At 44.9% G+C, this 72,089-nt stretch overlaps 3 protein-coding genes across 3 annotated transcripts; all 3 read right to left on the bottom strand.

Moving 5' to 3' along the window:
- Positions 1–17,384: 17,384 nt before the first annotated feature.
- Positions 17,385–18,616, bottom strand: ACTL9 (actin like 9; the record flags this gene model as incomplete). Its single annotated transcript, XM_084883261.1, has 1 exon — positions 17,385–18,616. Exon 1 carries the CDS (start codon positions 18,522–18,524, stop codon positions 17,385–17,387), a length of 1,140 nt encoding a protein of 379 aa, XP_084739387.1. The 5' UTR covers positions 18,525–18,616.
- A 20,700-nt stretch (positions 18,617–39,316) lies between these two features.
- On the bottom strand, positions 39,317–40,198 carry NFILZ (NFIL3 like basic leucine zipper; the record flags this gene model as incomplete). Its single annotated transcript, XM_084885393.1, has 1 exon — positions 39,317–40,198. One exon carries the CDS (start codon positions 40,196–40,198, stop codon positions 39,317–39,319), a length of 882 nt encoding a protein of 293 aa, XP_084741519.1.
- Positions 40,199–65,362: 25,164 nt separating this feature from the next.
- OR1M1 (olfactory receptor family 1 subfamily M member 1) lies at positions 65,363–66,301 on the bottom strand (the record flags this gene model as incomplete). Its single annotated transcript, XM_084885734.1, has 1 exon — positions 65,363–66,301. One exon carries the CDS (start codon positions 66,299–66,301, stop codon positions 65,363–65,365), a length of 939 nt encoding a protein of 312 aa, XP_084741860.1.
- Positions 66,302–72,089: the final 5,788 nt, after the last annotated feature.

Raw genomic sequence — 72,089 nt, forward strand, 5'->3', positions numbered from 1 at the left:
AGCCCTGTGCCCACCCCAGCCTCGCAGTCCACAGTTCCTTTCAAGGTGCATGAATTCGTGCACTGGGCCCCTAGTATTGTAATAACTATATGTGGTGTCAGATGGGAACTAGATTTATCATGGTGAGCATTCATAAGTTATATAGTATAATTGTCTGGCTACTATGCTTTAAACATGAGACTAATATTAATGTTGAATGTGAACTGTAATTGAGAAATCAAAAAGATATTTTGCCCTCTTAAAAACAGTAAAGTAGTGCAAACTATGAGATACAATTGTTTTCACTGGCAAATGAAAACATTAGTTCACACCTGAATGTGAATATCTTTAAATTAAAACATTTTCTTATTTATTTTTCAGCTTTACTAAACTATAATTGAGAAATGAAATTGTAAGACAAAGTGTGAAAAATTTATTCTTTATAAAATGTTCCTTGTTTTAACATTAAAGAACGAATCAACAAATTAAGATGTTCCATCAATGATAGGACATAGAAGGTAAATAGAAGTAAATAGTTCCCCAAATTGTACTGTTTGTAGATAGCATTTCAGTTTTATTAAAATTCACATAGCTACTGAACAATTATTTACATAAAATATTATTATATCAGACATTAATAAAAATTTCACTATCTTTCACGATTATTCCTAAAGGAGAATATAGAATTTTAAAAATAAGCACTGTTTTTCGTAACCGATTTGGCTCAGTGGATAGAGCGTTGGCTTGACGACTGAAAGGTCCCAGGTTCGATTCTGGTCAAGGGCATGTACATTGGTTGGGGGCACTTCCCCGGTAGGGAGTATGCAAGAGGCAGCTGATCAATGATTCTCTCTCATCGTTGTTTCTATCACTCTCTCTTCCTCTCTGTAAAAAATCAATAGAGAGAGAGAGAGAGAGAGAACAGATTGATGTGTGTGTGTGTGTGTGTGTGTGTGTGTGTGTGTGTGTGTGTATATATATATATATATATATATATATATATATATATATATATATATATATATATATATACATACACTGTGTTAAATAAAACCATAAAGGAGGGAGCAGTTTCACAGAGAGACCACCAGGTGCCGCTGTTCCCAAGCCACATTTTTACCCTTTCAACCTTGCCATAAGGTCAATCTTCCTCAAAGGGCCAGATGTGTGCAGCAGGCTCTTCTCCATTTCCTAACCCTACAGTCTATTCACCTGGTACCTCGTGCAGAAACCTTCCTACAAGCTCTGAACAGTCACTACCTCTTCCAGGGCTCCCCCAAGATATCCACGGATCCTTACCTCAGGACCTTTCTCCGAATGGAATGCCTTTCCGTTTACTGATGACCGCGGAGAAAACTCATCCTGGGGCCACGCTACTTAATTCCTCTGAGCCCCAGATTCCTCTGATGGGCAGGCTGGACAGAGGGGGTGAACCAGGGCAAGTCCCAAGAAAACCGGAGAGCAGTGTTGAGCCACAGAGGGTTTGAAGCAGGACAGTGTCCTCCTGTGAATGGAGAGAAAGCGCCTCCTTCCTTCCCCTCCCACCCCTGATCTTTCTAGAGGGGTTTTAGGGGGGTTGAATGAGAACCCTCTTTGGGCTCCTAGTGGCTAGACCAGCCACCAATGTGTCCTCCTGGTGGGGCTGTTTGCTCTCTGTTGACGCCCCTGAGACTGGACCAACACACAGCACCTGCTCCCTGGGCAGACATCATCCAGGGGACAGCCCTGTAGGAAAAGCCTGAGCAATGGGCTAGGGGCTGAGAGTCACCTTTATAAAAGCGCGGTAAGTCCCTCTGCCACAGAGAAGTCGGAGGACAGACCAGGAGGACGATCAGTGGCTCCCACTGAACTTGCTGGGGAAACAGCTCTGGGAGGTGAGCTCCTCATGCAGGTAGAGCCCAGCTGAGCTGGCCAAGGTTCAGGGGACTGGAGGACCTTCGCAAACCGTGCAGCAGACCGCCTCCCCTGCCCATCACCGCCCCTCTCTCTGCTTCTCCGGACAATGTACCTTTCCTCTCCCATGCTGTCTCTGAGTCTTTTCTGTTCTGGCAGCTCTCCTCTCTCTCTCTCTCTCTCTCTCTCTCTCTCTCTCTCTCTCTCTCTCTCTCTCTCTGTCTCTCTCTCTCTCTCTCTCTCTCTCTCTCTCTCTCTCTCTCTCTCCTCTCTCTCTCTCTCTCGTCTTTGCTCTCTCCCTCTCTGAATCTCTTGCTCTGAAGGTCTCTGGCTCTTTTTGGATTTCTATGTGTCTTCTGTTCTATGTGTCTCTCTGTCTCTGCCAACCTCCCTGGGCAGACACTGGACCACTCTGAGTCTCTGTGGCAGAAAAGGGGAGCATCTGCCTCTCAGGGAAGATGTGAGAATTAAACAACATCCTTCACATTCATTCATTCACTCCACAAATAGGTAGCGAGTACCTACCGTGTGGCAGGTGCTGTTCTAGGAACTAGGGACACAGATGGGCACCATCACCTTCCCCGGGGGCTGGTGTTCTTGTGGCAGAGACAGACCCTAAGCTACTCAGTCAGACAGTAACTAAAAGTGAGGGGGTGATGAGTGCCCCAAATAAACACCAAGCGGGAAGAGAGGGACAGAAAATGAATGGGGCTGTAGGTGTGGGTGGTGACTTAGCCTAGGGGTCAGTGCAGGCCTTGCTGAGGAGGTGAGGCCTGAAGGAGGTGAGGACAGGGCCACATCTGGGGACTATCTGGAGGAACAACATTCTGGCCAAGGAAGTAGTCCATGAAAAGGTCTGAGGTAGCACAGTGCCTGGTGTGTTGGGGAGCAGCGAGGAGGCCCTTGTGGCTGGAACAGAGTGAGTGAGAGGAGGCACAGCCATGAGGCTGTGTGGAATCTCATGATGTGGTCTAGCCACCAGCAGGGGTGTTTGGAGACTCCGGTGCTTGGAAGAGAGACCCTTCTACCCCCAATCAGGGCCCAAGATGGAGCAGGGGCTGGAGGGGTCCTGGCCTTGTCTGGACACGGGGCACCTCTGAGCTTCCTTTTCTAAGTCTGTGACGTGACTGAGGGCAGGTATCCAAACCTCTTCCTGTGACACCATCTCTGGGCTGGGTCAGGGGCCTGGAGCTTCTGCCAGGCAGCTGGACCCCAACCTGCCTGACCACCGAGATCTCTGAGACTCCTCTTATTTGGAGGATGGTTCTTGTGTGGGCTAGAGGGAGGGGGGAGAGGTAGGACAGTAGGAACATGTCTGGCCAGGGGCTGAGGACTTAAGTTCCCCAAGATGAATGTCATTCACTGTGAGTTTCAAGAGGTGAATTTCCATCAAGCTGACACTCTCTTATGACCTCATGCTGCCATCAGATAAGACCCTATGAACGCTGTGACCTCCCTGAAGCTCATGGAAATCCAGAATGAAACACCTAGTACATGTTGGGGCTAAGCATGTACCTGGGTTGTTTACCAACAGGAACCAACCTTGTACCCACTTGACAGTTGTAAAGACTGAGGCTCACAAAACAATGTCACTCAGAGTGTGACATTGAGACACCCTGTTCCCAGGCCCCAACCCCCATCCCCATTATCAGCCTGTCCCTGGCTCTGGGGACTCCGGCTGGTCTTGTGTTCTGAGCTCAGAGTCACCAGTGGCTTCTGGCCTCTCCTTCTGCCCCAGGAGCAAGCCAGGAGGGAAAGGGCCACCAAATCCCAGGGGCCTTCCATTTTCCCCTTGAAATCTGAGTCCTCTCAGAGGGCTCTCAGTTTCAGAGATTGGTTTCACTGGGGCTTCTAGGAAGCAGGGGTTCACTCAGAGTGAGAGTGCAGGGCCCCAAGGCTCCATGGGGTTCCCTGAACCCCGTGAGAGTGTAGCCTCTTAAGATTGCTGGGCGATTCCAAGGAAAGGCTACCTAGGGCCCTGGGAACGGACCCTGCAGGTCCCTGTCCTCACTAGGAACTTTCTTAGAGGAGAGGGGCTTGTAGCAGCTTGGGGAGAAGGGCACCTTCTTTTTTTTAATTTTTTAAAAATATATTTTATTGATTTTTTACAGAGAGGAAGAGAGAGGGATAGAGAGTTAGAAAAATCAATGAGAGAGAACCGTTGATCAGCTGCCTCTTGCACACCTCCTACTGGGGATGTGCCCACCACCAAGGTACATGACCTTTACCGGAAATCGAACCCGGGACCTTTCAGTCCACAGGTCGACGCTCTATCTACTGAGCCAAATCGGTTTCGGCGAAGGGCACCTTCATTATCCTGGGGCCCCAGAGTCTGGGCATGGGGGGCGGGGAAGTCAGAGAGGAATTTAGGGAAGCAGTTTTTCACACGTGCGTGCACACACGTGCACACTCACACACACACCGTTGCACAACTCCTGTGATGGACACCTCATTACCTCTCAGAGCTGCTTTGCTTGGTTAGTAAGCTGAAATTCTTAGAAAATTCTTTCAGATGCCTCCCTAAACTGAGTTTTCTGTGGTCCTCGCTCAGCCTTCTGGGATAACACAGAGCACACCCATTTCTCCAAATTATTTATTCCTGCTGAATTTATCAAGTGCTTATCCTGGAAAGTGTGGGCATAGAGGACACGGACCTAGAGTGATCCCTGCAGTGAAAACACAGAGTGCTGGGGACCCAGAAGAGGCTCCTGGCCTAGCTGACAGGGGTCAATCTGGTGAGCTTCCTGTAGGAGGTAACATCTATGCTAAGTCCTGAAGGATAGGTAAGATTCAGCCCGGAAAGACATGAGGAAAGAGAAGGATGTTTCAGGCAGAAGAAACAGCATGTGGAGGTGAGAAAACATCTTTTGTGGAAACGAAAGAGGTTCTAAGTGTCTAGAAGGGTGTGATTGAGGAGGGATATTGGTGGTGCTGAGGCCAGAATAGAGAGGTGCCAGGAGCAGTGATTTGGGTGGGAGGGAAGTGACACTTTCATTTCTCAGAGGTTATGAATCCACCTTTGTTTTCCAGGAAGCAATTTACACCTCCACCTTCTAGGTAGGAACCCAAGTGCCCATCTCACCACATTCTCGTCAGCATTGGGTTTTATCATTTTTTAAATCTTGGCCAATTTCAGTTGAAAAAAACAACAACAGCTAATTGTGAAAATAAAAACAAATGAGTGTTTCTCTAGTAAGTGATGGGGTGAACAATTTTTTCAGGTATGCATTGGCCACACAAATGCCACCTCCTCCTGCCCGCGAATGTTAGCAGGTCTTACACCCGATAGAGAGATTGTGGTCATTTCTAGTTCCTCTCTTGGCATGAAACAACTGGAAACTTGTAGGCTGCCCTCTCACCACATTGAAGGGGAACTTGTAAGGTACCATACCCACTGTCTCTCTCTCTCTATGTATTTATTTATCTTTTATTAATCCTCACCTGAGGATATATATATATTTTTCATTTTCTGCAAGGTGGAAGGGAGGGAGAGAGAGAAAGAGAGAACAACGTTGATGTGAGAGAGACATATGGAGTGGTTGCCTCTAACAGAAGCCCCAACTGGAGGTGGAGGGAGGCAGTGAACTCAGGTATGTGACTTTGACCAGAATTCAAACCCATGTCCCTTCATGTGTGGGCTGACCACTGGGCAACACTGGCTAGAGCTCTCTCTCTCTCTCTCTCTCTCTCTCTCTCTCTCTCTCTTTCTCTTTTTAATTTAAATTTTATTCAATTACAGTTGATATGTAATATCATATTAGTTTCAGATATATAGCATAGTGATTAGAAATTTAACTTACAAAGTGATTCCCTCAATAAGTTTAGTCCTCAACTTTAGTACTCAACTAATTACATAGTTACTACAACATTACTGACTATAGTAATGTACTTTATTATAGTGCTGTACTTTATATACCGGTGACTATTTTGTAACTGTCAATATGTACTTTTTAATCCTTTCACCTTTTCACCCAGCCTTTCAACCACCTCCCATCTAGCAACCATCCATTTGTTCTCTGTATCTATGAGTCGGCTTCTGTTTTGTTTATGTATTTTGTTTTTAAATTCCATAAAATCACATGGTATTTATCTTTCTTTGTATGACCTATTTACCTTAGCATAATACCCAGGTCCATCTGTGTTATGGCAAACTATAATACTTCATTCTTTTTTATGGCCAAGTAATATTCCATTGTATATATCTGCCACATCTTCTTTAGCCAGTCACCTGTCAATGGATGTTTAGGTTGCTTCCATATATTGGCTATTGTAAATAATGCTGCAGTGAACATAGGAATACATATTCCTTTTCAAATTAGTATTTTTAATTTCTTCAGATAAATATACAGAATGGAATTGCTGGGTCATAAGGTTATTCTATTTTTAAGTTTTTGAGGAATTTCCATAGTGTTTTCCATAGTGGTTGTACCACTGTGTTATACCACAAACAGTGCATGAATTCAGCAATACATTAGCAAACCAAATTCAGCAATACATTAAAAAGATTATACACCATGATCAAGTGGGATGCAAGTTTAGGTCAATACCCATAAATCACTAAGATGATACCACATAGATAAAATATAAAATAAAAAATCATATGATTATACCAATAGATGCAGAAAAAACATTTAACAAAATCCAGTATCTATTTATGATAAAAACAAAACAAATTGATAGCAACATGAGACTAGAGGGAACATACCTCAACATAATCAAGGCCATATATGACAAACACAGCTAACATATTCAACGTGGAAAAACTAAAAGCATTTTTTCTTAAATCAAGAACTACATAAGGATGTCTACTTTCACCACTTTTATTAAGCATAGTATTGGGAGTCCTAACCCCAGCAATCAGAAAAGAAAAGGAAATAAAAACCATCCAAATTGTAAAGGAAGAAATAAAAACTGTCATTATTTGCAGATTACATGATACTATATGTAGAGAGCTGTAATGATTCCACACACACACACAAAAAAAAAATCAGAAGTGAAAAAGAAATTCCATACATTAATAGGATATAAAATTAATATTTATAAATCAATTAAATTTTTATACACCAATAACAAACTATCAGAAAGAGAAATTAAGAAAATAATCCCATTTACAATTGCATAAAAAATACCTAGGAATAAATTTAAAAGAGGAGAAGACATGTGTTCAGAAAATTATAAGACATTGAAAAAAAAAAATAGAAGGCTGAAAACGGTTTGGCTCAGTGCACAGAGCGTAAGATTGTGGACTGAAAGGTCCCGGATTTGATTCCAGTTAAAGGCATGTACCTTGCTTGCGGGCACATCCCCAGTAGGGGTTGTGCAGGAGGCAGCTAATCGATGTTTCTCTCTTATTGATGTTTCTAACTCTATCTCTCTCTCCCTCTCTGTAAAAAAATCAATTATATATATATATATATATATATATATATATATATATATATATATATATATATATGTATATTTTTTAAAAAAGAAAAAAGAAAAAAAATGGAAGAACTTGAAAATAGCTCTAGCCAGAGCATCGGCCTGTGGACTGAAGGGTCTTGGGTTAAATTCCAGTCAATGGCACATGCCCGGGTTGCAGTCTCGATTCCCAATAGGGGTTATGCAGAAGGCAGCCAATCCAAGACCCTTCTCTTTCATTATTGATGTTTCTATCTCTCTCTCCCTCTCCCTTCCTCTCTGAAATTAATAAAAATATTTAAAAATAAGTTTAGAAAATAAATGGAAGTCTATACTGTGCTCATGGACAGGAAAAATTAACATTGTTAAAATGTCCTTATTACCCAAAGCAATCTATAGAATCAATATAATCCTTATCATAATAACAATGGCATTTTTCAAAGAACAAGAAAAAATAATTCGCCGAAGCCGGTTTGGCTCAGTGGTAGAGCGTCAGTCTGCGGACTGAAAGGTCCCAGGTTCGATTCTGGTCAAGGGCATGTACCTTGGTTGCGGGCACATCCCCGGTAGGGCGTGTGCAAGAGGCAGCTGGTCGATGTTTCTCTCTCATCGATGTTTCTAGCTCTCTATCTCTCTCCATTTCTCTCTGTTAAAAATCAATAAAATATATGTAAAAAAAAAAAAAAGAAAGAAAGAAAGAAAAAAGAAAAAATAATTCTAAAATGTATACAGACCCACAAAAAACCTTGAATAGCCACAGAAATCTTGATGAAGAACAAAAAAGTGGAAGGTATCATGCTACCTGATATCAAGCTATACTACAAGGCTATAGTAATCAAAACAGCATGATACTGGCATAAAAACAGACACATATATCAGAAGAACCCAGAATGCCCAGAAATAAACCCATGCCTAGTGTGGTAAATTAATCTATGACAAAGAGGCAAGAATATCCAGTAGAATCAGATTCTTCGATGAATGACATGGGAAAACTGGACAGATACATGCCAAAAAATAATGAAACTAGACCATGTTCTTACATCATATATAAGAATAAACTCCAAAGTGAATTAAATAGTTAAACCTAATACCTGAACCCATAAAATTCCTAGAAGAAAACATAGGCAGTAAAATCTTTGATATTGCTCCTAGTAATATAACTTTTGAATATATCTCTGCAGGCAAGGGAAACAAAAGAAACAAAATATACAAGTGGGACTACATCAAACTAAAAGAGTTTTTTCACTGCAAAGGAAACCTTTAACAAAATGAAAAAGTCTACTGAATGGAAGAAGATATTTGCCAATAAAATATCAAATAAAGGTTAATATCCAAAATATATAAGAAACTCATACAATTTAACAACAACAAAACAACAAACAATCCAATTTTAAAATGGGTAGGGGACATGAATAGACATTTCTCCAAATAGAACATACAGATGGCCAATAGACGTATGAAAAAAATGCTCAAGGTCACTAATTATCAGAGAAATGCAAATTAAAGCCACAATGAGATATCACCACACACCAATCAGAATGGCTGTCATCAAGAAATCAACAGCCCTTGCTGGTGTGGCTCAGTTGATTGCGCGCCATCTCATGCACCAAAAGGCCGCAGATTCCATTCCAGTCATGGCACATGACCAGGCTGTGGGCTCAGCCCCCAGTAGGGGGTGTGCAGGAGGCAACCATTGATATTTTTCTCTCTCTCCCTCTCCCTTCCTCTCTCTAACAATCAATAAAAACATATTTTAAGTAAAGAAATCAACAAACAACAAGTGTTGGCAAGGATGTGAAGAAAACGGAACTCCTTTGCACTCTTGGTAGCATTGCAAATTGGTGCAGCCACTATGGAAATCACTATAGAATTTCCTCAGAAAATTAAAAACAGACCCAGCAAATCCACTTTTGGGTATATAACTGAAGAAATAAATCCAATATACTAATTTAAAAGTCATGTCATGACAACATTATTTATAATAGCCTAGATATGGAAGCAACCCAAGTGTTCATCAAAAGACCATTAGATAAATAAGATGCAGTACCTGTATATACAATGGAATATTACTCAGCCATACAAAAGAATGAAATTTCCCTCAGTGGTTTGGCTCAGTGGAGAGAACGCCGGCCCTCAGACTGAAGGCCGTGTTTGATTTCAGTCAAGGACACATACCTCATTGCAGGCTCAATCTCAGGCCTTGGTCAGGATGAGTGTGGGAGACAACCAATCAGTGTGTCTCTCTCACATTGATGTTAAAAAAAAAAAAAAAAAGGAATGAAATCTAATCATTTTCAACTACTTGAATGGAGCTAGAAGGTATAAGTTAGACAAAGAAAGACAAATACCATATGATTTCACTTTTGTAGAATCTACAAAACAAAATCAATGAACAAACAAAACAGAAACAGACTCATAGATACAGAGAACAAACTGATGGTTGCTAGATGGGAGGAGGGGTTTTCGGGGGGAGGTGAAAAAGGTGAAAGGATTAAGAAGTACAAATTGCTAGTTACAAAATAGTCAGGAGATATAAAGTACAGCCTAGAGAATGTAATCAATAATTTTATCTTAACTATGTATCATGCCAAGGAAGTACTAGACTTATCAAAGGGGATCACTTCATAAATTCTATAAATGTCTAACCACCATGCTATATACCTAAAATTAATATAATATTGATTGTCAACTATAATTGAATAAACATTGTTTAAATGTACTTAAAAAATAAAAATGTTGGCCCTCACCAGCTGGCTCAGTTGGTTGGGCATCATGTCATTCACTGAAAGGTTGCTGGTTCCATTCCGGTCAGGGCACATGCCCAGGTTACGGGCTTGGTTCCCAGTTGAGGGCATGCAGGAGGCAGCAGATCAATGTTTTACATGAATGTTTCTGTCTTTCTCTAAAAATCAATAAAAAAAAAAAAAAAAAAACCAAACTCTGTAAAGAAGCAAGGGCAATCTGCTTTACTCAGCCCATGGTTTAAATGTTCATTTCATCCATAAATACCCTCACAGACACATCCAGAATAATGTCTGATCAAGTATCTGGGCACCTTGTGGCCAGTCAAGTTGACACATCAAATACACCGTCAAGTGGAAATCTGTAAGTCTCATCTAAGTCACATAGGTGGGTGGTTCCTTGCAGTAAGAAGAAGTTTCCCATAACATAAAGGGTTGGGGGAAATTCTTAACCTTCACTGTTTTCTAAGACCACACGGCTGGGTACAGTTTAATATTGTCACGTCCCACACGGCCCTGCTCTCACCTCCTCCCTCTCCCCCTCACTCGCTCCACTGTGTTCCTTCAACATGCCAACCTGGTCCTGCCTCCAGCCCTTTACCCTTGCAGTTCCTCTGCCAGGAATGCTTCTCCTCATTTCTTAGGTCCTCTCTGATCACCTGTCTCATCACCCAGTTTAATTTTCCTCAGGGAACTTTTTACCACCTGAAATTCTTTTCTTTTCGTGATTACTGTCCGTTTCTTTCACTGGGTGGCAAGCTTTGAAATCAGTAAGTAAAAGTGCTGACTGAGGACTAGAACATGCCAGTTCCTGGATATGGTGCTGGATATCTCCTGGAACTCACACTTGGCTTGGGGAGGCCAACATGGGTTGGGTTGTACATGCAGATATACTTTCCGATCCCGATAAATGTTAGGTTAGACGGAAGTCTGGTGCCCAATAGGCCTGACCACCTGGGCAGTAATACAGATGACCAGAGGTTTGAAGTGGGGCTAGCATTGCTGGGGAAAGATAGAAGGAAAGAACGTGTTCCAGGTAAAGGGAACAGTTTGTGCAAAGGCCCTGAGGTGAGAGGGGAAGTGCTGACCTCCAGGGACAGAAAGAGGCGTGTGGGAATGGTTTGCAGACTAAAATGGGAACCATGGAGTGAGCAGGCTTTGGACCAGTGGTAAATGGGGTTATGGGAAAATCGTTTAGCTCCAGGCGTGGGGAGCCATCAAAGGATATTGAGCAGGAGAGGGGGGTGGTCAGGTTTGCCTTTTGCAGGAGAGAGTCATGGGGTTCCCAGGTTAGGGGAAGACTAGAGAGAAGAGAGGGAAACACCAGATCCAGCCCATGGAAGCGTGGGGGTTGAAACCTGGACTTGGGGGAGGCATGTGGCTGGGGAAAAGGAGATGGAAGAGCTGAGACCCAGGAGGTAAGATGACCCAACTGTGGATAACTGCCAGCCAGGTGGGCTGGGCCCAGGTCTTGCACTCACTGCCCAGGAGCTTGGTCAGCCATCAGTGGGATTCTGGGAAAATCAATTAGCCCCCATTCTTAAAACAGGCCCAGCCTCCCTTTCCTTTCCTTTCCTTTCCTTTCCCACATCTGGCAGCCACATCTGTCCCTACAGTGTCAGGAGGCCCAGGTGACAGCTGGGATAAGGAGATAGGTGGTATGTGTGTGGCTGTAAAAGATTCTGCTCAAACCAGAATTCCCTGCCTGTCAGAATTACACTTGTCCTCCCTTGGGTTGTTGAATCTGCTGTGCTGGGGTGGGATGTTGGCCAGGTGCCCCACCCCAGTTGGGGGCAGTGGTGTCAGTGATTTCCTGGTTTCCGTGGAGAGCAGGTCCTGTGGCTTCCCCTCTTGAGTCTCCCCCTCCCCCCCTCCCACCAGCCTCCTGCATACAGGCTCAGCTCCTCCAGCCTCCAGGTGTCTGTGCCCCTGAAGCTGGGATTAGGGTCGGGAAAGTAAGACAGTCCCCTGAGCAAAATGTAAGGGGGTTCCCCAATTCCAGTAATAAAAGTAAGTAACATTCTCTTTTCTTCCTTTTTTAATTGAAATATATTTTATCTACAATCATGTTTAAATTTAAGGTGTACCACATGTAATTTGACACATTTATATGTTGTCATGTGTTTGTCATAGTAGGGATAATTAGAACCTCTACCACAATCCATCATTATCTTTTCTTTTTAACGACTGGATTAAGCTCTAGTCTCTTAGCAATCCCGATGACTACAATGCAATACTGTTGTTTTTATTCACCATATTGTGCATTGGGTCTCCAGGCTTATAAGGTAAATAATATTTCTTTGCCATGATTTGGATCGAGATAGACTCCATACCATTCCATTCCCCCTGGAAAGTGTAGGATTCGGTGACCAGTTAGGACATTTTCACCTCCATCCCCTCTAATTGCAGAAGAGCTTCAGCACTCCAGAAAGAAAGCCCATTCCCACTGGCTGTCTCTCCCCATTCACCCCTCCCCGAGCCCCTTGCATCCATGCAATATTTTAAAAAGCCAAATTAATGCAAAGAATTTCATGCTGATTAAGCTATCAAGTTTTAAAATGAAGACATGGTCTCACACTGCACTCTTTGACCCCATATCCCTCAGCAAACCCTAATCCCCACCCAGTCTGTGATTTGCCTGGTGGAATGATCGGCCTATTCCAAATATTTCCTCTCCTGGTTCGTCCAAAGAGCAGGAGATCAGGGGTGAGGTCTGGGTGGTGATTTAGGGGGTCCTCTCTTTGCTCAAACCCTTGGGAGAGAGGGTCTCTGTGGCCAGTGGTTGGCTGGCTGACGTGAGGCCCCTCTTTGGCACACTCTAGTTGAAACAGCAACCTTATCACCACTTGTTTGGTACTTACTGTGTACTGAGCACGTTAAGTCCATTTTATACATGTACTCAGAATGGTTTTAGAAAATTACTTCTATGGAGGCACTCAGATTGGGAAACATTCAAACAATACATTACTGTACAGAGTAAATATGAAACCCTTCCTTCCTCCCACGACAGTTTCAAAGAAAACCGCAGTTTGAGATGTGTCCTCCATACTGCCCAGAGTTCCTGTGTGAACCTATGTAATCCTTCCAATGGCCCCATCATTGTGTAAGTGGCTCATAGAGGTCAGGTTGTGCATCCAAGGTCACACAGCATGTGACAGGTCATGACTCTAATCCAGTCTTATCTTGTTCCAATGTCAGGAGGAAGAGAGGGAGAGGGGTTCCTACATGAGAGGATTCCTCTCAGCTCAGTCAATGTTGTGGCTCATTCATTCAGTCACTCAGCAAACATTTATTGGGCGTGACTGTGTGCCAGGTGAATGATACACACGGACCCCCTGCTCTCCCCAAACTCATGGTGGAGACAGGTGACACCAGCCACTGACAAGGAATCCAACAGAAGTCAGATGAGCACAGCTAGGGAAGAGGGAAGAAAACAGCTGCCTGGATGGATGCCAAGAACTTAAAAGAAACATCTTTATTTTTAAAAATACATTCACACGATTCAAAATTCTAATAGTTCAAAGGTCAGGCATCAAGAAATGTCCTTCTTGATACCCTGACCCCTGGTGACCCTCAAGAGCATCAGTCCTTACTGGAAGTGATTATCACAGCAAAGGGGTGAAAATTGGATCTGAGGTGTGGGCAAAAAAGTCTGTTTTTATGTATAAAATACAGATATAGTAGATATTGCAACTTGTCCTGCATGGGATTTGTACCAATTTATTTTTTTGCCATCAAGCTAAGAGAGTGCCACAATTTCACCAGTGTGGTATTATCAAACCTTTCAATTATGTTTGCCTTATGAGACAGAGAATCTTCTGTGTGTTTGTGATCTGGAGATCTCGGCCTAACTGTGGGGCCCTCCCTCCAGCTGACCACCACCTACTCTCCAGGAATGGGGCTGGACACAGTGGGACAGGATGTGTGTGTGGGGGGGGATAGGGATAGCTAGAGCCCTCACCCTCACCTATTGTCCCATAGTATATGTGGGAGATGGGTGGGGTGGACTCCATGCTCCACAAATAAATGAGTTTCCACTATGGAAAATTCCTGCTTATGAACAATCCTGGCAGGTGAGTCAAGACGCACAGAAAGACCCAGCGTGAAATAGTGAGAGAGAGCCTGTGAGAAAGGCTCCATAATAGTTGATAGGTTGAATGAATGAATGAATGAAGCCTTGGACTGGGGAAGAGAGGACCCACTGCAAACATAGATAAGCTCTGGCAGCTTGTGCTTCTTTTTTGATACACCGAGAAGGTGTGTCCAGGCTGCAGGATGAGGTTCTGGTTTTTGTTGTGCTGGAAGGCCTGAACGCAGAGGGTCCTGCCTTCGTCAGGACTCCAGGCTGGCTGAGGATGCGGGCAGAGGGAGGACAGAGACCCATGGGGAGAGACCTCGCTGGCATCCTCAGGCCGGTTCCAAAGAAAGCCCCTAGGAGTGAATCTCAGGAATAAGAAAAGGGTCTCAAGGTCTTTGCATTTCTTATAAAGGCTAGTCTTACCAATTGCTGTTCTTGCTAAATGTTAAAACATAACAGTATCTTGCAGACCTAGAAGTAACCTTATGAACCTGACAGAACCCAGGTAAGATGTTTAACTAATTGCAAACAAACCAACATGTAATTAACAAAATTTGGATGAGTTTAGCCAACTGCCAAGAGAAATCAACTTGTCATTAACAAAATAGTGTATATAATCGATGACTAAGTGTCTTTTCTAAGAGGCAGATGTGAATCCCGGTGTCCTTTACTTGCTGCAGGTAAATAGTAAAAGTGTAACAGGGTTGTAAGAAGCTAGCAAAATTCCTCAGTAAGTAGAGTAGGGAAACAAACAAGAAATTAAACAAGATTAAACAGTTTGGGCAACTCCCAGCAGGTTAAAACCTTATGGTGAGAACAAATGGCTAATCCTCTCCTCACTAATTGAAGAATGCAGGAAGGTGTGTGTGGGGGGGTGAGGGTGGGGGAGGGTAATGACTCTACTTCCTAACCAAAGAATACACAATGTAAGTTGCCTTGGAACTGCTAAGGCAGGACTGGAAAGGGGGAAGGAGGAGAGAAGAGGGACTTTTCATCTCACCGTCTACACAGAGAAGCCAGCAGTCTCAGGGCCTGTTAAAGATCAAGTCATCAGATGCTTCTCATCACTTCTGGGAAAGCTATACTGAAGTAAAAGGGAGACCTTGAGAGTTACTTTGTACCAAGATAGCTGGCACAGGGCTTTTAAATCCTAGAGACAGAAGGGTAGGAAAATACTAACCCCTATCAGACTCCCTCCTCACATTAACCATAAAGCATATCTGTGCCTCATAAGCTGGATGCATTTGATAGATTTGCTTACCTTGCTTTTTTGGATAAATTTACTTGGTTTATTTCTTTAATAAGTTTGTTTACTACAAGAGAATGACAAGAACAGGGGAGGGGACAGCTTTCTCTCCCTCCGACTCAGGGGGCTGTCCGATGACATCTTTCTTGGCACCTATAACAAAACTACCGAAGGACAACCACGTCTCATTCCTGAATGGGGCTGGAGGTGAGGTCCTTTCCTGGCCCAGAGAGCCCCCGGGGCCTTGGTACTTAAACATTAGGGGCTGATAGGTTTCAGAGGGCCTAGCATCATAACACCATTGATCAGGCAATCAGATCAACCTCACGAGTTCAAATTAATCCAGTGTTATCTGTTCCCTGCTTGATCACTAATTCAGTAGTGGTGCCCTGAATAGAACACCCAAAGCTGTGAACCCCTTGAGGTTTGGTGACAGGAACAGTCTGAGCAAGGTCTGGGGAGATGGAGTGAACTTGGAATGAACTACCAAGGGAGGGATATGGGGACAGACAGTAGGCCACTGGGGACCTGTGTGGAGGTGGAGGGAAGAGCCAGTGTCCAGGTGGTGACCCCAATGGGGTATTTGCCCCACGTCATGGTGGGCTGGGCAGCCCTCAGAACAACACTGCCTATCGTTGTCTCAACTAATGGGATGGGGTCCAAGGACTGGTTCTGGGGTTGGGTTCTGGGGAGTCTGAAACTCCAGGGTGAGGTATCCTGGATGTCCATCTTGGGGCAAGCCTGGAGGAGGGTCTTTGGGGGGTCAGAACACAGGGGATGGGCTAGGGCAGTGGTTGGCAAACTCATTAGTCAACAGAGCCAAATATCAACAGTACAATGACTGAAATTTCTTTTGAGAGCCAAATGTTTTAAACGTAAACTATATAGGTAGGTACATTGTTCTTAACTAAATTGGGGTACTCCTAAGCTGGCCTTTGCTAAAAACTCAAGGGGCCAAAGAGCTGCATGTGGCTCGAGAGCTGCAGTTTGCTGACCATTGGCCTAGGGCATTAGTGGGATCACAACCAGATGATTCTGGAGGCCAGAGCCTTCAGAGGGGGGAGGGGAGAAGGGGGACTGAGAAATTGCATTAGGAGGTTCGTTGTGAGGATGGGCCATTTGAGTGTATTTCTGGGGCAGACTTAGTGCAAGGGGTTGAGCTGAGAGCAGTGGGGGCCAGATTGGGGCATTGGGGTCTCAGAACATGATGTTCTTGAAGATACAGATAGGGAATGGGCTCTGGATGGAAGGAAGAATTCTGGGGGAACAAATCATGCTGGGGATAGTTTTGAGAGAAGGTGAAACTTGGGGAATGGGCTCTGGACACTGGAGGTCCCTTAGGGAGCCATTATAAGGGAGACCCTTGAGCATAACATGAACCTTTGTGGTGTTTATGCGAGTTTGGCACTTGTGAGGAGGACTTAGGGGGCACTCAGAACATTAGGGTGTTGGATAACGTTGGGTAAGAAAAAAGGGGAAACCAACCAGGAGATGGGTTTGGGGTGCTCAGAACCAGGGATGTCTTGGCAAGTGGATTCTGGAGGGGGTATGTTTGCAGGCATTAGAAATAGCGGCAGGTTATAAGGGTGCACCCAGGGGTTGGAGCACTCATGGAAAAATTCTGGGAGGGGGGTTTGAGCATTCTGGTGCAAGGTCCTTGGAGAGGAACAAGTTATGGAAGTGAGTTTGAGGATCTTTGATGAACTTATCAATGGTGTGAATTGGGGGATGGGGGAGGAGCTTAAAGCCTAAGGGAATCATGGGGATTATATAAAAACAAACAAACAAACAAACAAAAATAGCAGTTCCTGGGGGTGAGAGATTAAGATATCCAAATCTGAAACTAGGGATTACACTTGGGTGGGGGTCCTAAACCGAGAGTGCCTTGGGGTGCACTAATCATGGGAAACGGGTTTGACTGGGTTGGTGGGTCACGCTGGGGTGGGGCCAGGAGTGGACCAGACTGACCCCGGGGGAAAGGCAGGGCAGAGCTGGCTGGGTAACAAAGCTTTACTGCCCCATCCCTTCCAAGCCCCTGCCACACTCAGTAGCACTTGTGGTACACGATGTGGGGCCCCTGCTCCTCGTATTGCTCCCTGAGGACCCAGGAGGACTGGAAGGCCCGCAGCGAGGCCAGGATGGAGCCCCCGATCCACACGGAGAAGTTCCTGGAGGGCTGGGCAGCCACCGCAACGATGCGCACATCCTCAGGGCGCAGGCTGCACTGCAGCTCCTGTAGGAAGCGACCCTCGAGTCCCTTGAGGAGCGAGGAGCCCCCGCACAGCAGCACGTTCTGGGCCAGGTGTGCCCGCACCTCCAGGGGCACCTTGTTCAGGCTCCGTGTGGCCATGGCGGGAACGCCCACGGGTGACAGGCCGGGCATCTCCGGGGGCCTGAACAGCAGCTCGGGGCACTGGAACAGCTCCTTGCCCAGTGTGACCGCGCGGCCGTCGGGCAGCTGCAGGCTCAGCTGGCACTCGTGCTCGGGCCGGGCCTGCGCCTTCTGGAAGTCAGGCACCACGTAGCAACAGCAGTGCTTGATCCTCTCCACCACGTCCAGGTCCTGCTGCCCCAGGGGCAAGCCGGCGCCCAGCAGCATCTCGGCCAGGAAGGCGGTCAGGTGCGCGCCCGCCAGGTCCAGGCGCTCCGTGGCATGGGGCAGATGGTAGCCCTGGAAGACGGGCGTCGTGGTGGTGACCCCGTGGCCCACGTCCACCACCAGCCCGCTGACCCGCCCATGGGCGTAGACCGACAGTACCGGCTGGGAGGCCACGTACATGGCCGGGGAGCACAGGGACTCAAAGGCCACCTCCACCAGCTTCTCGCGGTTGGTCAGGGGGCTGAAGGGCTGGTCGGAGAACAGCAGCGGGTGGTCCTGGGTGGCGATGCCCAAGTCGTGCTCCAGCAGGTGGCGCCAGATGAACTCCGCCGCCAGCCAGTCCACCAGGATGCCATTCCGGATGGGCTTCACCAGCGTCAGCTCCGGGCGCGCCAGGGCGGCCTCGCCAATGAAAGTCTCCAGCACCGTCTGCCCCGTGGTGGCCGGCCTCTTGGGCTGGCAGCCCACGATGGTGGCCACGGTGTAGGAGGGCCGGGCCTGCCCCGCGAGGCCCACCTTACAGGTGCCTGTGCCCATGTCGATGACCACAGCGCTAGTGTTTGGGGGCAACCTGTTGCCCAACATAATGGGGTGTCCTGCGGTAGGGTCTTGTTCGCGGGGATGGAGGTGGGGGTCACCCCGGGGTCTGGGGTCCTCTGCGGCTCAGAGAGGTTGGGGTGATTTGTATCAGGTGGGTGGGCAGTTAGGCAAGGCTGACTTCTCTCCTCTGGGGAGAAAGGTTGAGGTTGGGGCAGGCACAGGCAGAGACACAGAGAGGGGCTGGTCTATGACATCAGCCAGCCTGCTGTCCCCTTCAGAAGACTTCACAATGCAGGGCTAAGGGGTGGGGTCTTTTCCTGCCCCAGAAAGCTCTCGTAGCCTTGGTACTTGAACAGTAGGGGGCTGATAGGTTTCAGAGGTCCTAGCATAATAGAATCAATAAGATGGATGGTCAGGCAATCAGATCAGCCCTAATGAGTTCAAGTTAATCCAGTGTTATCTGTTGCTGGCCTGATTCACCAATTCAGTAGTGGTTTAATAATAATGATATTCATGTTCTATCATCTTTTCATTTATTGGCTATATTCTTTTATATATATATATATATATATATATATATATATATATATATATATATCTCACATTGGACAGTGCTATTCATCAGGCATGGTGTCAGATTCCTCGCATCACCTTTCAACATCTCATGGAATCAATGGCAAGAATTGCCACAGTATTGAAGGCAAAAGGTGGCCCAATAATCTGGCCACTCAGTGTGTGTGTGTGTGTGTGTGTGTGTGTGTGTGTGTGTGTAAGGGAAAGGAAGAGAGATAGAAACATCAATGATGAGACAGAATCATTGATTGGCTTCCTCCAACCCACACTGTGGACTGAGACCGCAACCCAGACATGTGCCCTGACTGGGAATCCAACCATGACCTCCTGGTTCATAGATAGATGCTCAACCACTGAGCCACGCTGGCCAGGCTTGAGTAATTATTCTTTATACAGCTTGTGTATCCTTACACAGTAAAGAAAAAGTGACTTTCAACACAACCTTCCCTGGAAGTTTCCCTAACATATTGAAATAACAAGATGACATCAATGGGAAATTCATCAAAAAACCTTGACCTTTAGTTTTTGATTTTGGATCTAATTTGTAAATTATCTTTTTTTTAAAAAGATTTTTTTTTTTTTTTTTTTTTTAGAGAGAGAGAGAGAGACAGGAAGGGAGAGGGAAATAAATATTATCAAATATCATCTGCACACCCCCTACCCCGGTTAGGGGGCTCAGCCTCCAACCCAGGAATGTGTCCTGACCAGGAATCCAACCTGGAGCACGGGAGAACATCCAGCCAACTGAACTGCACTGGTCAGGGCACTAAATTATCTTGACTTCTGACTTCTCTTTTGAGATTAGTCCATTTGGGATTATGTAGGTGTACAATCTCACAGCATTTGAAAAACACTGATGGGACTCTTCGACAATGTTTGTTTCATTCTGCACCCGAGAGTGTGTGTGTGTGTGTGTGTGTGTGTGTGTGTGTGTGTGTATGAGAGTGTTTATCGCATTTTGAGGTAGGGGTTTCAGGGTAGGACCCTTAGGTTGGGAAAATTTTTTCCTGACCACTTTCCGTGGGTTTTATTTTCATTCATGTCTTGACCAGAATGTCAAGAGTAGCATTAAACAGTTCATTTTATAGAATTTAAAAAAAGTAATACTCAGATATAGTAAAAACAAAGAAAGATACCATAAAACTATGAGCTGGCCCTGGCCAGTATGGCTCAGTTTATTGGAGTGTTGTCCCATACACCAAAAGGTTGTGGATTCAATTCCTGGTCAGGGCACCTACCTAGGTATTGGGTTCAGTCCTCAGTTGGGAAAACTACAAGAGGCATTTTTCTCTCTCACATTGATGTTTCTCTCACTCTCTCTATCCCTTTCCCTTCCTCTCTCTAAAATCAATGAACATGTCCTCAGGTGAAGATTGAAAAAAGAAAAAAAAAAAAAAAAAAAAAAAGCTGATTCCTCAACTTTGCAGGCCAGAAGGTATTGTCATAAAATATTCAAAGTGAAGAAAAGCAAAGACCTATGTCTAAGATTACTCTACACAAGAAGGCTATTATTTAGAATCAAAGGAGAGGGGGGTCTTATAAGATGAAGAAGAAATTATCTGGAGTAGATTCTGACTTTAACCTTGAGCTCTCTGCTCTGGATTTAAATAGCCTTTTATTTGTTCGTTTGTTTGTTTGTTTATTTTTTATTCTCACCTGGGGATATTTTTGATTGATTTCTTCGAGAGAGTGGAAGAGTGAAATATCAATGTGAGAAAAATACATCGATCTGTGGGTTGCCCTGACTAGGGCCTGAGTTGGGGAGGATTCTGCAACTGAGGTATGTGCCCTTGACCGGAATTGAACCTGGGATCCTTCAGTCCACCACCGATACTGTATCCACTGAGCCAAACCAGCTAGGACAAATCTTCTTGATGATATCCCAGGACAAGGTCACATCTATCCCCAGAGGAAGGGAGGAAAGGTGGAAGTACAAAAGATCAAAGATAATTATCTAACAATGGAAGGCTTTATTTATTATCGGGTTAAATTCCATGTTTATTTCTACAGTGTAAGAGGAAAATAAGTATAATGATCAAAACTTCACAGAGAATAAATTGTGATTATAGAAAGCAATCTCAACCAGAGCCTGGTTTAAGCATTCCATACTTTGCCCCCTGTTTCCAATGCCCCCAAAAGATAGCCACAAAATCCATTTGCCAAGACATCCCTGGGTCTGAGCAAAAATCCACCTCCTTGTTGGTTTCCCCAACTGATTATCTAATGTTCTCTGACACTCTGATGTTCTTGAGCCCACCCTGAATTCCCAACAAGTGATGAAGCCCGGTATCCACCACAAAGACTCATGTTCTGCTCGAGTCTCCCCCACAATAACCCTCTGAAGAACCCCTTCAGCGTCCAGTCCATCCCCCAAGTTCTATCCTCCCCCAAAATTCTGCCCTCCTGTTTCCCCAGAGTTTCTCCTTCCAGGTCTCCCAGAACCCATATCCCATATCTACCCCCAAAGGATACCATATTCTGAGACCCCAAACCCTCAGGGTGGTCCCCATTGTTTTCAGCCCCCAAAATACTTCTACATGAACTTTCTCACAGTGCACCTTCTGAATCTGTTCCTCAGCCTTTCAAATCCTCCCCCAGGACCATCCCAGGATGACCCCACTAATGCCCTCGGCCATCTCCTGTGTTCTGATCCTCAAAGACTCTCCCAGGGTTACCCATGATGAACATCCAGAACACCCCACCCTGGAGTTTTAGATTTCCCAGAACCCATGTCCCAGGCCCTAACCCTAACCCTAATCCCGAGTCCTATCCCTTTAGTAAGACACTTTTAACAGTAATGTTCTGGAGGACTTCTCAGCCCATTGTGGCCTGAGGCAGATACCCCAGATGGGGTCTCCACCTGAACAGTGGCTCTCTCCCCCAACCCTCATTAGGTTTCCAGGGGCCAACTGCTCTATCTCCCTATCTCACCCTATTCCATTAGTTCATTCTAAGTCCACTCCATCTCTCCAGACCTCATTAAACCTGCTCCTGCAACACCAAAGTCCCTGCCTTAAGGACGCCCTTCAAGACCTCTCCTCCATACTGTCCCTACAAGGGCCTAGAGTGGGAGTCCAGCCTCTCAGGATGGGGAAGTTTGGCATTCTCCCCACAGGATGCCCTGGTCCCTGCTCCTTCCTGCACCCTTGTTCTCAGCCACACTGGGCCCCTGCCCGAGGCAGGACTCTCTGCCATTACATTATCCAGCTCATCTAAATCTCAGGATTCCCCACCCAGCACCCTGGACATATCCTCCCAGTTGATCAACAAAATAAGAAGGAACTGCCAGAGCTTATTTATGTTCATATTTGGTATCCTCTTCCCCCAGTCTAAAGAATCATTCATTCTTTCATTCATTTAATCAGTCAATATTTAGTGAGCATCTCTCACAAGCTCTCTGTTTTTTCTGTTTCTCTCTCACACTCATCTTCCAGCACTTGCTTTTCCAGGGTGAAAACTCATTTATTTGTGGAGCATCCCCTCATCCCCCACATCTACCATCAGAAAAATGGGTGTGACGGCCCTAGTTATTCCCATGTGCCATGTCCCACTGTGGCCTGACGACTGGACAGGGCTCTAAGAGAGGGTAGTCCTCAGCTGAGGGGAGAACCCCACAGTCAGGCCCAAATCTGCAGATGGCAAATATGCAGGGTTCGACCCCCTGCCTCTCCTCTCCACCAGGCCAGCAGCTTCAATCTGCAGAATCAGCAGCAAACCCACAGGAGGTTACAAGGTAGCGAAGGGAAACATCTCCTTCCTTCCACAAGGGGGCATCATCTCCAAGCTCAAGACAAATAAGGCATGGCATTTAGAACCACAAAGATGGCAGCAAACCACACATGCCAGACTTCAAGTGAGACCCACTCCACACACACACACACACACACACACACACACACACTCACAGAAGGGATGTGGGACAGGCTGTCTCAAATGCTACAGGAAGTTAGGAGGATGCAGAAACCCCCACAACCCGTAGGCTGCTGGGTGGACTGTCATTTAGAACAGACTAAGGTTCCCCGGACTCCAAACCTTATCGGGGGTAGAAATTTCCTCTACAATCCTCAGGTCTTGTGCCATCGTATCTGCATATTCCCAGGGATGGGGAACTCATTACCTCAAGTATGCTGTTAGAAATCACACCTCCTCTACACCCTCTGCCCGTCAGACCCCCACCCTGACACTGAGAGCACTGAAGACCCCGGTCTTCCTCCCTCATGCCCACACACATCCCTCGAGCCTGATCTCTTTGTGTGGATTATGGGACCTTCTTGGCCTTGCTGTGTGCCTTTCTGTCCTGCTGGGTCATGAAGCAATGGCAAAAGCGTGGGCCCCACATTTTGTACCACAAAAGTATGATTTAAGGGGATGTGTGTATGCCAAGGTGATAAGAAGTGGACTTGTGATGGTTAATTTTATGTGTCTACTTGGCTATGCCAGGTGCCCAAACTGTCTGATAAAAGGCCAGTCTAGGTGTTGCTGTGAAGGTATATATTTTTTTAGATGAATTAACATTTAAATCAGTAGACTTAGAGTAAAACAAATTATCCTCTACAATGTGGGAGGGCCTCATCTGGTCAGTTGAAGGCCCTAATGAAACAAAAACTCGCCTTGCCCAAGGAAGGAGGCCTTCTGGCAGCAGACTGCCTTTGGATTCCAACTGCAGTTCCTCCTGGGTCTCAAGCCTGCCAGTCTATCCTGCAGATTGGACCTGTCAGCTCCTACAATTTATCTCTTTCTCTCTGCATCTTATTGTTTCTGCTTCTCTGGAGGTCCCTAACTAATGGATATGCCAAGCCCCTGCCTACCTCAGGACCTTGACCCCTCCTATTTCCTCTACTCAGAATGTTTCTTCTCGTGTCTTATCTTATCCAAGGTAACCACGTTCTCAGAATGATACAAACCTCTGATTCTATAAAAAGATGATTAAAACAACTGACTTCATGTAAACATCCAGAAAAATCTGTAAGGTAAATATCACCCTAAACAAAGTCAAGCCAAAGGACAAATTAAAAATAAATTCAATAAATCATTTTTTAAAAAATCAAATGACAGAGTATACTATAAATAATACAAGGAGCCTTTGGAAAACAATAAGAAAAATACTACAACAGTCATGAAAGTTATCAAAGGATACAAATCTTTAGTTCACAAAGAAAGAACAACAAATGGTTCTTAGTCACAGGAGAAGATTCTCAACCTCATAATGAAAATGAACATTAAAACTATACTGTGATACCATTTTTAACCCATCAGATTGGCAAAGATCAAAAGGTTTGATGACCAAGTCATGTAGGTGAGGCGGTGGGAAAATTGGCAGCATCTTACCGTGATGATGAAAAAGGAAATTGGTACAAATCCTATGCAGGACAAGTTGCAATATCTACTTAAATGACAAATTCACACACCTTCTGACACAGCTATCACACCTCCAGGAATTTCTCCTTCAGAAACAATCACTCTTATGTTAAATTACTCAAGTGCAGCTATCCAGTGAACACTGAAGCACACACAACAATGTCATGTGTTTTCATGAGAAAGGGTTAGATAAGTTTCATTAAGACATAGAAAAGGCTACACATCTGTGAAAAAGAAACCAGAAAGCTGTGTTCACTGACATGGAGTGATAGCCAAGATATATTTTAAGTAAAAAGAAGAATGAGGAGGGGGAGGAGAAAGAGGAGAAAAAGAAGACTTGGAATGACCTGTTATTATTTATGTAAAAACAGGAACAAATGAATGTGTAGATATTTTTTGAAAAGGCCTAGACTATTTCTGGAAGATCTCACAGCGGCTGCTTCTGTAATAGTTTCTAAGATTTATTTCATTATTACACACAAAGGAGCAGTCATTTTCAGGCATTTCCTCTAATTGCCTCCCATGAATATTTTTAAAAATATTTTTATTGAATTTTTTACAGAGAGGAAGGGAGAGGGACAGAGAGCTAGAAATGTCTATGAGAGAGATTCATTGACCAGCTGCCTCCCGCACACCCCCCACCGGAGATGTGCCCGCAACCAATGTACATGCCCTTGACCGGAATCAAACCTGGGACCTTTCAGTCCGCAGGCCGACGCTCTATCCACTGAGCCAAATAGGTTTCAGTGCCTCCCATGAACATTTAATACTGCAGATCTATTGTATATCTTTTTATATATTCTATGTATATCTGCACTTTATACATAAAAATGGGCTTGTATTTTTGCCCACTATCAGACCCATCTCTTGGGGGTGAACACCCCCATTGAGAACTGGGGGTCACCGGGGGCCTGGGCATGGAGGTAGGCAGGAGATTCTCACTGCTTGCTCTTTTGAATTATTAAAATTTTGAATCGTGTAAATGTATTTTTTAAAACATGGATGTTTACTTAAGTTTTTCTGGCATCACTATGGCAGCTCTGTTTCCCTCCCTCTCCCTAGTTGTGCCCATCTGACTTCTGTTTGATTCCTTGTTAATGGATGGTGTCTCCTGTCTCAGCTATGAGTTTTGGGAGAGCAGGGACCCCGTGTGTATCATTTACTTGGCACACAGCCATGCCCAATTAAGGTTTGTTGAGCGACTGAATGAATGAGCCACAACATTGACTGAGCTGAGAGGAATCTTCCCAAGTAGGGAGCCCTCTCCCTCTTTTCCTCCTGGCATTGAGTCAGAGAAGACTGGATTTGAGTCATACCCTGTCACATGCTGTGTGACCTTGGACAAGTGACCTAACCTCTCTGAGCTTCAGTCAACACATAAAATGAGGGCAATATCAGTGCTCACTTCAGGGGGGCTTTATGAAGATTAAGCAAGATCACACAGGCCTTTTGGAAGTATGGAAGGACACATCTCACACTGCGGTTGTATTGGGGGCCTGTGACTGGAAGGAGGGGTGTGGTTCACATTTACCCTGAATATTTATGCATTGTTTGAAAGTTTCACAGTGCACATGACTACAAGGAAATAGATTTTTAAAAACTATTTTGAGTGATGAGCAAAATGGACTTGCTCAGTAGACAGTAACTGCCAAATAGATGGGGGTGAGACTGCTATTTTGACTAGAGAGTGCCAAATAGTATCCCAAGTCCGCTAGTCAACCACTGCCACTAAGACCCTCCCCCAGGGGTTTAAGCAGAGAGAGGACCCATTAAGTCACCTCCCAGACCTCGGCCAAAATCCAGATCTCCTGTTCTTTGGAGGGCCCAAGAGAGGAACTATTTGGGACAGGCAGGTCATTCCACCAGGCACATCCCAGACTGGGTAGAGATTAAGGTCTGCTGAGTGATACGGGGCCCAAAAGTGCAGTGTCAAAGCTTGTCTTCATTTTAATATTTGACAGCTTATTTGTCATGAAATTTTTATGATTATTTTGGCTTTTTATTTATTTTTATTTTTTTAAATATATTTTATTGATTTTTTTACAGAGAGGAAGAGAGACGGATAGAGAGTTAGAAACATCGATGAGAGAGAAACATCCATCAGCTGCCTCGTGCACACCTCCCACTGGGGATGTGCACGCAACCAAGGTACATACCCTTGACCGGAATCAAACCTGGGACCTTTCAATCCGCAGGCCGATGCTCTATCCACTGAGCCAAACCATCCAGGGCTAATTTGGCTTTTTAAAGTATTGCCTTGATGCCAGGGACTGGGAGGAGGGACCGTCATGGAATCCTACACTTCCAAAGGGGGAATTGAATGGTATGGTGACAATCTCAATTCAAGTCATCGCACAGAAATACTATTTAATTTATAAGCCTGGAGATCAAGAGCACAGCATGGTGAACAAAGACAACAGTATTGTACTGTGGCCATCAAGCTATATGAGACTAGAGCTAAGTTACTAAAAAGAAAAGATAATTATGGAATGTGGTAGAGGTGCTAATTATCCCTAAAATGACAATCATCTGACAACATATAAATGTGTCAAATTACATGTGGTACCCCTTAAATTTAAACATGGTCATAGATCAAATATATTTCAACTGAAAAAGGAAAGAAACAAATATTCCCCTTACATTTTGCTCAGGGGAATGCCTTGCTTGCTGGCCCTAATCCAGCCCATGGACACAGACGAATGGAGGCTGGAGGAGCTGAGCCAGTTTGCAGGAGGTGGGCCCAGCGGGGGAGAGACCTGAAGATCAGGCTCCTGGAGACTATGGTCCAGGGCTCCTCAAGAGGGGAAGCCACAGGGCGTGGTCTCCATGGAACCCAGGAAATCACTGACACCACTGCCCCCAACTGGGGTGGGGCACCTGCAGCTGCTGGGCCCACTAACCCAGGGCTCTGCCCCAGGAGCAAGAGGCACCAGGCCAACATCTCACCTCAGCACAAAGGATTCAACTCAGCCCAGGGGAGGGCATGTTTCATTCTGAGAATGAATGCTGGTCTGAGCAGGATCTTATACATGTACATATATACCACCTACCCCCTCACCCTCAGCTGTCACCTGGGCCTCCTGAAACTTTGTGGGACACATGTGGCTAGCAGATATGGAAAAGTAAAGGGAGGGGAGGCTGGGCCTGGTGACAGAGTTCAAGATCGGGGGCTAATTGATTTGCCCAGAGCCCCACTGATGACCCAGCCACTGGGCAGTGAGTGAAAAAGCTGAGCCAGCTCACCTGGCTGGCAGTTATCCTCAGGTGGGTCATCTTACCTCCTGGGCCTCGATTCTTCCATCCCCTCCCCCCAGCCCATGCCTCCCCCAGTCCAAGTTGTGACCCCCACCCCTCCATGGGCACCTAGTATTTCCCCCTCCCCTTTCTTGTCTGTCCCACATTTGGGAACCCTGTGAATCTCTTCTGCAAAAAGAGAATCTGACCACACTCCTGCCCTATTCAATATCTTTCGATGGCTCCCCATGCCTGGTTCTAAACAGTTTCCCCCAAACCCCACTGACCACTGACCCAAAGCCTGCTCACTCCATGGCTCCCTTGGGAGTCTGCAAACCATTCCCACACGCCTCTTTCTGTCCCTGGAAGTCAGCACTTTCCCTCTCACCTCAGGGCCTTTGCATGAGCTATTCCTTCCACCTGAATCTAATGCCCCACTCAGGCAGCAGGGAGAGAAACCTGTTTATGGCACTTGTTGAATAGAAGTAAACATATTATAAGTCAAGTATTCAGGGACTCCCCTTGTTCTTAAAGGAAGTAGGTTTCTCCTTGTGGAAGTAACAGAAGCTGATGGGCTGTTTTCAGTCTCCCAGCTTCCAGTTCACCCTCATGGGACTCATACCCATTTATAGTGCCCTCCTCGGAGCTCCTAGGCCAGGTCAGGTTCCCCCATCTCACAACTTGGTGACCCAGTTTCATCAGCAACTCTCATTTATGGATCTTCCAAATCTCTCTCTCTCTCTCTTTCTCTCTCTCTCTCTCTCTCTCTCTCTCTCTCTCTCTCTCTGTCTCTCTCTCTCTCTCTCTCTCTCTCAGTGCCCATTCTGGCTGCTTCATACACAAATAAATAAATAGATATAGATAGATATAGATATAAATATGTAATATATAACATATTATAGATATACAATATATAGATATAATTATATATCTCTAAATCTATAGATTAATATAAATATTGTTAAAGATAAATATTATTGGATATATGTAAATCTATAGAGAGAGCCGTCTATATACCCTTTTATATCTACACTAGAGGCCCAGTGCACAAAATTTGTGTACTCACGGGGGGGGGGGGGGTTCCCCTCAGCCTGGCCTGTGTCCTCTCAAAGTCTGGGAACCGTCGGGAGATGTCCAACTGATGGCTTAGGCCCAACTGATAGGGAGCAAGCCTAAGCCGTCAATTGGACATCCTTAGCACTGCTGTGGAAGTGGGAGAGGCTCCCACCACTGCGGCTGCACTCACCAGCCGTGGGCCTGGCTTCTGTCTGAGCTGCGATCCCCCTGTGGGAGCGCACTGACCACCAGGGAGCAGCTCCTGCATTGAGTGTCAGCACCTTGGTGGTCAGTGCACATCATAACGACCAGTTGTTCTGCTGTTTGGTAGATTTACATATTAGTCTTTTATTATATAGGATATAGATGTAGAGTGAGATAGAGAGATAGAACTATAAATTTATAATTGTTGGTCCTGGCTTATTTGGCTAAGGCAGTAGTCGGCAAACTGCGGCTCGCAAGCCACATGCGTCTCTTTGGCCCTTTGAGTGTGGCTCTTCCACAACATAATACAAGTGGCAACGCACATCGTGGCCTATGCGAAGAAGTCGGTTTTTGGCTCTCAAAACAAATTTCAATCCTTATACTGTTGATATTTGGCTTTGTTGACTAATGAGCTTGCTGACCACTGGGCTAAGTGAATAGAACATGTGCCTGCAGACAGAAGTGTCCCAAGTTCAATTCTGGTCAAGGGCACATGCCCAGGTTGTGGGCTCGCCCCAGTGTGGGGCATGCAGGAGGCAGCTGATCAATATTCTCAACATGGGTCTCTCTCTCTCTCTTTTCCTCTCTGAAATCAATAAAATATATATATATATTTTAAAAATTATAATTGATAAATAGGTAGATGACTGATAGGTAATAGAGTGATATAGAGGTAAATTAGATAGATAGATAGATAGATAGATAGATAGATAGATAGATAGATAGATAGCAGGATAGTTAAATAGTTAGATTCATTCATCCATGGTTTACCTGTGACAAGGCCAGCTCAAAATACCCATTCTTTGCCTCATAACTGATTAGCTGAACTGCTGATCCCCACTGACCAGTCAGAACAAAATGCTTGCTAACTGAGCTTTGGTTAAGCTCCTCTCCTCCATCCAGACTTCTGAACTTAGCACCCTCACCCCGCACCCCAGCCAGCAGACAGCCCCTCCTGAGGACAGGCAGTGCAGGGGTAAACATCCTCCGATGGCTGTCCCGTTCCCATCCCCCATCCCCATTCTTCCATCTCACCTTCCACACCTGGTTCTTTCCAGCCTTGTCCTCTCTGCTCTATTAAAATGAATAAATAAAAAAGGCTTTTGCCCTAACTCTGGAGAGGCCTGCAGGCTCCTGTCAGAGCTCTCGCTGTGGCACAGCCCTCTCCTCTGCCCTGGCAGAAACCCTCTGAACGAGGCTCTCCTGACTAAGGCCACTGGTACTTTATTCACAGCCGCAGGGAGTATTTTGGACTTTTTCAAGAAGCAAGAGGGAGCCATGGGAGGGCTGAGAGCAGGGAAGGGGCCTGGTGAGGGCAACCCAGTGGACTGGAGGGTTAGGGGGCGCTGAGAAGGGAGCTGGCAGCCCAGGTGGGAAGTGGGTGGATTCGAGCTGCATTTTGTAGGGCAGGGGGCAGAAGCATGAGAGTTATTGGTGGGTCTCTGGAGGTCCCCTAACCTTGGGCACAATCAATTCCAAGAATTTTGTAGTTTGTGGCAAGAACAGCCAAGGAAAAAGGCTCAGATGAGGAGGGGAGAGTAAGATTGGGGCATGGTATGTGTGGTGAGGACCCCAGGATACTCATCCATCAGGGAGGCTTAGAACTATAGAACATCAGAGCCTGATTGGGGAAACTGAGGCACAGAGCCTCTCAGTGCCCTGTCTGAGGCTGTCCAGTGTGTCCGGGCCAGAGCTGGAATTCAAACCCAGGTTCCCTGCCTCTCACACCAGCTGGTCCCACTGCTCTCTCCTGCTTCCTGAGGAAATGGGATTTGAGTGACTCCTGGGTTTGACAGGGGACAGGAGTGAGGGCATTCTGGGTGGAGGCACAGCAAGAGTAAAAGTGTGGAGGCTGGGGCAAGGGAAAGCAAGAGGCAGGAAGTGGGTAAAAATAGCAGCAGCATGAATCAGGGCCTCCTACCTGCCGGAGGCTACGCTAAGTGCCTGGCAGGAACTATTATCTTTATTCTGTAGAGGGAAACTGAGGCGCAGAGAAGTGACACAAAGGCCTCAGAAGCAGTGCAGAGCCCTCTCCCCTGTGTCTGGGCTTGGAGGGGGGCAGGTGTATCCTTCGTCCCTTTTGCACCTCCCACCCAGGCCCCAAGACAGGAAGACAGTCAGTGGCCAGGACAGCCCAGCCAGAGAGTGGAGGAGGGGCCAGGCCAAACCACAGGTGGGATTTCTCAGAATTTACAGTATGATGGGGGAGGGGAGGCTGGGGCTGCCCCTGGCACATGCACAGCAGCAGGGAGAGAGCGGGCAATGGGGGACTCCGGCTCTGAGCTTGGACTCCACACCTGTAGGCTTATGAGAGGGGGCTCCTCTCTTTCCCATTTGCCAACTCCCTTGAGTCAACAGCCCCCAGGACAGGGCATTGGGGGCCCCAAATGGGGAGATATGAAGGGGCCCCTTGCACACCCAGTCTCTATCATATGTGTGCATATGTGTGTTTCATGCTTCCACTCGGGCCCCAAGCACACATGTGTACATGCATGTGTCATTTCGCACATACACAGGTGGGAGAGTGTGTGTGTGTGTGTGTGTGTGTGTGTGTGTGTGATCCCCACCCTGCCAGGCCCAGGCCCATCACCTCCAACCACCCCCATTCCCTTAAGGTCCTGTGTCCACTCTGGGACAGACAGGGGCCATCTCCTTCCACCTCTCTTCTGCACCCTGCACCTAGTTCCCTCATCTCTGTCTCAGATGGCCATCTGTCCTCTGTGCATGGCAGACTTATTTTTAAAAAATATATTTTATTGATTTTTTTTACAGAGAGGAAGAGAGAGGGATAGAGAGTCAGAAACATCGATGAGAGAGAAACATCGATCAGCTGCCTCTTGCACATCCCCCACTGGGGATGTGTCCACAACCAAGGTACATGCCCTTGACCAGAATTGAACCTGGGACCCTTCAATGCTCTATCCACTGAGGCCGATGCTCTATCCACTGAGCCAAACCGGCCAGGGCAGAAGACTCATTTTTTAACATTTAAATCATATATCAAAGTTTGCATTTTAAAGTGCACAATTCAGTGACATTTCGTGCATTCACAAGGTTGTTCAACCACCACCTATATCTAGCTCCAAAACCTCTTACCCCAAAAGGAAACTCAGGACTGATTTAGCAATCATACCCCTCCCCCCAGCCCCCACAACCACCGACCTGCTTTCTCTCTGTGTGGATTTGTCTCTTCTGAAGAGTTCATAGAAGTGGAATCAGGCTTCATATGGCCTTTTTCACTGGCTTCTTTCACTCATGTTTGCCAGGTCTTGGTTCATATGTTTCTGCCTCCGAGGGACCTTCCTTGACCTCCCCGGTCCCTGAATGCCCCAGCCCAGTGGTTGGCAAACTCATTCGTCAGCAGAGTCTAATATCAACAGTACAACGATTGACATTTCTTTTGATTGAAATCTCTTTTGAGAGCCAAATTTTTTAAACTTAAACTTCTTTTAATGGCCACTTCTTCAAAATAGACTCGCCCAGGCCGTGGTATTTTGTGGAAGAGCCACATTCAAGGGGCCAAAGAGCCACATGTGGCTCAAGAGCCACAGTTTACCGACCACTGCCTCAGCTCTCGGCTTCATAAACTCATGTCTCTCAGCAGCATATGACATAACCCTGACATATCTGTCCATTCAGGGGTTATCCATCTCTGTCTTAAAGCATAGGCTCAGAGGGCAAGGAATTGATTTCATTCTCTCAGAAAGTGGTGAATAGATGAAAGAATGAATGAGGAATGAATGAAGGACCCATGGCACACCCTCCTTTCTTTCTTGTCTCCCTCTGTCCCAGTATGTGGTCCCTGGTTCTTTGTCGAATCTCAGATACAATTCAACAACATTTAGCGCACACCTACTGTGTGCCGGGTCCTGTCCCAATCACCAGAGCTCCCGCATTAGAAGGACAGGCTCCCTGCCCTGGTGACGTCTTCATCCTCGAGGTGGAGACAGATTCCAATCTGGGGACACAGGATGTAACTGCTGTCAAAGCCGTTACTCGGAAGACAAACGGTTCATACCCAACTCGTTTATTTATTCAACAAATATTTATTGAACAACTACTGTGTGTAGCACCGGCATAAATGACCACAAGTATTTTAGTGCGGATGTTCATGGAAAGCCTTTCCTTAGGAAGTAGCGCGTCAGCCAAAACCCGAGTACAGGAAAGGAGACTCATGTAAAGGCCGAGGATGTTGACACGGGATTACTAGACAGAGGGTTGCTAGACTTAGTGGGGTGATCGCATTGTAAGGTATAAAAATATCTAATCTCTAATTGCACACCTGAAACTAAAATCACTTATAGAGTATTGAACGCCCGCTATACTTAAATAAGAATAACTTTTAAAAATTAAAATAAAAAAGACGGGAGGAAAAGCATTGCAGCAGAGCGAGAAGCAGTTCAAGGAAGAGAAAGTTGGCCACAATGCCAGTGCAGTAATGAGGAAGGAAAGAGCTCATTTGCCATTGGCTCTGTGATGTAGGCAAGGAATGCAACTGCTCTGAGCCTCAGTTTACCCACCCATTAATGAGGATAATTATAACGAAGCCTTCTGCGGGGGGATGAAACAAAGTCCAAGGCACTGGCACTGGCCCAGACCAGGTGGCGGGAAAGGATGCCACTTGTCCCAGGTGACAGACAGACCTTGGTGTTGTTCACGGACACTGTGGGGCAGGTGTCATTCTCCGCCTCCCTCTCACCCTGTGGTCTTTCAGGCTGTCCTCCCCACTGCCACAGGCTGGAGCCGCCTTATCTCCAGCTCATCTCCGGCTCTTCCTGTTTAGCTGAACCCACCCTCCCCCACTTGTCCAAAATGGCTGTTTAGTGGAAGGGGGCTTTCTGAAGAAGAGAAGAGAAACATCTGCCTGTTCCTTCCATGATTCCACTTCACGGAACAGCTTTACCTACACACACACACACACACACACACACACACACACACACCCGCCCCAATATCTCAGACAGAGTCAGAGGAAGGGACTGGATGAACATTTTGCTCAGGGGCCTGTGGGTCGCTTGTGGGGGGTGAGTGACACCAACCCTGTGGTCAGTCACCACCTCCCTCAGATGATGAGCCAGCTCTCATGTGTTTGTGGGGTGTGTTTACTTATTTTTGACTCAGCCTCACACACACAGGATAGAGTGGGGGTGGGAGGGGAAGGGACAGTTACAGGAGAAATATGCTCAGAAACTCCCCGGCACCCCCATCTCACTCAAACAGGAAGACAGAGTCCTCACCTGGACCCACAGGCCCTGCATGGCCTGCCCCCCCATCACCTCCCTGTCTTTACTCCTCCCTCTCTCCCCAGCCAGAAGGGTCTCCTCCATGTTTCTCCAACTGGTCGGGCACTTTACACAGACTGTTCGCTCCGCTTACTGAGTCTTCTTCCTCCAGCACATTCTTCACTCCCTCAAGTCTCTGCTCAAAGGTCACCTTCTCAGCAAGGCCCTTCCTGACCTCTTTAATTCTTATAACCCACCCACATTACCTCCCCCTAGTCCCCTACTTCTTTATTCTCCATGACACTTACCGCCACAGATTCTCCTATGCTTTTTTTCTATCTGTCCCCCCACTGGGCTGTAAGCACCACAGAGTTAAGGACCACATCTATTTTGTTCACTGTACTTTCCTCAGTGTCTGAGACACAACATATGATCAGTAAATATTTGCTAAGTGGATAAAGGAATTTTTAGAATAAATGAATGAATTCCGATTATGGTCGAACCAGAAATGTAGCTCGGGGCTCTCCCCCGCCCCTCCCCCCCCCCACCCCCCCCCCGCCCCTAGCTAAAGCAAAAAGGGAAATAGGATTACATTTACCATGAGAATAAAGCAACCCAGTTCAAGGGAAAGGCTCTGTGCCCAGCCATTTATGTACTTCTTCTCATTTACTCTTCATAAGAAGTCTCTCAAGGGAGACTCAGTGATGTGTGAAGCCAGGTGGAATGCTGGTTCTGCCCAGCACCTGAACCATCTGCTAAACACTAAGCCAACTTTTACCAACTAGGATTATAAAAATATGCATATTTCAAGGCCTAGAAAGTCTGAATTCAGGAGGTCTGTAATTGAACAAGTATCTCTAAGTGATTCTTTTGATCAAAAAAGTTTGAATAATGACACTTCATACAATAGAATAAAAAAGTGTGAAATGCCTAAATGTGAAAAGCAAAACTTTAAAACATTTATAGAAACATTTAGGAGACTCTCTTTATGATTTTGAGACATGGGAGGATTCTTAAACAAAACAAAACTATACAAATCATAAGAGATTGATACATTTGGCTATATCCGATTTTCCAACTTTTGTACAACAACAGGAAGGAAAAAAATAAAAAGACAAGTAAAAAAATGATGTTCCTAAGTGACAAAGGATGTATATCTAGAATATATAAAGAGCTCTGATAAATCAAGAAAAAGGTAACTATCCCAGCAGGACAGGCAATTATAGATGAGGAAACCCAAGTGGCCAACCGACTTTGGCAAAGATGTTCAACAGGTTAAAATCATTTTACATACCGGATTGTCAAAAGTCAAACAGTCCATCAAAACCAACTGTTGGCAGAACTTAAACTTCTTTTACAAGGGACTATAAATTGGAAATACCACTGTGTGGGACACTTTGGCAATATCCAGGTTGAGGACAGGTATCTCTTAGGATCTGTGATTCTACTCGTGTGTATCCACCACCAGCCAACTTTGGCCTACAGGGCAATTCCAGTTGCACCTGCTTTGGGAAATGAATTTTATTGAAACACAGCTCCACCCACTTGTTTCCACATTGTCTATGGCTGTCAAGCAACAATGACAGAGTGAAGTAGATACAACAGTGGCTGTCTGTCCCACAGAGCAAAACCATAGTCCCTTTCTGACCCCCATTCAGAAAAAGTTTGCCAGCCCTCCTCTGAACGGGCCACTAGGAATCCTTGTCTACTGCGCATATGGATCTCCCCGGGATCTTGGTAAAATGCAGGTTCTGATTCACCAGTCCTAAGTGGGGCTTCAGATTCTTCTCTCCTAACAAACTCCCCGGTGAGGCTGAGGCTGCTGGTCTGTGGACCATGATTTGAGTAGCAAGAATCCAGGGAACACAGGATTCAGCCAGGATGTCTCTGTGAATCCTTATTGACAAGACAGAGAATGTGGCCTCACCAGCACCTTCAACACATTTTCTGTCTGCCCCTGCCATCACCAGCGATGATGCAGACTTCCATTCAGGGTTTATCGCACCCTTTACAGACCCGAAGCTAAGTGGATAAAGGAATTAGGAAGAAAGGTCATGTATTCACAGGCACGGAGATCTCACCGGCCTTCAAGGGTGGGTGGAAGAGGAAATGGAACACAAGGTTGCACAATGCCTTAAAATGCAGCCCCCAAGTCAATCATGATTGTGACGGGCAAACCCTGAGGGGCCCGTGGATACTGCAGGGTGGGGCATGGCACTGGAGTACTTTCAGCAGCTGCCAGGCAGCCACGTGGGAGGTGGCCAGCAGTCCATTAGCTTTTGGCAGGGGACACAGAGCCTAACATTGGAGAGTAATCAACATGTATAGAGTGAATGTTCTAGATAGTCCGAAAGTTTCCTTTTGCAAACTCCTCAGGCTGGAGCACGTCCTCCCTAATCCATTTCCTATTTGACACATTCTGGAAGCTCAAAAAAATATTTCTTGATGAAATATATATATTTGATGAATAAGAAATGATGAATATTCAGTTCCAAGAGTCATCATATTTAAATACCATGGACAATAATAACAAGAGCAGGCTAGATGAAGGGGATTTTGAAGAATGAGAGTTATATTTCCCCTGATGATTGCACTGCTCTGGGGCTGGGCAGCTGAGAGCTTCCTAAGAAGGAAGGGAAGAGAGGGCAGTTGACATTTGTTCAACATTTGTTGGGTCCGAAGTGTTATATACACAACAAATGAGATTTCATATTCTCAAACCATCTGAGCAAGTGTGCTGATTTCTACTTTCCAGAGGAAAAACCAGAGTCTCCTTCCACCATCCCTGTTGCTTCCAAACGGAGGAGGGGTGAGGAAGGGGATCACTCAGAACTGAATAAGAGTGGGATTAGAGGTAGAAGTTGGCAAGAAGCAGGTTCTCATTCTAGAAAAGCAGTGGTGTCCGGGTTTTGCAGGCAGTGAGTTCTCCATCCTAGACAGGGCGGCCCCTCATCAATAGACACCGGGGGGCCTTCCTGATGTGGAGATTCTATGATTTGCTTTAGGCAGACAATTCTCTGGCCTCTTGCAACTGGTGTTGGAAGGTCAAAGGGGGTAAGTGTGACCCCAAGGTGGCCAGCACTCACTCCCCTGAGTCCATGGGGTGTGAGTGTGCTGTGCCCAAACACCTCAGGCACCTTGGACACACTGGCTGGGTGGCATCACCAAAAGCACCAACCCACCCACACCTCCCAGCAGCGGATGCTACTCAGCGGCACCTGCTCCCTCCTTCCCTCTCCCCTTAGGGTTTAACTCTCCCCTCAGTCAGAAGCAGAGCTGCATTACAGGCTTCTGAAGGACCAGCCACGGGGGATGTGCAGTGTCTTTGTGTTGAGAGTTGGCTCCTCGGCAACCCCAGTCTACCCCTTGCAGCTGTGAGGGCCGGCTGGGGAGAGACAGGCCAGTGTCCCTCGTTCAGGCAGCGCTCCTTCCTGCCTCCCCATGACTCCCTTGGGAGATGTGAGGCTCTAAGCCAAGCTTAAAGGTGGGGAGAAGGCAGGACACTGGGGACTTCCCACCCATCTGTGTCCAGGGGCAGAGCCTGAGCTGGCAGCATTGGTATTTGGAAGGGCAGGTGCTGGCTGATCCCCCATGTCTGACTGCTGCAGCTGCGACCACTAGGAATCCTTTCTCTGGGAATCCTGGTAGGCAACACAGAGAAATGTGGCCTCATCAGCATCGTCAACGGGAGCTTGTTTTCTGCTCCAGCTGGAGGGCTGAGCTCCAGATGAAGAACTGGAACAAGTGGTGAGCTGGCGGAGGAGGGCGGGGCAGTGATGTGCGGGGCGCCCTGCACTGTCCAGCAGGAGCAGGGCTCCTGGGCTGCACACATTTGTGGTTGTGATAAACCCCTGGAGGTCTGCGCTTGGCAGGGGGTGCACCTGAGGCCAGCGAGCCAGCTGACCAGGGTGTTCAGGGCTCAGCCACAGCATCAGCCTAGAGGACCTCCCACAACTCTGCCCATCATTGGAGTTAGGTCTTTTTTATTTAAATATTTTTTACAGAGAGGAAGGGAGAGGGATAGAGAGTTAGAAATATCGATGAGAGAGAAACATTGATCAGCTGCCTCCTGCACACTTCCTACTGGGGATGTGCCCGCAACCAAGGTACATGCCCTTGACCAGAATTGAACCTGTGACCCTTCAGTCCACAAGCCGACACTCTGTCCTCTGAGCCAAACCTGATAGGGCTGAAGTTGGGTCTTTTTTAAAATCCAGAATCTAATAAGAGCTTTAAAACTATATGGTTTGTTGCTGTTGTTTTAAATAGAGGGCCTGAGTGAGAAACTGAGTTGGGATAAGGCTTTGATGGGCTCTGGGTCTTCGGGTCCCTGGGAAACTTTTCCTGAAAATGGGCCCTTCTCCCTTTGAGCGGGAGCGTGTGTGCTGGGCAGTAAGCAGCCGGGAGAGAGAAAACTGGCCCCACAGACACTGCAGACCTCCTCCGGTGACTCGCAGTCCTGGTCCAGGACCCAAAAGCAGCCACTGAAGTAGGTAAATCTATCCCAAAGTAGGTGGTAAGCAAACCAAAAAGAGAACACAAGAAACAGGAGAATTGGGACCTCTTGAGACATTCCTTCCTCCTTCAGCATGGTCTTCGGTAATGTATTTGTCCCCAAACCACCATCACCACACCCAGAACGGGAACCCCAAAGCCAGGAGGGTGTCTTCCTACTTGTCACTACGCTGAGCACAGAGGGAGGAGCACAAAGATCATATGTGGGTGGGTGTGGGACAAGTGAATTGTAAATAAATGAGAGAATGAATCAATGAACAAATGATAAACAAATGAGTACAAAACCGAGCGATTAAATGAATACTGGTAAATGAATGGAAGAGCAGACAAATGAACGGATGGATAGATGGAAGTGAAGGAGGAAGGACGGAAGGAAAGAAGGAAGGAAGGAAAAGGTAATTACCCAAAGCACATATTTTACAGAGGACAGGAGCCATGGTATGATCCAAGACAGAACCCCATACCCTCCTTCTAGGGGCCTGGTCACTGAGAAGTAGACTCCCAACCAGTCCCTCACCCCTGCTTCTCATAGACCTTGCCCAGTACTAGGAGCCTGTTCAAGGCCAAGCCACTCATCTCCTCCCCCATCCTCACCTCCCCGCCCCCCCCAGATAACCCATGCTCAGCCCCACCCCCACCCCCCCCTGCAGTCCTGGCCCTGCCCAGGGAAAGCCCTCAGAGGGGTCCCTGGCCCCCCTTGCAGCCTCCAGGTGCTCTGCCACAGGCCTGGGACTTGATGCGCAGTTTATGGGGCAGGGAGTGCTGAGCGAGACCCCCAGGATGGCTCCCTGAGGTGGAGCTGGGCACCCCAGATGCCAAGCCCAAGGGATCAGCAGTGGGTGTGAGTAACACCTCTGAGGGCCCCGAGGCCTGGCAACCAGTTTGCACAGGAGACCATAGCCCCCAGCAGGGCCAGAGCTTGGGCCTGGGTCCCCCGTGCCCACCCAGGATGTGACAGCTGAAGAAGGTCTTGGCTGGGACAGCAGCTTGCAAGGCCACATCCACATCCATTCTCTTGGGGTCAGTGGGGGCAGGGTCCTGGGGGAACCTGGAGGAAGTGGCCAGGCCAGTCCACCTGTGAGCCACTTGGCAGGCCTGGCATCCTGGAACCCCAGCCTCCAGGCAGCAGGGTCTCAAGACGCAGCCATGGGAGCCAGGCAGAGATGGGAGTGGTCCAGCCCCGGGGAGGGGGTGTTCCGTCCAGGGGGACGTCCACAGCAGAGCCTGCAAGGGCAGGCTCCGGGAGCTGCTGCCAGCAGGGGACAGGAGGCCCAGGTGACGCCTGAGCGCCCTCAGCTCTGCCCTGAGCAGAGCATTCTCCTGGAGCACCGCGGCCAGCCTGCCCTCCAGGGCCTGGTCATTGAGGCGCCGCTTCTCCCGGGATCTCTTGGCTGCTTCGTTGTTCTTCCGCCGCTTCTCCCAGTAAACTGTGTCCTTCTTCTCTTCCGGCAGGAACTCCCGCTGCCGACGCAAGGCCGGGCCCCTGCCCCGTGCTCCCTGTAGGATCTTGCTGCGACCTTGGAGAGCATCTGGCAGGCCCAAGAGATCCAAATCCATGGCAACCTGGGGGGACCTGGGGAACAGGGAAGAGGTCTTGGCCTGGCAGCAGGAGGCTGGCCTGGAGGACCCCTCCCTCTCATTTACTCTCCACCTTCTCCCGTGGGGGGGAATTTTTCCGGAGACCAGTGTGGGGGCAGAGGGGCGTGTATTTGAGAGAATGGGAGCTCCTAGGATGGTTTGATGCCTGGTGGAGGCGTGGATGAGGCCACTAGAGAGAAGCCACTCTGCTGGGAAAGGTGACCACAGTCATTTGCGCGGGGGGGGGGGGGGGGGGGGGGGGGAGGGCAGTGGGCACTATAATCTTTGCAGGGTTCCTTCCCCAACGATCTTACCCCTGAGAAGGTCAGCAGATAAACCAAGAGCGCAGTTCAATCTGAGCCCCAGGGTGAGATTCTTACAGGCTCTGGAGGAAGCAGAAGAAAGCCTGAACCTAGAAAGAGAGAATAATTGTCCACAGAGTTAATCGAAGTCAAGTTGGGGTCAGAAAAGAATTCACAATTTATCTGAACTGTGCCCATTTGTATACCAAGATCTCCATCTGTGACCAGTTTTATGCCTGCTCATCCATTCATAAGGTCATCTATTTACTCATCCACTCACTCAACTGTACATTTGCCTGTTCTTCTACCAACTTCCCAACTAACTCCTCATCCAGCCATTTGTCCACTTATCCACCCATCCACCATCTTACTTATCTCTCCATACACTCATTCAAATATCCACCTATCCCCCATCCATTCATACAAGCATCTGTCTAGCATACACTCATTCACCCATCCATCTAACTTTCTATTCATTCACCGACAGATTTATTTTTAAAGAAATAATATTGTGCCTACAGGTAACAAAGAAAAATACAAAAATATGACATCATAAACATTTTTTAATTTTGTACATCAAAGATACTATTCACAAAGTAAAAAAGACAACCCATAGAATAGGAGAAAATATTTGCAAATCACATAAGGGATTAATATCTAGAATATATAGAAAACTCCTAAAACTCAACAACAACCAAAACCTGATTCAAAAATGGGTATAGGACTTGATGAGACATTTTATCAAAGAAGATTTACACGTGGCCAGTAAGACAATGGGAAAATGTTCAACAACACTCATTAGGCAAATGCAATTCAAAACTACAATGAGATACCACCTCACAACAAATCTGATGCAACTGTCAGAAGACAGCAAGTGTTGGACAGGATGTGGAGAGATTAGAACACTTGTGAACTGTTGGTGGGAATGAAAAATGGTGTCTCCATGTGGAAAACAGTACCCATGCCTGCCCCCCTCCTACCCCCCGCCCCCGAAAACTCTTAGTCCTAGCCAATGCCCTGGACACTACTTCTCCCCGCAAACACACACAGATTGCAACCCTAGAATTCTGGCATAGGCTTATAAAAGTGTGAATCTCTTAGATTCCTAAAAGCAGTGCTCACTTCACACCCATCTTCCCACAGAGGATAAAAATAAACAAGTGAGGAAGATACTACACGAATATTTTTTGGATAAACCAGTGCTTGAATTTTTTGGATAAACCAGTTCATTTTTTAGAATGAACCAATGAATGCATGAATATTTTTGGATGAGCCAATTAATGCATAAATAGTTTTTGCATGAACTAATGAATGCATGAGTATTTGAATAAAAATGTCACTCCAATCATTTTTTACCATAATAAATTTTAAAAATATATATTTTATTGATTTTTTTTACAGGGAGGAAGAGAGAGGGATAGAGAGTTAAAAACATCGATGAGAGAGAATCATCGATCAGCTGCCTCCTGCACACCCCCTACTGGGGATGTGTCCGCAACCAAGGTACATGCCCTTGACCGAAATCGAACCCAGGACCCTTCAGTCCGCAGGCCGACGCTCTATCCACTGAGCCAAACCGGTCTCGGCAACCATAATAAATTTAATTTTTTTAAAAAGGATGCCCTAATCGGTTTGGCTCAGTGGGTAGAGCATCGACCTGTTGACTGAGAGGTCCCAGGTTTGATTCTGGTCAAGGGGCATGTACCTTGGTTGCAGGCACATCCCCAGCAGGAGGTGTGCAGGAGGCAGCTTATCAATGTTTCTCTCTCATTGATGTTTCTAACTCTCTATCCCTCTCCTTTCCTCTTTGTAAAAAAAAAAAATCAATAAAATATATCTTTAAAAAAAGGATGAGTGAAATACGAATGAAGGAACAAATGAGCAGACAAAATAATGCTCAGGGCAGGACCCTGAGAATGGAGTCCATGAGCCTGAATGGGTTCTCTCTTTCTTAGAGAGCTGCACCAGGGTCTTTCACCACACACACAGCTCATCTAAGCACCAGCCAAAATAAGTCCCCAAACCAGCTCTCATTCAGCGTCCTTGTCCCAGTAGCCACAGCATCCTCCTGCCACCCTCCTGGCCACGTCCTGGGGGGCCCTCAAGCAGGGTACTGACCACCATTCTAACTTCAAGGATGCTGACCAGAGCCAAGGAGTTGATGTGAATCAGCATGGAGGTCAAAGGCACAGGTCAGAGCCCTGGGAGGCACCAGCCTGGCTCTGGAAGACATCATGGGATGGCAGGCAAGCTGAGAGATGACTGGACCGGGGTCCAGCTGGGCTGGAAAGGGAGGGAGACACAGAACAGGGTTCTGTTGAGCCAATTAAAAACCAGCAGTTGCCCAAGGAAGAAGTCCGTGCATGGGGAGATGGTCAGAGAGAGGAGGGACAGGCTTTCGCTCTACTTGAGTCACTCCTCTCTGTGGCTTGGCCAGAGGTCCTCTAACCACCACCCACCACACCTCTAGGGAGATGGTAAAGTAGATAGCTCCACTGCCCGAGTTTATTTAGAGAAGACGCAGTGAGGGTTGGGTTGGGTTGGGCTGGGCCTTCCTGTGGTCACAGAGAGGCTGTGCTACTGGGGGGCGGTGAGATAGGGAACGCTTCTTGTGAAACAGCGTCCAGTGGATGAGGAAACAGATAAAGGGTGTTTCCTAAAGATGGCCCAGTCAAATTCGGCCCCATCAGCCTCTTCAGCCTCCCTGACCAGTGGCAATCAAAGCTCTATTTGTTTCCTCTGCACGACAGGGAACACATTCACTCTAAAGTTAGTCCTGTGGGGCTGGGTAAGCTGACAAGGTCAAGAAAGCCCTTCTGGAATGGAGCTAGTATCCAACTTCAAGGAACTTTTCCATGTTGGAATTCATTATCTCTTTGTGCCCACGAAAACCTTCTCCTCCCTCCGGCCCCGAAAACACTTTTGGAACTTGACCCATCTATGCTCATGATCCCCCCCATCACTACTCTAGTCTGCTTCCCTCTAAGGAGCACCTGCTATGTGTCTGTCACAAGCAATGTCCCCATTTGCACTCATCACAAACCGAGGCTCTGAGAGGTCAAGTGACTTACCTGAGTCAGCACAGCCAGACTCCAGAGCCCACACCTTTTCTAACACACTTTTCCCTTCTTACACTGAGGACACAGTCTTTTGTTGTTGTTAATCCTCACCGAAAGGCATTTTCCCATTGATTTTTGTAGAGAGAGTGGAAGGGAAGGGGAGAGGCAGAGAGAGAAACATTGATGTGAGAGAGACACATTGATTTTTGCCTCCTGCACATGCTCCAATCAGGGTTGGGGATCAAGCCTGCAATTGAGGTACATGCCCTTGACTGGAGTTGAACCCAGGATCCTTTAGTCTGTGAGCTAATGCTCTATCCACTGAGCCAAAGCGGCTAGGACAGGACACAGTCTTTGTTGTTGCTAAAAAAAATTTTTTTTTAAATCCTCACCTGAGTATATGCTTATTGATGAGAGAGAGAGAAAGAAAGAAAGAGAGAGAGAGAGAGAGACATTGGTCAGCTGCCTTCCATACCAGAAACTTAGGTATGTGCCCTGACTGGGAATGGAACTTGCAACGCTTTTCATCTTTTTGTGTACTAAACGATGCTCCAACCAACTGAGCCACCGGGCTGGCTGGGGCTGGGGACACAGTTTTGAGTTTATTTAGTACCTCTAAATAAACAGAGGGGGAAAAGTGTCCAGAAACTGCACTAATAATAATGCATCAGGGCTGAAATGAGCATCCAAGCTGCTGGGATAATGCAATGGGTAAAGAGAGGTAAGAGCTTAATCCTGCTCTAAATGGGTTCAAATTCTGCTTTCCAGCTGAGTGTGCTTGGGCTTCTAACGTGTCATCCGTAAGACAAGGATAACAATAGCAACGTGGGTTATGTAAAGAACAAATAAGATCAGTTATGCGAAGAGACGGTAATAATAATAGAAAATGGCCCACACAGCTATTTTTATATTTGGTGGTGGCAGAGAAGCTTCTCCCACTAGACCTCTGTGAACATACCCCTGTGGTTATCTATGTTGAGAATTTCTGTGAGAACCCTCAGAGACCACCCATCACAACAGTGTTCGTTTATAGATGCTAAAACTGGATTTCCTTTGAAGGTGTTAGATCAAATACACAATGAAACTGCCTCCCTCCTCCCCAAACTCTTAAAAAAGACAGGAAGATTATAAGGAAGCAGAACCAAAGCAGATGTGCCCAATGGCAAGGGTGCCCATGGAAGTACAGTGCCATCTAATATGTGAGGTCAAGAGAACACACTCTCAGAAGACTCAAAGAGATGAAAAATTCACAACTGCCAAAACTGGTTTGGCTCAGTGGTAGAGCGTCGGTCTGCAGACTGTAGGGTCCCAGGTTTGATTTTGGTCAAGGGCATGTACGTTGGTTGCGGGCACATCCTTGGTAGGGGGTGTGCAGGAGGCAACTGGTCGATGTTTCTCTCATCAACGTTTCTAGCTCTCTATCTCTCCCCCTTCCTCTCTGTAAAAAATCAATAAAAATTTTTTTTTTTTTAATTCACAACTACTTCATGCAGCTCCCAAAAAACTTCCCAAATTGAAGAATTTATATCAGGAAATAGAGAATACTGAACAATATTAAAATCTAGTACAAAAATAGATCAAGTTACTAAAAAAATATATATAAAGGATGGGATAACAGCCATAAAAGAAGAATAGGAGATTATAAAACAAAAACAAGTAGATATAAATATGGTAAGAACCAGTTAGAACTATGATATAAAAAATACACTGAGTGGCCAGATTATTATGATCTCTGCACGCAGAATAATCTGGCCACTCAATGCATATCCTATATAATAAAAGGCTAATATACAAATTGTCCCCTCGACCAGGAGTTTGACCAGCAGGCAGCCCATGTCCCCTCCCCCTGGCCAGGCTGGCTGGACCCCACCCATGCATGAATTATGCATGAATTCATGCACTGAGCCTCATATATATATATATATATATATATATATATATATATATATATATATGCTGTGTAGCCAGATTATTATGCATTTAGAGATCATAATAAGCTGGCCACTCCGTGTATAGTTGCTACAAAACTCAAGTAATGGGTTGACTAGAAGGGAAACCCAAGACCCAGACCTGTAAAGGGACTTACCAAGGTCACATGGGATTTTAGTGGCAGAGATGAACCCAAAACCCGGAGCCCAGATAATAAAAGCCCAGACCTAATGTCTAACTCGGGAGATGAGCCTGGAGGTCATTTGTGGATCTCTAAGAGAGTTCTGTGGTTTCCTCTTCTCTCCTGTTTTTCTTTTCTTTCTCTGCTGACCTGGACTTCACAGACCTCCCCTAATGAGGAACAGAGCTTTCTTTTCCAGACTAGCCAGATTGGGACAATGGCTGTGGAAAAAATGGCCAGCCTTCCCCCCTCCAAATTAGAATTTAATTAAACAGAATATTAATATCAGAAGAGCTGATTGAGTGAAATGGCTACTATTGGATGTGGAATGGGTAGGTTTCTCACATATAAAACTGGCTCGGGGTTTCCCACCACATGCAGATATTTCGAGAATTAAATATTAAGTTGTATGTACAAGAAACCAGGCATATTCAGGTGGACTCACATGGAACACTTTTCTGCATCCCATTTGTGACTCAGCCATAAATGGGGGAGAGAGAAAAATAAAAAACTTCTTTAGGGACAGAAAAAATGGTGAGAAAAAAAAATAAATTAAAAAAGAGTGGGTAAAACAATATGAACCCTAAGAGCCTACATCAAGTCACATCCTATATAATGAAAGGCTACTATGCAAATCAACCAAATGCCAGAATGACCAGTCAGTAGGGGGCAGACACTCAGTGCAGGAGCTGCTCCTGGTGGTCAGTGAACTCCCACCAGGGGAATGCCACCAGAAGCCTGGCTCATGACTGGCAAGCGCAGTGGTGGTGGGGGAGCCTCTCAACCTCAGCAATAGTGCTAAGGATGTCTGACTAACAGTTTAGGCCCACTCCTCCATTAGTAGGACATCCCCTGAGGGCTCCCAGACTGCAAGAGGGCACAGGCTGGGCTGAGGGATCACCCTTCCTCCCAGTGCATGATTTTCATGCGTTGGGCCTCTAGTAATAATTAAAATGCCAAAGGTTAAAGACAAAGAGATAATCTTTCTTTGCTGTTGTTAATCCTCGCCCAAGGATATATTTTCTATTGACTTTTAGAAAGAGTGAAAGGGATGGAGGGAGGAAAGAGAGAGAGAGACAAACATCAGTGTGAGAGAGATACAGTTGGGACCAGGAATTGAAGCTGCAACCCAGTCACATGCACTTGACCAGGAATCATGCTCATGACCAGTGGTGCATGGGCTGACACTATAACAACTGAGCCACACTAGCCAGGGCAAAGAGAAAACCTTAAAAGCAGCAAGAGAAAGTCCGTTAGTTACCTAAAAGAGAGCTCCTATAAGACTATCAACTGATTTCTAAACAGAAACTTTGCAAGGCAGAAAGGATTGGCACAAAATATCCAAAGTGATGAAATATCTAAAGGACCCCACAACAACCAAGTCTACTCTACCCATAAGGTTGTCATTTAAAATTGAAGGAGAAATAGTTTCCCAGACAATGAAAAGGTACAGGAATTCATCAGTACAAACCAGTATTACAAGAAATATTAAAGGGGCTTCTTTAAAAAGAAAGATTGGGAGGGGGAAGAGAATAAATACAAATGATAAAATGGCACTGATTACATACCTATCAATAATCACTTTAAATATAAATGGATTAAATGCTCCAAAAGAAAGACATAGGGTGCCCTGGCTACTATGGCTCAGTTGGTTGGGCATTGTCCCATGCATTGAAAGATTTGCAGTTTGGTTCCAGTCAGGTCACATGCACAGGTTGTAGACTCATTCCCCAGTAGCTTGCATGCAGGAGGCAGTTGATTGATGTTTCACTCTCACATCAATGTTTCTTTCTCTCCCTCTCCTTGCCTCTCTGTCTAAAAATCAATAAAAATATTAAAGAAAAACATAGAGTACTTGAATGAATAAAAAAAAAACAAAACAAAACAGTACCCTTACTGGTACATATGCTATCTATAAGAGACTCACTTTGGATCAAAAAACATATAGACAAAAAGTAAAGGGATGGAAAAAGACATTTCATACTAATGAAAATGGCAATAATTAGATTTAAAAACAAAGGCTATAAAATGAGACAAAGATAGATATTTCATAATGAAAATAATCCAACAAGGGGATATAACTCTTGTAAACATTTATGCACCCAACACAGGATCACCTAAATATATAAACCAAATACTGATGGACATAAAAGGAAAGATCAAAAGAAATATAGTCATAGTAGGGGACTTTAAAACTCCACTGACATCAATGGATAGAACTTCCAGACATAAAATCAACCAGGAAACTAACAGCAACCTTAAAAAACACATTAGAACAGATGCATTGAATTGATATTTTTCAAGCATTTCACCCCTAAGCATCAGAATATACATTCTTTTCAAGTGCACATAGAACATTTTACCAGATAGATCACATCTTGGGCCACAAAAAAATGTCTCAATAAATTTTAAAAGATTGAAATAATATCAGTCATTTTCTCTGACCACGTGGTATGAAACTAGAAATCAATGACAAGAAAAAGAACCTGAAAAATGCACAAACAAGTGTAGGCTAGATAGTATGCTACTAAACAATGAATGGGTTAAAAATAAATTTCAATACATTAAAATTATCATATACCATGATTGAGTGGGATTTATTCCTGGGATACAAGTCTGGTTCAATATCAAACAAAATTAACTAATTGAGGAATAAAAAGACACATTGAGACAAATGAAAATGAAAACACAATGACTTATAGGACACAGTAAAAGCAGTCGTGAGTCAGAAAACCATAGCAATACAGGCCTCCCTCAAAAAACAAATCAAAACAAAATCTCAAATAAATGTATAATCTTACAACTGAAAGAACTAGAAAAACAAAACAATAAACAAATCCCTCAGTGAGTAGAAGGAAGGAAATAATAACGATCAGAGTGATAATAACCAAAATAGAATCTAAAATGATACAAAGGATCAATGAAACCAAGAGCTGGTTCTTTGAAAAGATCAAAAAGATTGATAAAGCCTTAGCCAGACTCATCAAAAAAATATGAGAGAGGACCTGAATAAATAAAATAAGAAATGAAAGAGGAGAAGTAATAACTAACAACAGAGAAATACAAAGGGTTGTAAGAAAATATTACAAGCAATTATATGCCAACAAATTGAACAATCTGAAAAATATAGAGAAATTCATGGAAATACACAAGCTTCCAAAACTGATTCAAGAAGAAACAGAAAATCTGAATAGAACTTATTATAACCAACAAAATTGAAGCAGTAATAAAAATAAAAAAAAAAAAAAAACTAACAAAGTCCTGGACCAGAAGGCTTCACAGGTAAATTTTACCAAGCATTCAAAGAAGAACTAGTAACTACCCTTCTCAAACTATTCCAAAAATTTCAAGAGGAGGAGAGACACCCAAACTTAGGTTATTAGCCCAGTATTTTGCTAACTCCAAAACTGGATGAAAACACTTCAAAGAAAGAAAATTATCAGCCAATATCCCTGATGAACATAGATGCAAAACTCCTCAACAAAATATGAGCAAACCGAATTCAGCAATACATTAAAATTATCATACACCATGATTGAGTGGGATTTATTCCTGCGATACAAATCTGGCTCAACATCAAACAAAATTAAGTAACATAATACACTACAAATCAAGTAACATAATGTACTACATAAAAATAAAAAATCATATGATCATATCAATAGATGCATAAAAAGGTTTTGACAAAACCCAGCATCAATTTATGATAAAAACACTCAGAAAATGGGAATACAGAGAACATGCTTGAACATAATAAAGACCATAAATGACAAAGTCACAGTTAACATCGAACTTAACAAGAAATGTTAGCAATGATGTGTGAACCCTCGGCTTGTGCACTGTTGGTGAGATTGAGACTTGGTATAGCCACTATGGAAAACAGTATGGTGCTTCCTCAAAAAATTAGTAATAGAATTATCCTATGACCCTGCAATTCCTCTTGTGGGTATTTATCCAAAAGAAAAAATCAAAACAATAATTAGAGAACACATAAATATCCCTCTGTTCTTGGCAGCATTATTTACAATAGACATGGAAGAAACCTAAATGTAAATCAACAGATAACTGAATAAAGAAGATGTGGTACATATATACAATAGAATATTACTCAGCCATAAAAAAAGAATGAAATCTTACCATTTGGGACAACATGGATGGACCTAGAGGGTACTATGCTAAGTAAAATAAGTCAGAGATAGGAAGACAAACATCAAATAATTTCACTAATATGGGGAACCTAAAAAGCAAAATAAACAAAACAGGAAAAAACTCATAGATACACAGAAAAACAACAAACAAAAAACATGGTTGCCAAGTGGGAACAGGGATGGGGGACTGGGTGAAAAGGATGAAAGGCTTAAGAAGTACAAGTTGATAGCTACAAAAGAATCACGGGGTGTAAAGTACAGCATAGGGAATATAGTCAATAATACTGTAATAACTATTTAGTTCGGGTGGGTGCTAGACTTCTTGAAGGTGTCTATGCTAGACACCTCAAACTCATATAATATTGCATGTCAACTGAAATAAGAAAAAATAAACATTTAAATTTTATAAAAAGAGAGTGGGTAGGCCGCCTCACAGGTCCCCCACCCACTTGGCCAGAGGGCGGCCTACAAGTTTCCATTTGTTTTGTGCTAAGAGGGGAACGAAAATGACCGCGAACGCTCCACTGGGTCTAAGACTCCCTAACATTCACAGGCAAGAGGCGGCATTTGGGCGGCCAAAGGACATCTAAAAAATTGTTGCCCCCCTTCCACTGCCCTCAACCTGTACCAGAGAAATACTCATTTGTTTTCATTTATACCAGTGTTTCCCAAACTTCTCTCATGATGAGAATCACCTGGTGGAGTTGTTAAAACACAGATTCCTGAATCCCAACTAAGAAGTGCTAAACTAGAATTTTTGGGAACATATAGGTAAAATTGCATACCTAACTTAGTGCTCTGTATATAACATCTGTCTTAGAGCACTAGTTAAGTATACAATTTTACCTATATGTTCCCAAAAATTCTAGTTTAGCACTTCTTAGTTGGGATTCAGGAATCTGTGTTTTAACAACTCCACCAGGTGATTCTCATCATGAGAGAAGTTTGGGAAACACTGATTTATACAATGAGATACAGTTTTGGGTGTTTTGGTGTTTTTTTTATTTTTTTCCCCTGCTGAAATTGGCAAAGATTTTTTAAAAATTATAAAACTCAACACTAACCAAGGATGTGGTGAGATGGGCACTTGAGTACCTAGAAGGTGGAGGTGTGATTGCTTCCTGGAAAAGCAATTAGGCGATATGAAATAAAGGTGGACTCATAACCTCTTTGAGAAATGAGTTGTCACTTCCCTCCCACTCGAATCACTGCTCCTGGCACCTCTCTATTCTGGTCTCAGCACCACCAATATCCCTCCTCAATCACACCCTTCTAGACACTTAGAACCTCTTTCGTTTCCACAAAAGATGTTTTCTCACCTCCACATACTGTTCCTTCTGCTTGAAACATCCTTCTCTTTCCTCATGTCTTTCCGGGCTGAATCTTACCCATCCTTCAGGACTTAGCATAGATGTTACCTCCTACAGGAAGCTCACCAGATTGACCCCTGTCAGCTAGGCCAGGAGCCTCTTCTGGGTCCCCAGCACTCTGTGTTTTCACCTACACTGCAGGGATCACTCTAGGTCAGGTTTTCCCATGTTCACACTTTTCTAGGATATGCACTTGATAAATCCCGAGGTGTGAAATATTTGGAGCCAGGACCACAGAGAAGAGGATGGAGGTGCAGTGAGGAGCAGCATCTGGAAGAATTTTAAGAATTTTCTAAGAATTCCAGCTAACTAATCTGGCAAGGCAGCTCAGAGAGGTAATGAGATGTCCATATCATAGAGGATGTGCAAGGTGGGGGAGGGGCACTCAGAAACGGCTTCCCTCAATTCCTCTCTGACTTCCCCACCTCCCACCCCTACCCAGACTCAGAGGGGCCAGAATGAAGAAGGTGCCCTTCTCCCAAGCTGCAACAGCCCCTCTCCTCTAAGAAAGTTCCTAGAGAGGACAGGGACCTGCAGGGTCCGTTCCCAGCGCCCTAGGCAGCCCTTCCTTGGAAGCACTGAGGAACCTCAAGAGGCTACACTCTCACGGGGTTCAGGGAACCCCATGGAGCCTTGGGGCCCTGCACTCTCACTCTGAGTGAACCCCTGCTTCCTACAAGCCCCAGTGAAACCAATCTCTGAAACTGAGAGCCCTGGGAGGGAAGTGCTCACTACCTATTTGTGGAGTGAATGAATGAATGTGAAGGATGTTGTTTAATTCTCACATCTTCCCTGAGAGGCAGATTCTCCCCTTTTCTGAGAGGACTCAGATTTCAAGGGGAAAATGAAAGGCCCCTGGGATTTGGTGGCCCTTCCCCTCCTGGCTTCCTCCTGGGGCACATGGAGAGGCCAGAAGCCACTGGTGACTCTGAGCTCAGACCACAAGCCCAGCCGGAGTCCCCAGAGCCAGGGACAGGCTGATAATGGGGATGGGGGTTGGGGCCTGGGAGCAGGGTGTCTCAATGTCACACTCTGAGTGACATTGTTTTGTGAGCCTCAGTCATTACAACTGTCAAGTGGGTACAAGGTTGGTTCCTGTTGGTAAACAACCCAGGTACATGCTTAGCCCCAACATGTACTAGGTGTTTCATTCTGGATTTCCATGAACTTCAGGGAGGTCCCAGGGTTCACAGGGTCTTATCTGAGGGCAGCATGAGGTCATGAGTGAGAGTCAGCTTGATGGAAATTCACCTCTTGAAACTCACAGTGAATGACATTCATCTTGGGGAACTTAAGTCCTCAGCCCCTGGCCAGACATGTTCCTATTGTTCTACCTCTCCCCCCTCCCTCCAGCCCACACAAGAACCACCCTCCAAATAAGAGGAGTCTCAGAGATCTCGGTGGTCAGGCAGGTTGGGGTCCAGCTGCCTGGCAGAAGCTCCAGGCCCCTGACCCAGCCCAGAGATGGTGTCACAGGAAGAGGTTTGGATACCTGGCCTCAGTCACGTCACAGACTTAGAAAAGGAAGCTCAGAGGTGCCCCGTGTCCAGACAAGGCCAGGACCCCTCCAGCCCCTGCTCCATCTTGGGCCCTGATTGGGGGTAGGAGGGTCTCTCTTCCAAGCACCTGAGTCTCCAAACACCCCTGCTGGAGGCTAGACCACATCATGAGATTCCACACAGCCTCATGGCTGTGCCTCCTCTCACTCACTCTGTTCCAGCCACAAGGGCCTCCTCGCTGCTCCCCAACACACCAGGCACTGTGCTACCTCAGACCTTTTCATGGACTACTTCCTTGGCCAGAATGTTGTTCCTCCAGATAGTCCCCAGATGTGGCCCTGTCCTCACCTCCTTCAGGCCTCACCTCCTCAGCAAGGCCTGCACTGACCCCTAGGCTAAGTCACCACCCACACCTACAGCCCCATTCATTTTCTGTCCCTCTCTTCCTGCTTGGTGTTTATTTGGGGCACTCGTCACCCCCTTATTTTTTAGTTACTGTCTGACTGAGTAGCTTAGGGTCCATCTCTGCCACAAGAACACCAGCCCCCGGGGAAGGTGATGGTGCCCATCTGTGTCCTTAGTTCCTAGAACAGCACCTGGCACATGGTAGGTGCTCACTACCTATTTGTGGAGTGAATGAATGAATGTGAAGGATGTTGTTTAATTCTCACATCTTCCCTGAGAGGTAGATTCTCCCCTTTTCTGCCACAGAGGCTCAGAGTGGTCCAGTGTCTGCCCAGGGTCACACGGCTGGCCATGGAGCAGTATGGAACCTGGGCAGCTGGACCCAGAGCCCATCCTCTCAAGCCCTGAGACATGGCTGGAAATGTGACAGGTCCCAAAGGCACCTGGAGGCCAGGATGCAGCTGCTGGCTAGGGCCTTGGTGCCATGAAGGCCAGGGCCTTGGTCTTCCTCCTGTGAAATGGGCCCAGGACTGTGCTGAGAGAAGCAGCTTCTGGCCCCGGGAGCCCTGCCCCTCTCCCCAGGAATGGCTGCCCTCCCCCATCTCCCAAACTGCCCTCAAAGCATGTACACCCCACTTTCCATGAGTGTCCCATGGTTCTCAGAGATGTCAAGAAGCAGAGACTGGCCCCTGTAAGTTCTCTGGATCCCCAAAACACCCACTACCTCAAAAGAGCCGTTTCTGGGTGCCCAGCCCTGCCGAGCGCTATCTGCCGAAGGGATCTTTTCACCACAGTTTATATCATTTTCCAGCTTAAAACCCTCAACGGATTGAGACCACTCTCCTTGACGCCACCCAGGAGGCCCTGCAGAGTTTACAGGGAGCTGCCCTTTCACGCTTCAACCACTCTGGCCTTCCCACCATTCAGACTCTCCACAGAGCCTCGCCATGCAGACCGCTCTTCCTCGCCTCCCCTGGTTCCCTCGTTCTCATCCTTTGATTGCAGTTTCTCTAGGAGGCCCTCCCTGACCTCCAGGTGAGATGAGGTGCCCTACTCTGCGCTGATTGAAGACCAGGTGTTTGTGCTTCTCAGCATTTATGATCCCTGTCATTTTCTATTCAGTCCTGTCATTAACTAACATCCCTCTTTCTCCCATGAGGCCAGGCCTGTGTTTCTTCTCCCTAGTGTAGCCCCACCCCAGTGCCTGACACATAGTAGGTGCTTGGTCAACTCTGTAGAATGAATGAGTGAGGCCTCACCCCCAGGTCCCCATTCTAGTGTTTATGGAGACTGAGATTTACTCAGCTGAGCCTGGATTCCTCTCCAGGCAGAGTCTCCCTCCTCCCTCCAGATTAGGGCCAAGGTTCTCTCCATGGACATTTCTCAATGTCTGGAGGCATACTTGGTTGCGATGACAAGGTCAGGATGCTACTGGCATCTCCTGGGTCGGGCTAGGGATGCTGCCCAACATTCTCTACTACCCAGGACAAAGGGGTATCCAGCCCCAATGACAATCGCACATGGTGGAGACACCTGCTTTAGGGGAAATGCCCACATCCCAGGCTGATTTAGGAAGACCTGCCCCTCAGGTAGACTTGGCCCCCGTAGCCACTTGAATGGAACTGGTGGTGGTTGTTAAGCCTGGATCTACGGATTAGATCTCACCTTGAGCCAACTGCCACTGTCCTAGCTGTAAAAAGAGTGATGCTATCAAAAGTCACTATTGCCGAAACCTTTTTGGCTCAGTGGATAGAGCATTGGCCTGTGGATTGAAGGGTCCCGAGTTTGATTCCGGCCAAGGACACATGCCTGGGTTGCAGGCTCAATCCCCAGTGTGGGGCATGCAGGAGGCAGCCAATCAATGATTCTCTCTTATCATTGATGTTTTTTTATCTCTTTCTCTATCCCTTCCTCTCTGAAATCAATAAAAAAAAAATATTTTTGAAAAAGTCACTATCCACAGAGTGACAAAGTGACCTACAGAATGAGAGAAAAATGTTTGCAAATTCGATATCTGAAAAGGAATTAACATCCAGACTATATATGTGTGGGTACCTTTTAATACTCAACAACAATGTGACATAAAAATGGGCAAAGGACTTGAATAGACATTTCTGCAAGGGAAGATACATGAACGGCCAGTGAACCCATGTAGAGATGCTCAACATCACTAGTCATTAGGGAAATGAAATAAAAACTATAAAGAAATGCCATCCCACACTCAGAAGATGGCTACTATTAAAAAAAACAAAAACCAAAAAAAAACAACCAACCCCCTCAAAAATAACCAGTGCTGGGGAGGATGTGGAGAAATCATAACCCCCGTGAGTTGCTGGTGGGAATGGAAAACAGTCAGCCACTGTGGGAAACAGTTCGGACTACCCACAAAAAAATTGAAAAATAGAGCTACAGTATGATCCCCCAATTCCACTTCTGGATATGCACCCAAAAGAATTGAAAGCAGGCTCTTATACAGCTGTTTGTACACCTGTCTCCGTAGCAGCATGATTCATAGAAGATCAAATGCAGACGCTATGCAAGTCTCGAGGGACAGTTGACAGAGAAACGCAACACGGTCCATCCACACAATGACATACCACTCAGCCTTAAGAGGAAGGACAGTCTGGCACCTGCTACAAGATGGATGCACTTTGAGGACATTACGCTCAGTGAAATAAGTCAGAGACCCAAAAGGACAAGCCCTGTATAAATCCACTGATAGAAGGTCCCTGTGAAAATCAGACTCATAGAAATAGAAAGTTGAACGGTGGAGGGCCAGGGCCTGGGGCAGGGGGATGGGGAGTTCGTGTTTAATGGGGACAGCATTTCCAGTTGCGGGAAATGAAAACTTCTGGGGATGGATGGAGGTGATGGCTGCACAGATCTGCACACTCAAAAGTGGTTAAGCTGGCAAATGCTATGCTGCATGCGTTTTACCACAATTTAAACATTGGATAAGACAAAGGGGGTCCTGGTGCTGGTAGCCATGTCTGGGGCAGGAGCTGGCTCGTCTAGGAAGCCTCACGAATGCCCAGCCCCAGTGGCTCCCACCTCCCTCGAGGTAAAAGCCCAAGTCCTCCTTGAGGTTCCCTGGGCCCTATCCAACCTGTCCCATCCCCTGGCTGCCCCACCTGCTGTCACTCACTCTGCTCCAGCCGCACGGCCTCCTCGATGTTTCCCCAACACGCCAGGCCTGCCCCAGGGCCTTTGCACAGACTGTTCTCTCTACCTGATATGCTCTCTCATTTCAATATCCTCTTGGCTGGTCCCTTCCCTTAATGCTCTTAGCCCTCTCTGCTCCTGTAGGAGAGAGTCAGTTCACCCACCAAAGCTCCTCAGCCTTACATCTGACTTATACCTGGGGAATGAACCCTTTCCAGGATGAGGGGAGGTTGCCGAGACACTAACATCCAGGCTGTTTGCTCCACATAAACCAGTCATTACCACCCTTGGTGCCCACCGGGGGTAGGCGGGGATGCCCCACCTCCTCTTCCCATCTGAGCAGGACCCAGAGCCACCAGGTACCGCGGCAGCCAGATGGTGAACACAAAGTAATTGCTCAGTGAACATCTGAATGAAAGGTCAATAGGGAGGCACAAAGAGAGGTAGGTATGGAGAGAGACAGAGAGGAGAGGAGGAAATGGACAGAGAAAGGAGAAGGGCAGTGAGGGCAGGAGAGAAGGAGAGGGAGCAGGCAGAGAGAGGGGTGATGGCCACTGACTCAGGCACTATAACCCCACACATGATAGTTCCAGCAAACCACAGTACAGGTCTGTCACACTGTCTGCAACAACCGTTCACTCTTATCAGCTTGGCCACTTGAATCTCACAGCAGTTACGCCAGACCTCAACCACCCCCAAGTCTTATATGTTTTATTGATTTTGTACAGAGAGGAAGGGAGAGAGATAGAGAACTAGAAACATCAATGAGAGAGAGTCATCGATCAGCTGCCTCTTGCACACCCCCCACTGGGGATGTGCCCGCAACCAAGGTACATGCCCTTGACCTGAATCGAACCTGGGACCTTTCAGTCCGCAGGCAGACGCTCTATCCACTGAGCCAAACCGGTTTGGCTCAGTGGATAGAGCCACCCCAAAATCTTCACAAGAACTGGAAGACCCCCACCCACAACAGACGGACCACAGGTCTGCACGGCAGTGGGACCCACCTCACCACCAGGTCCCAGAGCACAGCTGAGCTCCTCAGTGACAAACCTGAGAGGCAAACCTAGAGGACCATACAATAGCCAGACCCTCCCCGGTCCCTAAGCACCATCTTCTGAGACCACGACCCTCCACACAGCACTCCCTCCACACACCCACTAAAGGGTGTTGTCACCCATTATGGACGATATAATTAGGTCTTTTCAGAATTCATGAAGCCCCTGGTTCTCCTTCCATTAATGTTGACAAGGCAACAGCTGGCTGGCAGTCAGCCAACAGCAGCTGCACCGAGAAAGAACGGGGACCCAGAGTAGGGTCAGCGCCCACAGAAGATGCAGAGGAATGTGAGAGGAGGACATAGGCCTGGTGATGAGGAAGGGCGAGGAAAGAAAAGGGAGCTGGGCCGCAGGGGAAGGTGGGCCATGGGGACAAGGTGGGGTGCAGCAGATGGGGTTGGTGAACAGTGTGGGGAGAGGGTCGGCAAACCCCGTGGGGAGAGGGTGAACAGCAGGGAGAAGACAGGTAGCAAGGCAGAATGTGGGTGGTGGAGAGGTGGCTGCAGGAGGGTGCCCAGAATGGAAGTCAGCACTGGGGTCTGAAACCTGATGTTCCCAGGAATGACACCATGGAGTCTGGGCCTGGACCCTCTCCGCCCAGCCAGCCCTCCCTGCCCCTTCCCCAGGGCAACAACCCACCTTCTCCCTTTCAGGGCAAAGGTTCAACGAAGGCAGAACCTAAGAAGAGAGAGGGCGTGTGGGGATGGGGAGGTGGGAAAAGGGGGAGAATCCTATATCCCCGCCCCCACTCACTGCCCAGAGAGTGAATGTTGGATGGGACAACAGGGACAGAGGCAGACAGAGACAAGGAGAGACACATAGGAAGGGAAATAAAGACCCTTACAGCCAGAGACCCAGACAGGGAGAGAGATAAGGCAGGGAGAGAGAGAGAGAGACAGAGACAGAGTAGGAAGCTGCGAGAGTGGAAAAGATGCAGAGACAGCATGGGAGAGCAAAGGGGCATTGTCCAGAGAAACGAAGAGAGGGGCTGAGATGGCCAGGGGAGGTGGTCTGGGTTCAGGGTTTCCAGGGGCCCCCAGTTCCCTGGACCTTGGCCAGCTCAGCTGGGCTCTACCTGCATGTGGGGCTCACAGAGCCCTGTGGGAGCCTCTGATCAGCCTCCTGGTCTGTCCTCCGGCTCCTCTGTGGCAGAGCGAGTTACCGCGCTTTCATCAAGGTGACACCCAGCCCCCAGCCAGTTGCTTGTGGCTTTTCCTGCAGGGCTGTCCCCAGGCTGGTGTCTGCCCAGGGAGCAGGTGCTATGTCTTGGCCCAGTCTTAGGGGCGTCACCGGAGAGCCAACAGCCCCACCAGGAGGGCACATAGGTGGCTGGTCTAGCCACTGGGAGCCCAAAGACAGGGTCTGTGCTGGCCAAAGTTGTAGCTGTTCAATCAACCCCCATAAGACTCTTTTAGAAAGATCAGAGGTGAGCGGGGGAAGGGAGGGATTTTCCTCTACATCATCTGAGGACACTGCTGATCACAACCCTCTGTGGCTCAGCACTGCCTCTCAGGTTTTCTCGTGCCTTGCCCTGGCTCACCCATTACTCCAGCCTGCCCATCAGAGCAATCTGGCGCACAGAGGAATTATGTGACATTCCCCTCCAGGGGAAGAAAATTCAACTTCAGGATGAGTTTTCTGAGTGGACATAAGTAAACTGCAAGGAAAGGCATTCCACACAGAGGGAACAGCACATGTTAAAGCTCTGAGGTAAGGATGCAGGGGATATGTTGGGGTAACCCTGGAAGGAGGGGGAGGTTGCAGGAAAAATACTGCGCATGGTGCCGGGGTTTACAGGCTGCAGGAGCTTGATGGGACCTGGAGGTGGGAAGGAGCCTGGAGCCCCACTGCACTTCCTCTGGCCTCGTTCTATTTGAGGATGATTCACCTGCAGAGGGATTATGTCCTTGGTTTGGGGACAGCGGCCCCTATTGGACACTTTGCAGAACTGCATCCTTCTTCATGGTTTTATTCAAAACATATTGCCATCTCACCAGACCTTCCAAGTGAATTCACATATTTTTTAAAATGACCACATAAGAAATGCAGGTGGGGATATTTTTATTAATGTCTGATAATATAATAGTTTATATAAATAACTAGAGGCTCATAGCAAGAATTCATGCATATTGTAAAGAAACTAATTAGAAGATGGCCAGCAGGGCAGGACTGGGCAAGATGGGCCGGACACGCTCTGGAGCCAATTTCTGGCGGTCTGCTGCACCTGGGGTCGTGTGGGGGATAGAAGGGCATCTGCAGAGTGAGTGGGGTCCCTCCGGCATGTGGGACCCCATGGCCTGGCCTGTGGTGATCTGGCCAAAACTGTCAGTGCATATCCCCCGAAGGGTCCCAGAGTGAGAGAGAGCACTCTGCAAAGTTGCTGTTGCTCTGCAGCTTCTGTATTGAGTGTCTGCCCCCTGATGGTCAGTGCGTATCATACCCACCAGTTGATGGTCTGGTTGCTTATCCTTTTATATATAGAGATTTTTTGGTAACTGTGAATTTTAATAAAAAGAAAATATCTGCAGACAGTACAGTTAGGAAACCAGTAAGTCATACCAGTAATGCAACATCTTGTTTTTTATTCTTTCAAAACATATTGCCATCCCGTCCAATTAAAGATAAAATTAATATTATCTTTAATTTTAAAACAAGGAACAATTTTAAAAGAAGGATTTCACATACTTTAAATATCTTACAATTTTGTTTCCCAATTACAGCTCAACAGACTCAAAAATAAATTAAAATAATGAAAATATATTTTTATTTTGATGACATTATTTATATTCAGTTCACATATGAAGTAATGTTTACATTTGGCAATTAAAATTGTTGCATTTCATGGTTTACAATGCTACACTGTTTAATAAGCACACATTTCAAGTGAACATAGAAAAGTACATCATCATAATAATGACAATAATAGTAATAGCTATAATTTGCTGTCCATGGAACTACTAAGTATCCAGCACTGTTCTTATAACTTTATGCATAATAACTTTCTTTATTCCTTACCCAAAGCTGTGAGGCTGGTAACTATTATTACCTCATTTCACAGAGGAGGAAACTGAGGTGCAGAAAATACAAGATAATGGCCTAAGGTCATATAGCAAGGAAGTGATGGAACTGTCTGAACCAAGATTATTCTATCCTGCAAAACTATCATTTAGACTCAAAGGACAGATAAACAGCTTCCCAGATAAGAAAAAGCTAAAGGAGTTCATCATCACTGGTATTTCATGAAATGTTTTTTAATGAGTTCAATGTTATCCTATATTAGTTTCAGGTGTACAGCGTTATGCTTAGCTAATCATATACTTTATAAAGTGTTCCCCCTGATATTTAAAGTACCCTCCTGCCCCATACATAGTTATTATAATATCACTGACTATATTTCCTACACTGTAATTCACATCCCCATGGCTATTCTGTAACTACCAATTTGTACTCCTTAATCCCTTCCCTTTTTTTCCACCCAGTCCCCAGCCCCCTTTCCCTCTGTCAACTGTCGATCTGTTGTCTGTATCTATGAGTCTATTTCTAGTTTTTTTGTCCTTTAGAATCTACATATAAGTGAAATCATCATTCTATTTGTCTTCCTCTGCCTGGCTTATTTCACTTAGTATAATATCCTCTAAGTCCATCGGTGCCATAGCAAAGGGGAAGTTTTCATCCATTTTTATGTCTGAGAAGTATTCCTTTGCGTACATGTACCATGGCTTTTTTTTTTTTTTATCCACTCATCTATTGATGGGCATTTGGTTTGCTTTTATATCGTGGCTATTGTAAACAACGCTGCAATGTATATGGGAGTGCCTATTTTAGTGTTTTGGATTTCTTCAGAAATATGCCTACAAGTGAAATTGCTGAGCCACAAGGCAATTTTATTTTTAATCTTTTTAAGGAACCTCCACATTGTTTTGCTTAGTGATTACACCAAACTGCATCCCCACCCACAACGCACTACAGCTCTGTTTTCTCCACATCTCCACTAACACTTCATATTTGTTGATTTATTTATGGTAACCATTCTGACAAATAGTATCTCATTGTGGTTTTTGATTTGCATTTCTCTGATGTTTAGTGATGATGAACAACTTTTTACATGTGTATTGGCCATCTGTATGTCCTCTTTAGAGAAGCGTCTATTCGGGTCTTCTGCCCACTTTTTAATTGGGTTGTTTGTTTTTCTGGTGTTGAGTTTTATGAGTTCTTTATATATTTTGTATATCTGCCCATTATCAGAGGTATTGTTTGAAATATCTTCTCCCATTTTGTTGGTTACTGTTTCATTATATTGATTTTTCTCTTTTGCTGTACTGCTGGTTCTTTTAACCTGAGTTATATACATTGGGTTTAAAATGCTTGCAGGATTTTGTTCCAAGATTGAGAAAGGATCAAATCTAAATATACACATTAAAAACATAGACAATTCTTTAAAACATATTAAATACTGCTCCCGACTTTGCTTGTGCGTTCCCTTCTTGTCACCTCCTTCCCAGAAATACTACCTTCTTGGTGTGAATGATTGAATGAGCCAGTAAATCAACTCAGAAGTTACCTTAATAGAGACCGATTGTCCTCAGAAATCCCCAGATTAAAATACCTTCTATCTGCCCTAGCCATTTCAGCTCAGTGGATAGAGGGTCAGCTTGCAGACTGAAGAGTCCCAGGTTCCATTCTGGCCAAAGGTACATGCCCAGGTTGTGGGCTCAGTTCCCAGTAGGGGGCGTTCAGGAGGCAGCCAATCAATGATTCTCATCATTGGTGTTTCGATCTCTCTCTCCCTCTCCCTTCCTCTCTGAAATCAATAAAGAAATATTTAAAATAAAATACCTTCCATCTGTCTCTTTCACATCACCTTCGATGATGCCTTTAAAGTTCTTTTCACCATTGGTAATTATTTTCACATTTAAAGGTATTTATATTCATACTTATATTTTATTTATAGCTATTTTTATTATTGATATTTTTCCTGCTGGACTGGGAATGTTTGCTTTGTTTTCTATTGTTTAATTTTGTTTTAAACTGATATCAGTAAAATTGCCTTTCTTATGGTGTACAGTACTTGGAATTTTATTCCATGTATATTTTTATAGGTTATGGGGAGGTAGAACACTAGTTAAATTTTTTGGCACCTTCAAAGTCATTGCTCTGATATCAGGATACAGAGAAGTTCTACCCACCCCATCCCTCTCAAAAACAAACAAACAAACAAACAAACAAACAAAAAACAAAACAAAAAAAACCTCCCTTGTACTAAAACTTTGTAGTTACAGAAAATAACTACTTTTATTCTTTTGCTTACTGCTCTATTGCCAGTGCTTAGAACAATAAGCATAGAATAGACACTGGCAAATATTTATTGAATGAATGATTGGATGAGTGAGTGAATCAATTGAAAGTTGATATTATAAAAGCTACCAGGACAACCTCTTCAGGAGTTGTGGCCTTAACTTCTCAACACTAAACCAGACAGAAATAGTTTGGCTGACGGAATCTTAAGAGATTTGTAGTAGCACTAGGCATCTCTCATTGCACAGAGGAGGAATGGAGCTAAATAATTGGGTAAGAGAGAAAGGTTTTCCCAAAATTCTGTGAGCCCCCAAATTGTAATAATTTTCCAGGCCTCTGGCCATTCCAATCCTCTCCTGTCAGCACCTTCACTACTTGCAGGCATCTGTCAGGAGACCAGGGAGCTTACCTGGTCAGTTTTCACTCAATAAAAATCTCTTACCATAATCAGGGGCTGGGTACCCATGGAAAACACCAATACTCTTAGATTCTGGGTTTTATCCACCAGGATATCCACCAGAAAGCTTCGTGGGTTTTGTTTTGTTTTGTTTTAAATATGTTTTATTGATTTTTTAGAGAGGGATAGAGTTAGAAACATCAATGAGAGAGAATTATCGATCAGCTGCCTCTTGCACCCCTCCTACTGGGGATGTGCCCGCAACCAAGGTACATGCCATGCCCTTGACCGGAATCGAACCCGGGATCTTTCAGTCCGCAGGCCCACACTCTATCCACTGAGCCAAACCAATTTTGGCGCTTCGTGGGGTTTTTGTTGTTATTTTTTAACCTACAACAGGGCCAGGTCTGGAGTTCTCCTTGTTTAACTGAAAAGGTCTAATTTAATCCTCCCTGGAAGGAAAGCAGCATAAGTAAATTAAATGTATGATTATTCAAAGTCTTTCTGCTTAAGATGATGTCACCTCCTTAGCACCATTTGAAAATTTCTGACCCCATTGAAAGTCACTGCACTTTCCATTTTAGTTGTAAATATCCATATGAGTATGAGGATTACTTCACAATAGACATAGATATAATTTATTGCCTTGATGGGGACTTTAGAATAAGGAAATGAGATAGTGCAAAGACACATAATATGGTGTGTGGCACAAGAAGCACTCAAAATGAATAGCTCTCATTTCTGTCCTAAGCAGTGCTACTACTTAAATGCATCCTACACAAATATGTAGTGATTGAGACATGCCTCAGCTGCCTTCTGATTTAGAGAGTCATGACTCAGTAGGTTGGTATCACCCTTCATATCCTTGGCCATGAAGTTATGTGCCATCAGGTGGTGGTTCCTCAGTTTTTTCGGGTGTGATCTGAACATCTTTCTCCCTGTGCCTTCTATAAGTTTTCCCCAACACACTCCATCTCACCTCCCCAGAAGACAGGATAGGAATGAGGGGGAGGGGGAACATACATCTCATTCACATCCTCCCTGACTTTTGTTTCTGGAAGTCAAATTAATGGCCTGGTTGTTATTTGGAAGAGAACTCTTGGGTTGACCCTAACGCTCTTCTTGATGTGGCAATTCCCAAGTCAGTCACCATAACCGGATTTTCCATTTCATGAATGCATTCTTCTCTCTTTCTCTTGCTCTTTCACATTTCACCTACTGTTTCTTTATCTGAGACTCTTACTCCTTGTATTTGCCTCAATAACACCATCTTATCCTTTGAGATGAGACCTGCTGTATTCTATCCTTCCCTTTATGTATATATTCCATTCTATTATAACTAGAGGCCCAGCACATGACATTTGTGCCCTGGGGGGCACTGGGCCCCTCAGCCTGGCCTGCACCCTCTCGAGGGGATGTCTGTCTGCCTTGGAGGTGGAGGCAAGAGAGGCTACTGCCATAGCTGCTGCACTGGCCAGCATGAGCCCAGCTTCTGGCTGAGCTGTGCTCCCCCTGTGGGAGCACACTGACCACCAGGGGGCAGCTCCTGCATTGAGCGTCTGCCCCCTGGTGGTCAGTGTGCATCATAGCGACTGGTATTTTTGCCTTTCAGCCAATTTGCATATTAGCCTTTTATTATATAGGCTTACATCTAATGTCTTCTTCCACACTCAATTATTGGGATCTTCCAAGCTATAGGTCATGTGTCTCTCCTGCTCATCACATGATGGCCAACACCTACATCAAGCTCTTAATAGATACTCAATAGCATTTGCTGAGTGTTAAATGGATTCTGAACCATTGTAAATCCAATCTGGTAGAACTAGACTGATTCTTCTGGAAATATTGCTTAAGACATACACAAAGGACTCTTTTTGGTCTCACTAATTGGGAAAATAGTGACAGGGTCATTTGAGGTTTCCTTTTAGTCTTCTGCAATTTAAAATTCCAAGTGGTTACTCTCCCAACTCAAAAATTCCAGATTTTGCAGAAACCCGTTTGACTCAGTGGATAGAGCGTTGGCCTATGGACTGAAAGGTCCCGGGTTCGATTCTGGCCAAGTGCATGTACCTTAGTTGTGGGCACATCCCCAGTAGGGAGTGTGCAGGAGGCATCTGATCGATGTTTCTCTCTCATCGATGTTTCTGACTCTCTATCTCTCTCCCTTCCTCTCTGTGAAAAATCAATTATATATATATATATATATATATATATATATATATATATATACACATATATATATATATATATATATATATATATTTAAAATCCCAGATTTTTACCCAAGAACCCAGATGTCTGCATCTTATTACCCAGGAACTTCCAGGTGTCCTGGTGGTTAGGAAGATGAGGTAATTTTTCTATTGATGAGCTTCCTCAGAGCCCCATTTATGTCTCTGTTTCTCAGGCTGTAGATAAAGGGGTTCAGCATGGGGGTGACTGCAGTGTACATTACAGCAGACGCTTTCTCCTTGACGGCTGTGTGGACTGACGAAGGACACAAATAGACCCCTATGGTAGTCCCATAAAAGAGGGCGACCACAGACAGGTGGGAGCTGCAGGTGGAAAAGGCTTTCTTCCTGCCACCTGCCGAGGGAACCTGCACGATGGCCACAAGGATGCGAGCGTAGGAAGCCAGGATGCAGATGAAAGGTGTGGCTATCACCATCCCGGCCACGACGAGCACAAAGATCTTGTTCACGGAGGTGTCCGTGCAAGAAAGTCTGAGAAGGGGGTTGAGGTCACAGAAGTAGTGAGGAATCTTGTTGCCACAGAAAACCAGGTGCACCATCAGGAGGATGTGTGTGAGAGAGATAAAGTAGGAAAACACCCATGGGCCACCAGCCAGCAGGCCACAAAGGCGCGGGCTCATGATGGTGGTGTAGTGTAAAGGGTGACAGATAGCGACAAACCTGTCATAAGCCATCACTGCAATTAAGACACTGTCAACGATGCCGAAAAAATGGAAAAAGTACATCTGGGTCAGGCAGCAAGAATAGGAGATAGATTTGCTCTTGGTTTGAATGTTCACCAGCATCTTGGGGACAGTGTTGGTGGCCAGGCCAAAATCAACCAAGGACAGGTTGGCTAAGAAGAAGTACATGGGAGTGTGGAGGTGGGAGTCTGAGCTGATGGTCAGGATGATCAACACGTTCCCCACGACGGTGATCACATACATGCAAAGGAACAGGGAAAAGAGGAGGGGCTCCATTTCTCTTTTTTCTGAAAGTCCTAGGAGGATGAATTCGGATATACTGGTTTGGTTCCTTGGTTCCATGGGTCTAATTCCTCTGGAAGTATTGAAAGGGGGAAGTTAGGTGAACGCTATAGAAATTATTTTGGAAAACTAGATGAGATTACACCCAATTGCCCATCTTGGGTAATTATGATATCAACTTATATATTTGTTGCATCGTAGACTATTGATGAAGTGTTTAAAGCAACTCATATGTCAAAACTTGGTTCCAAGATGCTTACCTTGATATTCCTGTTTCAGACAAAGATTGAGAGAGTGTATCATGCAAGAAAACTTGCTGAAGATAAAACCTAGTAAAGATTTACTTTAGGATAAAACCAATTAAATCCAGACAAAAGTGATATCCAAGAAGCAATGAGCAGATAAGAAACTAATATATATATATATATATATATATATATATATATATATATATATATATATATATAAATAAATAAATTTAAGCAAACCATTGAATTTCAAAATAGTTAATAATAATCATATTGAAACTGTGCATGTAAACAAGATATATAGAAATATGAGGCAGAAATTATATTAAGAAGAGAAGGGGAATAGAATAAAAGTTGTAAGATTCTTGTATTGAGTTGCAAAATAATAGAAATATTGACTATTTTGCACTTTCTATATGAAGAATACATGTTAAAGCTTACATGTTACATTTAAAAATAAATGTAAAAATATAAAGAGGGGAAAATAATAAGTACAAAACATATGACTTCTAAATTGTAGTAGAGGCACAACAGAAATAAAGAGATTTCAGTCAAACTAATTTCAGAAAAGAAGATATAAGAAGAAAAGAAAAATCACAAATTATAGGAGTAAGTAACTACAATAATTGTCTAAATGTTTTAAGTCATTAAAAACAGAGACTCTCAGCCTGGACAAAAAAAAAAAACAAAAAACCCACAAATCCTAACATCCCACACGCGCTAGAGATACACCTAAACTATAATGACATAAAAGAATGGTAAAGCTATACCAAGAAAGCTAACCAAAGGGATGTTGGATATCTTATTCACATCAGGTAAAAAAAAAAACAACAAAAAAACACTTAAGGCAAAAGGTATTAAAAGAGAAAAGGAAATCATTGTGTAATAACAAAGGAAAATTCATTTAAAAGGGGGGGGGGCAGAGCTACTAATATGCATTTTACATAGACTTATGCTACAAAAAGAAAAACAAACTAACAGAAGTATAAGGTCATCCCGTACACCAAAAGGTTGCAGGTTTGATTTCTGGTCAGGGCATATACCCGGGTTGCGGGTTTGATCCCCAGGTGGGGCACATACAGGAGGCAGCCAATTGATGTTTCTCTCAAACCTTTTGCTCTCTCTTTCAAAATATCCTGAGGATTAGATGGAAAAAATAAATGTAAAAATATAAAGAGGGGAAAAAATACAAATATGTGGAATTTAACCAACATATTGTACTACAAAACAGTGACCGGGTCAAAGAGATAAAAAGATATATAGAAACAAATAAGAATGACATATAACATATCAAAAGTAGGGAGATACAACAAAAACAGTAATAAAAGGGAAGTTTATATCAATAGAGGCCTATCTCAAGTTAACAACCAAATATTTCACCTTAAAGAACTAAAAATAAATAAATAAATAAAGCTGAAAATGAGAATAATAAATATTGGAGAATTATATAAAAAACAGAGAACTACTGTAAGAGGCAAACAGAAAAAATGTAATGCAAACAAAAAACCAAAAAAAAACCCAAATGCTGGTTCTTTAAAATACTGATGAGATTGCCCTGTCCAGTGTGGCTCTATTGATTAGGCATCTTTCAGGGCACTAAGGGTTGCTGGTTCAATTCCCACTCGGCACATGTCTGGGTGGCAGGCTTGATCTCGAGCAGGGGGCAGCCAATCAATATTATGCTCTCACACCAAATGTTTCTCCCTCTCCCTTCTTCTCTTTCTAAAACTCAATAAATTATCCTTTTAAAAAAATATTGATGACATTAACAAACTCTAGCTAAACTAATGAAAGAAAAAAGAGAAAAGGCAAACAAAATCAGATGTGAAAGAGGAGAGGTTACAGTAGACATCACAGAAATACCAAGGACTACGTATACAAGATACTATGAGAGACTACATGCCACCAAATTCAATAACCTAGAAGAAATGGAGAAGTTGTTAAGAATATATTACCTTTCTAGAATGAATCATGAAGAACTGGAAAATCTAAATAGATCAATCAACAGTAAGGAAATTGAAACAGATATCAAAATCCTCCCAAAAAGTAAAAAACAAAGACTAGATACTTCACTAGTGAATTCTACCAAACAATAAAAGAAGATCTAAAACGTATGCTATCAAACTCTTCCCAAAAAATTAAAGTAGAGACAATAATTCTTAACTAATTTTATGAGGCCAAAAAAATCAACTATATACAATATATATATATATATATATATATATATATATATATATATATATGGAATGATGATAATGGTGTATAACTTATAACAGCGATTTTCAACCTTTTACATCTCATGGCATACATAACTAATTACTAAAATTCTGCAGCACACCAAAAACATATATTTTGCAATCTAACAAAAAATAGGTATAATTTTTATTCATTCACACCAAATGGCTATTGTCATTTTTCTTTATTTGACAATCTAAGGGAAAAGAGGTCAATGCCCCTAACTAAATGGTCAGATATTGCATGTTTTAAAAATTCTTGCAGCACACCAGTGTGCCACAGCACCTAGTTGAAAATTACTGGTTTAATAGCATTGTTTTGAGGCTTAAATAAGATGTTTATGTAAAATTGTGTATACAGTGTCTGACAAGAATAATATAATTAAAAGTCATGATTTCCCATTCTCTTCCTGGTTGGTAAGTTCACCGTGTTAAAAAAAATAAATAAATAAGTTCTATTTTCTCCTCAAGCTCATTTTTCCTCCATAAATGAGATCACTATCCCTCCAAATACCTATGGTTGAAACTTTGACTCTCCCTCCTCATTTCTACCACTGCCAAAGCCAATCCATCAGTAAGTTGCTATATCTTCCATTTGTGTCTTTGTTCATTTTGTGACCAGCATCTTGACCAGGATACATACAGAAGGACATAAACATAATTGTTTAATAATACATAGGAAAAAATAATGATTCTTTTAATTGCTAGTCTTCTAGTTTTACATATAATAAAATGAAGAGTATTGTGCTAAGCAAAATAAATCAAAGAAAAATAAATATCACATGATTTCACTTATATGTGAAATTTAATGAACAAAATAAACTGATAAACAAAATAGATTCAGAGACATGAAAGCATGCAAACTGAGGACTCTCAGAGGGAAGAGGGGAGGGTTGTGCAGGAAGAGATTAACCAAAGAGTGAATGAACCAGGATATATATATATATATATATATATATATATATATATATATATATATATATATCTTTCAGCCTGGACAAAAAGGAATATATATATATATATATATATATATATATATATATATATATATATATATATATTTTAGAGGCTTGATGCACGAAATTTGCACAAAAGGCTCAGACCTCACAGCCCCAGCTTTGTTTGGAAGGCCGGTCTAATTAGCATATTATGCTCTTATTATTATAGATATATATATATTCCATGGATACAGACAATAGTGCAAAGAAGACCTGGGGAGGGGGCAGGAGTGAGGAAGAGAGGGTCACTGGGGGAACAAAAGGAAGACATCTGTAATACTTTGAACAATAAAGATAAATTAATAAAAAGAAAATGGAGCAGGGACCGGTTTGGCTCAGTAGATAGAGCGTCAGCCTGGGGACTGAAAGGTCCCGGGTTCGATTCCGGTCAAGGGCATGTACCTTGGTTGCGGGCGCATCCCCAGTAGGGGGTGTGCAAGAGGCAACTGATCAATGATTCTCTCTCATCGATGTTTCTAACTCTCTATCCCTCTCTCTTCCTCTCTGTGAAAAATCAATAAAATATATTTTAAAAAAGAAAATGGAGACACACAGAGATTAATAAAATCAAATGGGATTTCACAGAATTAAGCAAAGCAGTCTGAATCTAGAGCTTGTCTTCTTCATCTCCATAAATACAGGAATCATGAGTGAATTAATGAATTCACAGTTGAGATTCAAGAAGCATTTATCAAATTAAGGGGACATGGACATGAGAAATATTCCCTGAGAATTATGAGTATTCAGGCAACGTAACTGAGTCAGGCATCAATTCTTGAAAAGTCTCCTATCTATCGATACACAACAGACTTTATGAATCACTATTGGTCACTGAACAAAGTCCAAATTTTTAACTTCAAATTAAAAAAAATATATTTTAATTCTAATTACTACTGCCCTTCTAAATGTATGCCAATCCGTCTCACAACCCATCTTTTGTTGCTACTTATTATCTCTATGTTTCTTCACATGCATTATTTAATACATATCTAGTATGCTCTTAGAACTACAATAGGTGTGTTACATATATGACCTATACTCCTAACAGCAAGCTGTGTGGTCCAGGTTATGGTCCTCACTTTACAGCTGAGATGACTGAAGCGCAAAGAGCATGTGTAACTCCCACAGCTATTACTAGTAAATGGTGAGCATGGCCCCAAATGCATGTCTGTCTGAGTCCAAAGCTCACAGCCTTTCCACCGAGCGGCAGTGGCCCTCTGCGTTCCTGGAGTTCCTTGGCCCTCTTAACGTCCTCCACAAAATCCTACCTCTGCAGAGCTCCCATGTCCAAGTCGGATTCTTAGTCTGGGTCTTGAAATCAGACTAGAGTTTATGCCACCCTGTGGCACTGACAACACTCTATCTTGTAGTTTCATAATTTTACTGAAAGATTCAGACATTTTTTTTTTATCCAAAGAAGCGTTAGTGAATACCCAACTGATTAAATTACTAAATCAATGAGCTCATCTCACATGCCCCTGTTCTGCACATCTAAGCTATCACTCGTCCTTCCACAGCTCTTGAGAAATGTTCATGTTTCAGGAACCGGGAGACTCATATGTTGACTTCAGCCTGATGAGGCTTTCCTCAGAGAAGCACTACCCTTCTCCCACGTAAAACGCTAGAAGTTGGTGTTGGGGTATCCCAGCTGGAAATATCAGGAATCTCCAGGGACTCAGAGATTCGATGATGGAAATAACTCAAACTTATGCCTACAGAAGTTTGGTGGAGAAAGGAGACCTCTTCTTTGTAGGCTTGGAAAAGCAGGTTCAGAAATTTATAACTGAGCTACAAATCTCGGGCTTTGGAAATTGCTGGCTAGCATCACAGCTGGACTACATCGAGCTAGGTAGATAAGTGAGGTGATTGGATTCAGGGCTGGAAACTCTCTCTCTCTCTTCCTGCCACCTTGCGTTGCATTTTCTCCAGGTATGCCCTCCCTCCCTTATTTCCTCCCTCCCTCCATCTTTGTCCTCCAAGTCCACTTACTGGGCCATTTTTTTCTCTTCTTGACACTATCATTGATACATTAGTCAAGATTTGTCTCAGTTTACTCCTTGGTGATGAAGTTAGATAAGTTAGATCTTGGAGACATAAGGATGCCTCATACAGGCACAGGTAGATATCCTGCTGGCCCAAAGAAGAAAAGCTGGGGTGGAAGATAAATTGCAGGAACTGAGGGAATATTTGTAATATCTGGGCCAATAAGAAGTCAATTCCCAAGGCTCCTTGTTAGACAAATTGTCCAATTTCACCCCATTCCCTGAATAGTTCGGGTTCCTATGGGAGCTGGGACATGGCAGTAAGAAGCCGATAGTGATGATTTTGGATCTTCAGGAGGCAACTTGGGGCAAGCTGTATGTTTCCC

The sequence above is a fragment of the Pipistrellus hanaki genome (assembly GCF_964339955.1).
Source record: "Pipistrellus hanaki genome assembly, chromosome: 5".
Lineage (NCBI taxonomy): Eukaryota > Metazoa > Chordata > Mammalia > Chiroptera > Vespertilionidae > Pipistrellus > Pipistrellus hanaki.